The 72,089-nt window shown below is 47.3% G+C and overlaps 1 protein-coding gene and 1 pseudogene across 1 annotated transcript; both read right to left on the bottom strand.

Annotated features, from left to right (window-relative positions):
- Positions 1-15,024: 15,024 nt before the first annotated feature.
- Positions 15,025-65,969, bottom strand: PECAM1 (platelet and endothelial cell adhesion molecule 1). Its single transcript, XM_089656429.1, has 15 exons — positions 65,732-65,969; positions 65,622-65,648; positions 56,639-56,932; positions 54,155-54,442; positions 53,182-53,454; positions 48,668-48,964; positions 44,387-44,677; positions 42,503-42,790; positions 40,920-41,027; positions 38,808-38,835; positions 38,633-38,700; positions 36,536-36,592; positions 34,987-35,055; positions 23,777-23,799; positions 15,025-15,713 (listed from the first exon to the last, which is right to left on the bottom strand). Exons 1-15 carry the CDS (start codon positions 65,760-65,762, stop codon positions 15,684-15,686), a joined length of 2,172 nt encoding a protein of 723 aa, XP_089512555.1. The 5' UTR covers positions 65,763-65,969; the 3' UTR covers positions 15,025-15,683.
- LOC149442171 (U2 spliceosomal RNA) lies at positions 35,921-36,009 on the bottom strand (annotated as a pseudogene).
- Positions 65,970-72,089: the final 6,120 nt, after the last annotated feature.

The raw sequence follows: 72,089 nt of genomic DNA, 5'->3' as shown, positions 1-72,089 counted from the left end.
TGTGATGTGGGTGATGTTACATCAACTTCCCCAAACCTCGTGTATGTCCCTGGGCTCTGGTCACACGCAGGACCTCCTGAGAAGAGCGATGTTGCGACTATTTCTTCTCCTTCTGCTCTGTGGGACATGTAAGACAGAACATTGACTGGTTTAACATTTGTCTTCCCTTAATACACGAACGCAGACCAGCTTTAGCAACAAAATTCATTGAAAAAGATTTTTTGTTGCCCTTTTCTGGATCATCATTTGTGGTTTATGGAAGGTTCACTTTCAACTCAATGGACATTTGTCTTCTTTTTCAGCCCGATGTAACTAACGAGACGATGATGGTGGTAATAATAATAATATTTATGGTAATTCTAGTAACATTAATATTCTTTGTTTTTTGTTCCATTTTAGGTCACACAAGTGAAGAACAGACTGTAGGTAAGCCACTAATTGTTTTTCTCTGTCACAGAAAACCTCTTTGGAATCCTGTAAAGATCTGAAATTTCAGCCCCGAGGAGAATCCGTAGCTGTTTTAGGGCAATGATATTCTGAAATGAATAATGTGTTTGAATAATGGGTTTTGTAATGTTTTATACAAAGTATTTCATTCTATTATATAAAGTGTTAACTTTTCAAATCCGTATTCAGCAGCCATCCTCAGCCAGTGGTTGGTAGGGGTTCCCTGTGGCTGACTGACCTCCCATTTGATGGTGAATGCATAGTTCCAGGGTCAATGCCAACGGGCAAAGCCAACTACATGACACTAATTGTGGTTTCAGCTGTTTGTAAGGGTGGCAGTCTGACCTCCAGTGTAAAGGGGGCTATTTCCCCCATTGATCACCAATTAATTCATTTTGGTAAGGGTTCCCCAAGGCCTGAGATGTTATCATTGTACTGTACACCCATGGCACAGCCATTTTTTGGCGATTATGGTGATTTGCTGTTTATTTACCATTGGCTTTAAATCCAGTTGTGTTGGGGCAGGAGGAAAGGGGGGAGGGGGCTTGAAAGAAGGCAAATCTTCCTCGGGGCATGGAAGGGTTACTTTAAACTTGACAGACATGTCTTTTTTCAACTTGATGTAACTAATGGGAACAATGGCAGTGGTTATTATTATTATAATATTATATATTTTTTGCCTTCCTCTGGATCCATGGTGGGTGGAGGATTATAACTTTTTAACAACTTTTTTAATGGTTGCACTGGATGGACTTTTGTCTTTTTTCAGCCGGACTGACTATGTAACATGGGAACAATGGCAGTTGGTATAATTAATATTATTATTATAGTAATTAGAATTCTGGTAACATTAATATTCTTTTTGATTCATTTTTAGGCAATGTAATTGAAGTACAGACTGTAAGTAAGTCAAAGTAATTTTTTTTTCTCCATCACTGGAAGTCCCATTTGGGGAAGAATCTGAATATTCAATCCTAAAGATGAATCTGTAGCTGTTTTAGGTTAATTAAACTATAAAATCCTACATTCATATGTTTTATAAATTGATGTTTTATATCTTTGTTTTTACTATTTGGAGAAATAGTTTCTTTTTAAGAAATCAGCAGCCATCCTCAAGCAGAGTTCCTCCAGAAGTTGGTAGGAGTTGCTTGAGCGATGGCCTGCATTGTTCCAGGGTCAATGCCAATGGGCAAAGCCAACTGCTGACACCAAGAATGGTTTTAGCTGTCTGTAAGGGTGGCATTCTGACCTCTGTAAAGGGGGCATTTTCCTCACTAACAATTAGTTGGTATTGGCATGGGGTTCCCCAAGACCTAAAAATGATATCAAAGGTTGTTCCAAGGTAAAATGTTTGAGAAAGGCTTGTATCCAGTGTCATCCCTCTATTGTACAGCCATGGCACTGCCGTATGAGTATTCCAATGTGACACCATTGCAGAAGCTGTTTCCTTTCAGTCACCGTCTCCAATTATACATTTCCTATGGAGTGAAAAGAAAGGAGGGTAGGTTCAACCTCTTCCTATGGGGTGAAAGGAAAGGAGGGTAGGTTCAACCTCTTCCTATGGGGTGAAAGGAAAGGAGGGTAGGTTCAACCTCTTCCTATGGAGTGAAAGGAAAGGAGGATAGGTTCAACCTCTTCCTATGGGGTGAAAGGAAAGGAAGGTAGGTTCAACCTTTTCCTATGGGGTGAAAGGAAAGGAGGGTAGGTTCAACCTCTTCCTATGGGGTGAAAGGAAAGGAGGGTAGGTTCAACCTCTTCCTATGGGGTGAAAGGAAAGGAGGGTAGGTTCAACCTCTTCCTATGGGGTGAAAGGAAAGGAGGGTAGGTTCAACCTCTTCCTATGGGGTGAAAGGAAAGGAGGGTAGGTTCAACCTCTTCCTATGGAGTGAAAGGAAAGGAGGGTAGGTTCAACCTCTTCCTATGGGGTGAAAGAAAAGGAGGGTAGGTTCAACCTCTTCCTATGGGGTGAAAGGAAAGGAGGGTAGGTTCAACCTCTTCCTAAGGGGTGAAAGGAAAGGAGGGTAGGTTCAACCTCTTCCTATGGAGTGAAAGGAAAGGAGGGTAGGTTCAACCTCTTCCTATGGGGTGAAAGGAAAGGAGGGTAGGTTCAACCTCTTCCTATGGGGTGAAAGGAAAGGAGGGTAGGTTCAACCTCTTCCTATGGGGTGAAAGGAAAGGAGGGTAGGTTCAACCTCTTCCTATGGGGTGAAAGGAAAGGAGGGTAGGTTCAACCTCTTCCTATGGGGTGAAAGGAAAGGAGGGTAGGTTCAACCTCTTCCTATGGGGTGAAAGGAAAGGAGGGTAGGTTCAACCTCTTCCTATGGGGTGAAAGGAAAGGAGGGTAGGTTCAACCTCTTCCTATGGGGTGAAAGGAAAGGAGGGTAGGTTCAACCTCTTCCTATGGGGTGAAAGGAAAGGAGGGTAGGTTCAACCTCTTCCTATGGGGTGAAAGGAAAAGAGGGTAGGTTCAACCTCTGAGTCGTTTAGTTTAACATTTGTTCTATTAACACACAAAGAATTGAGTACTGTCTGTGCTACTTTTTTATTTGCACTAACATTTGCACCGAGTGTAAGTAAGTGGCTCTAATTTTTTTCTGTTTTATTTGGAAACCCTTGTTGGTCTCCAATGTTGTTATACTCTCACCGGCCACTTTATTAGGTCCACCTTGCTAGTCCTGGGATGGACCCCCTTATACAAGGTGTTGGAAACATTCCTCAGAGATTTTGGTCCATATTGACGTGAGTTTCTGTCAGGGGCGGACTGACAACTCATGGGGCCTCCGGGCAATAGGGGATCATGGGGCCCCTGTGTCCTCACCCACACCCAAAAAAGCCTATGAAAAAGCCAATGAAAGGTACCAGGGGCATCTCATGGGGCCCCCTACTGACCCTGGGCCCTCAGACAGTGCCCGAGTGCTCGAATGATCAGTCCGCCCCTGGCTACTGTTGCCTTTCTATCATCTGGAACCAGTCTGCCCATTCTCCTCTCACCTCTGACATCAAAAAGGCGTTTTCCTCCATACAACTGCCGCTCTCTGGGTATTTTCTCTTTTTTGGCCCATTCTTCAGAAAGTCGTCTTCACCACATCTATATGCCTACATGCATTGAGCTGCTGCCGTGTGATTGGCTGATTAGCAATTTGTGTTACCAAGCGATTGAACAGGTGGACCTAATAAAGTGGCCAGTGAGCGTATACTGGATATCACAGCAAAGGTGTGGCATTAGTGCAATATATTAGCTCTATTTTCTTTGTCGAACTCAAAACTGGGGCGTGTCGCAATAGCTGAAGGCGTGGCTTTTAAGGTTTATGACACTGTAAGGGGGAGGGGTCTAACAAGAGGTTCATTTCACTAAGAATTGTCACTTGAAGATATCACAAAGTAAGGTGTATTTCCAGCAAGTGATCAAACCACCAACCAAAAACACGCAACGCAATAAAATGCTCATTATTTACTGTGAAATCTTTTCGAGTACAAATGTTCTTATTATGCATTGAGATGAAATGTATACAGTATATGTAAACATGAAATCGTTGGCTGTGTTTTTTTTTTGAGCTACGGGAGTTTTACTAAACTCAGAACTGATCCCCGGGTCCCTGGAGGCCGTGTTTGGAAAAGTGCAAACCATCCGCTGCTGGTCCAGAGGTGGATCACCTCCCATCACTTACACATTGTTACACAACAAGTCAACCAAAGGAAAGGTGACCGTGTCGGAGGAGGGAGGAGCCACGTTCAGAGTTACCATCTATGATCACAACAGTCTCGGGCCCTATAGATGTAAAGCCAACAACAGTTTCACTGGAGGCATCTACAGCAAGGAGTTCTCCTTTACACAGCGAGGTGAGGAACTGAGGGAAACCAACTCTGTCTCTGAAAATCCCAGTTGGGTTTATTGAAGAATCTATAGTTGTTTTTATTTGAAACTTTATATATTTTATTTAGATAAAGTGTTTATTTTTCAAATCCGTACTCAACAGCCATTCTCAATCAGAGTTCCTCCAGAGGTTGCTAGGAGTTGCTTGAGCTGTGGCTGATTGACCTCCCATTTAATGGTGTCTACATAGTTCCAGGGTCAATGTCAATGAGCAAATGCATGGCACCAATTAAGGATAGCATTCTCCCACTGATATCACAGTGAATCCATAAATTTACCTTCGTAAGGGTTCCCCAAGGCTTGCAAAATATCTCAAGGGTTCCACAGAAGCTATTTCCTTTTTGTGTCTCTGATTAAACCTGCCCAATGAGGGGGAAAGGAGGATGGGTTAGTACTCAGAGTCGTTTAGTTTAAAATTGGACTCATTAACACAGTATACATTTTAGCTTCAGCTATTGGGTTCTGTAAACAACAGCTGTAACGGAACCAGACCCCGACTGCACTTGGGTACTTCCGTTAGACTACCGCTTCCCCGTCCGAACACCGACACCACAGCAGACAATACAAGACTACACGACACCAGTCTTGAAGTAAACCAGGAAATAGACTAGTTTATTTTAACACTGATACAAGATATATACATTCAAGGGAACAACCCCCCCTCCCTGCATAATGACACTGGGAGGGGCAATCTACCTTTAGTAAAAAGAGACACACCAGCAGACAGTCCCATCAGGAGGGAGGGCTGCGGGAGACACCGTCCACCAAGCCAATACACATAAACACATACATCCCATAATAGTTTGCTCCCAAGCAAGACACACAATAAAACAATGGGATGCAACCACATAACACCAAACAATCCACAACCCCCACCCCACCTATCTCCTAGACATGTCTATATAATATTAGGACAGATCACCCTGTACCCCTAACAGGCACAGGGTGACTTACACATAATAGGGATATGGGGAGCTAAGACAGGGGTCTCCCCACCTCTCCAAAGTGAGCTGGGTTCCATGGGCCCCCCACCCAAAGTGACTCCTGTCACAACAGCCATTTTTAGCCTAGTTGGCTGCACAGTAGGGATTATTCTGTTCCATCCTCCAGAGGTTTCTAGAGGTTCCTTGAGCTGTGGCTGAGTGACCTCCCATTTGATGGTGTCTTCCAGGGTTAACGCCACTTGGCCAAGACAACTGCATGACAACAATAATGGTTTTAGCTGTCTGAAAGGGTGGCATTCTGACCACCACTGTAAAAGGGGACATCTTTATACTGCAAAAAATGCAAACATTTATTCAAGGGTTCCTTCAAGGTAGAAAGGTTTATAAAGGCTGGTATACATTGTCGTCCCTGTACTGTACACCCATGACCCTGCCTCATGAGTATTCTTGGAAGACACCAACACCGAAGCTGTTTTCTTTCAGACACTGTCTCTGCGTTGAAGACAACAAGGACCTCTTCCCCTCCACCCTGGTCAGGTAAATATACATTTTTATCTGTTAATTATTTGAATAATAAAGAAATGATTGATGAATGATTGATTGAATGAATAATAAAGAAATGATTGATGAATGATTGAATGAATAATAAAGAAATGATTGATGAATGATTGAATGAATAATAAAGAAATGATTGATGAATGATTGAATGAATAATAAAGAAATGATTGATGAATGATTGAATGAATAATAAAGAAATGATTGATGAATGATTGAATGAATAATAAAGAAATGATTGATGAATGATTGAATGAATAATAAAGAAATGATTGATTGAATGAATAATAAAGAAATGATTGATTGAATGAATAATAAAGAAATCTCAAGTCACTTCTAGTTTGACGATTATTGCCAGTCCATTCTCAGGTTATTTTCAATGTGATTCAGAATTAGTCTTTTGGAGGAGTATCATGAAAACCAGCCTGTGCTTAGACTCCATGCCTGGGGTGAGCCCACGTCACCCACCAAGGGGGTTGTCGCCCAGCACAGCTTGGGGCTCAGGATCCTGTGAGAATGCATTCCAGCCCATTGCAACAGTGCATTCTCCTGGGATATTGAGCTCCCAGCTCTGCTCTTCCACCATGGTGATATCACGGCCAGACGTATTGTAGACCAGGTTCCCGGTAAGTAACTTTTTTTTTCTTAGGTGATCAGTTTATTTTAAACCTGTTCATGGGGCTTGCAAAAATAGTGGCCCTTCCCGTGGGTTTGATTGTACATTTGATGGACTTTTTTTTCAACCTTATCTAACTAATGAGAACAATGGTGGTGGTAAAAATTATTATTCTAGTAATCTGAATTCTACGAAGTAATGTTAATATTCTCTTTTGTTCCTTTTGTAGGTCAAATAAATAAAGGACTTAAGCTACTTTCACACTGATCTGCCGCAAAAACACAGCAAGAACGCATAGGCATTCTTACCGTGCTTTTGCTGCGCTTTGAGTGGTTTTTAAAGGAAACGTGACTTAAAAACTGCACCAAATCAGCTTCTCAGGCGCTTTTCAGGTGTTTTCTATTGATTTCAATGGGAAGATGCGTTTTTGGAGGGTTTTTTCTTCAACTCACTAAACAAAGATGCTGCAATCAGGAGTTTTTTCACCGCACCGCAAGCACAACGCCTCCGTGTGAAAACATACATAGATGTACATTCACATACATAGGAAAGCATTTTTTTTGAGCTTTTCAGGCACTTTTATTTAATGCAAAAACGCTTCAAAATAGTCTTAGTAAGTGATTTTTTTTCTGTCACTAAAAATCCTAGTTGGCTTTATGAAAGAATCTGAATATTCAGTCCTAAAGAAAATCTGTAACAGTTTTAGGTTAAATGTATTCTAAATTCCAACATTTATAGGTTTTTAAATTGATGTTTTATGTTTTTATTTTACTATTTAGATAAAGTGTTTATTAATCGAATCTGAATTCTGCAGACATCCTCACCCAGGGTTCCTCCAGAGGTTGGTAGAGGGTTCCTTGAGCTGTGACAGATTGACCTCCCATGCCTACATAGTTCTGGGGTCAACACCAATGGGCAAAGACAAATGCATGTCTGCAATTAAAGGTGGAATTCTGATGACCACTTTAAAGGGGGCATCTTCCGACCGACCAACATGGATCAATTAACTAATTTTAGTAAGGATTCCCCAAGACTTGAAAATGATCTCCAGGGTTCCTCTAAGGTGGATAAAGGCTGGTTTACACTGTCCATCTACTGTACACCCATGACCATGGCTTATGAGTATTCTTAGGAAACACCAACAAAGAAACTGTTTCCTTTCAGACACTTTCTCCTTTTAAATTGTTCTATGACCCCAAATGAGGGGGGGGGGGGCGTGGATGGGTTAGTCCTCAGAGTAATTTAGTTTAAAAATGTACTTAGTATAAATCTGAGCTTCAGCTATTGGGTTCTGTAAACAACAGCCATTTTTGAGCAGAACAGTTAGGATTATTCTGCAGCCATCCCCAGGGCCGGTGCTTCCACTAGGCAAACTAGGCGGACTGCCACCTAGGGGAGCCTGGGCAGGGCATAGGCCGGCACTCTTTCTGTGTGGGACCTCGCCAAGCAGGGCTGGTGCTTCCACTAGGCAAACTAGGCGGCTGCCTAGGGTGCACTACCACCTAGGGGAGCCTGGGTGCAGCACAGACTGGCACTCTCTCTGTGTGGGATGCCGCCACGTCATGAATGATCATTCAGTTGAGAGGAGGGACGGCAGAGGGGAGGAAGAAAGGACAGAGGAAGATGCCAGGTGTGTGGGGCCAGTGTAGCAGCTGAGTTGCCACTCCTTCCAGTGCTCCTCTCAGACTCAGTCCCTTACTGAAAGCCAAGGAAAGGTGACCGTGTCAAAGGAGGGAGGAGCCATGTTCAGCATTACCATCTATGATCACACCAGTCTCGGGCCCTATAGATGTAAAGCCAACAACAGCTTCACTGAAGGCATCTACAGCAAGGAGTTCTCCTTTACACAGCGAGGTGAGGGACCCCAACTCCGTCACTGAAAATCCCAGTTGGGTTTATGGAAGAATCTGAATATTGAGTCCAAAAGAGAATCTGTAGCTGTTTTAGGTTAATTGTATTCTAAACTCCAACATTTATAGTTTTTTAAATTGAAGTTTTAAATATTTTATTTAGATAAAGTGTTTATTTTTCAAATCAGTATTCAACAGTCATCCTCAACCAGGGTTCCTCTAAATGTTGGTAGGGGTTCCTTGAGCTGGGACTGACTGACCAACCATTCGATGGTGAATGCATAGTTCCAGGGCCAATGCCAATGGGCAAAGCCAAATGCAAGACACCAATAATGGTTTTAGCTGTCTCTCAGGGTGGGATTCTGATCACCACTTTAAGGGGGGCATTTTCCCATGGATCACCAATGAATCGGTGAACTAATTTTTGCACAGAGTTTCCCAAAAACTCAAGGGTCAACTCCAATGGGAAAAACCAATTGCATGACACCAATAATGGTTTTGGCTTTCTGTAAAGGTGGCATACTGACTACCATTGCAAATGGAGCTTTTTCCCCAGCAGCCAGTCAGTCACCAAAGTTAAGGGCATTTTCCAACTGATCACCAATAAATTAGTTTTAGCGCAGGGTTCCCCAGGACCTGAAAATTATCTCAAAGGTTTCTCTAAGGTAAAAGGGTTGAGGAAGTCTGGTATACAGTGTCGTCCCTGTACTGTACACCAATGACACTTCCTTATAAGTATTTGTAAGAGTCACCAACACAGAAGCTTCCTTTCGTACACCACCTTTGATTTAAAGCTTCCTATGGATCCCAATGAGGGAAGGAGAAGGATGAGTTAGTCCTCTGGGTCATAGAGTAAAAACTGACTCATTAAAACAATACAAATTTGAGATTCAGGTATTGGGTTTTGTAAACAATAGGGATTTCTTTTAGCAAAACAGTTAGGATTAGTCGGGTAAACATAAAAACATAAAACAATAAACCTGGACATAGGCAAAGATGAATTATTATCTATTCATAATTTGAACAATAAAGAAATGACCTGACTGGGGCAGTATTCGATGAGTGGTCACAGCTACATCAAGGGACCTTCAGTTGTTCCAGTTTGAAGTCTATTTGCTGTCATTATCAGGTTATTATGAATGTAATTTAGGATTATTCTCTTAGAATGTTATCATTTTCTCTTTTTATCAGCAGAACCAACATCACACTGGTTAATCCTATGGATGCGCCTTCTGATTTTCCTAAATCTCTTGGTTTTGACCCTTGTGATCATGGTGGCCTTGATAAGGACAGGTGAGTCATCGCGGGTGCTTGTATTGGGGAGATGTAGACTTACCTACACCCCAACCAGCTTTAACAGTCTCAGTTCTCCTCCTAAAATATGATGGATCATTCTATATAGCAATATGCCTACCAACCCCAGTAAGGGAAACGTCTTGTAGGACTTTATTGGTTTGATGGCTAAACTTTGTCTGTTGCCCTTCAGATAACCGAAATCCTCCAACTCCACATATAACAAATACAATAACTAGAATATGCTATTTAAATTTACAGTATAAAAAAGATAAAATCCTACCAATAAACTCTTTTTTTCCATTTTCAGGTGTTTGGAAGCCATGATGACTTGAGATCTGGACATTTAAAGTGTTTATTCCTATTGCTTAATGGTACCAAATCAGTGAATGTACTTTCTTGGATGATGTAAAATATGTGGGTGTCATTGTATTATGTTAAATATCTAGGCTAGCCTTTCTCAACCAGGATTCCCCCAAAGGATGTTAGGGGTTCCTTGATCCAGTTGGTAGTGAGTTAATTTCCTTCCTGCTGGTGCCTGCATAGTCCTGACACCAAGCCCACTTGGCAGAGCCAGTGGCGTGGGACCATTTGAGCTTTTCTTATCCTTTGTCACGTAAATTTCCACTAACCATCAACGTAAGGAGCATTCTTCCCACTGACCACCAATGTAAGGGACATTCTTCCCACTGACCCCCAATGTAAGGGACATTCTTCCCACTGACCACCAATGTAAGGGACATTCTTCCCACTGACCCCCAATGTAAGGGACATTCTTCCCACTGACCCCCAATGTAAGGGACATTCTTCCCACTGATCACCAATGTAAGGGACATTCTTCCCACTGATCACCAATGTAAGGGACATTCTTCCCACTGACCCCCAATGTAAGGGACATTCTTCCCACTGACCCCCAATGTAAGGGGCATTCTTCCCACTGACCCCCAATGTAAGGGACTATTCTTCCCACTGACCCCCAATGTAAGGGACATTCTTCCCACTGACCACCAATGTAAGGGACATTCTTCCCACTGACCACCAATGTAAGGGACATTCTTCCCACTGACTCCCAATGTAAGGGACATTCTTCCCACTGACCCCCAATGTAAGGGACATTCTTCCCACTGACCCCCAATGTAAGGGACATTCTTCCCACTGATCACCAATGTAAGGGACATTCTTCCCACTGACCACCAATGTAAGGGACATTCTTCTCACTGACCTCCAATGTAAGGGACATTCTTCCCACTGATCCCCAATGTAAGGGACATTCTTCCCACTGACCTCCAATGTAAGGGACATTCTTCCCACTGATCCCCAATGTAAGGGACATTCTTCCCACTGACCACCAATGTAAGGGACATTCTTCTCACTGACCTCCAATGTAAGGGACATTCTTCTCACTGACCTCCAATGTAAGGGACATTCTTCTCACTGACCTCCAATGTAAGGGACATTCTTCCCACTGACCTCCAATGTAAGGGACGTTCTTCCCACTGACCCCCAATGTAAGGGACATTCTTCCCACTGACCACCAATGTAAGGGACATTCTTCCCACTGACCACCAATGTAAGGGACATTCTTCCCACTGATCACCAATGTAAGGGACATTCTTCCCACTGACCACCAATGTAAGGGACATTCTTCCCACTGACCACCAATGTAAGGGACATTCTTCCCACTGACCTCCAATGTAAGGGACATTCTTCCCACTGACCCCCAATGTAAGGGACATTCTTCCCACTGATCACCAATGTAAGGGACATTATTCCCACTGATCACCAATGTAAGGGACATTCTTCCCACTGACCACCAATGTAAGGGACATTCTTCCTACTGATCACCAATGTAAGGGACATTCTTCCTACTGATCACCAATGTAAGGGACATTCTTCCCACTGACCTCCAATGTAAGGACCATTCTTCCCACTGACCCCCAATGTAAGGGACATTCTTCCCACCGATCACCAATGTAAGGGACATTCTTCCCACTGATCCCCAATGTAAGGGACATTCTTCCCACTGACCCCCCAATGTAAGGGACATTCTTCCCACTGACCCCCAATGTAAGGGACATTCTTCCCACTGATCCCCAATGTAAGGGACATTCTTCCCACTGACCTCCAATGTAAGGGACATTCTTCCCACTGACCACCAATGTAAGGGACATTCTTCCCACTGACCCCCAATATAAGGGACGTTCTTCCCACTGACCCCCAATGTAAGGGGCATTCTTCCCACTGACCCCCAATGTAAGGGGCATTCTTCCCACTGACCCCCAATATAAGGGACGTTCTTCCCACTGACCCCCAATGTAAGGGGCATTCTTCCCACTGACCCCCAATGTAAGGGGCATTCTTCCCACTGACCCCCAATATAAGGGACATTCTTCCCACTGACCCCCAATGTAAGGGACACTCTTCCCACTGTCCACCAATGTAGCCTGCTTGACACTTCAACAACTACCATACCAGCTGGCAAAAACACCCCCTTCCTTTGGGTCATGCCTTGGCAGTCCCACATTAACATTTTCCCAAACATCATCACTTTTTTTTATTTGTATTTTTTGTTAAACGTTACCAAAGCTGGCCATGGATGAATCAAAATTCTGCCATTTTATCAGGGACGGGCTGAATTTTGATCCATGTGTAGCCACCTCCACTCAACAGAAGTTAATCTAGCAATACTGGCAGCACAGTGGTGCAGTGGTTAGCATTTTTGCCTGGCAGCACTAGGTTTGAACCCCTAGCATGAGTTTGTATGTTCTCCTTGTGTGTGTTTCCTTCCACACACCAAAGACATGCTGGTAGTTTAATTGGCTCCTGTCTAAATTGGACCTACTATGTGTATATGAGTTAGGGACCCTAGATTGTACGCTCCTTGAGGGTGGAGACTGATGTGAATGTACAATATATGTCAAGTGTTACAGAAATAGTCAGCACTATATAAAAACCAGTAATAAATACACTTCTGTCAAACAGGCTTGTTGGATAAAGTTTCTCTCTCAGTGAACACAATGTCCAGTGGCAGCGTCCACCTCAGTTGTGTGGATGGAGGAATTAGTTTGTATTTTTTCGTTCAGCCCGCTGACTAAACCCAAAAAAAGAGACAATCCATTTATGGCCAGATTTACAGATCTTTTCTTTTTTCTTATTTCTAATTATTTTTGTGAGGCTGTCCCTGCCCTGGTCAAGCAAACATGGTCATCCTTGCCGTCCCTGCCCACGTTTGCTTGACCAAGGCAGGGACATCCTTACATAAAATAATTAGAAACCAGAAAAAAGAAACAGAAAATTGTTAGCAATACTTACCGTAATTTCCTGGCTGGTCCTCACGTCAGCACAGCTTGGGTTCACTCCTCCTCCGAGGTGTGCTGACGTGAGGCTGGCCAGGAAAAAGAATTTCCTCAGAGCTTTACATATACAGTATTGCTTTTTCAGCCTTTGTTTTCTTATCCTGAGTCACGATCCTGCGCAACGTCCTTTTGTCTCTTTCGGTCAGATGACCATGCGGACCACGCTTATGCTGATCAGACGACATTTTCCCAGAAACTGTATACGCCGCCATAACCTTTGATCCTGTACCTCACCAAATAAATTGGCGACTTCAGTTACAGAGGTACCAGCTGAGCAGCACCAACAATTTGCCCTCTTTGAAGCTCAGTAAGCAGTACATGCAGTGAATGAGGAAAGTCAGGCTTCCCGTCTGTTAGCCAGGTGTCTCATCACACAGCAGATATAAAAGAATCACTTCTGCTTTCACTGCCAAACATGTCGTCACTTTCACACCTGCAAGTCATGTTGTGTTTCCATTTTTTTGTCTAACCCCTGTATTTAATGGACTATGGGGTGTCAAGAATGAACCACTAGCTGAAGGTGGCCTAGTATTTGCTGGAGGTACTGCATGTATCTGTGATCTGTGGTAGGGGGTGCGGGGGTAGGGGTATTTGTGATTGGGAAGCTGAGTTTTAGCACTGTTTCACAAGAACATTACAATCAGGTCCGTCTGCCCGTTTTTCAGGCGGACCTAATAGGAATCTCCATTCTCCTCTATGGAGCAGCAGGTTTAAATGGACATGTGTCCGTTTACACCCGCCGACGTCCGATCCGATCCACCGAAAAGGGACCGTTGGGTATCCAATTCCCCTTCTGTCCGTCGGATGAAAACAGGCAGGCGGTCCATTTTCATCTGACCGCCCATCGAGGAGAACAAGCAGCTCTGTGCAGTGCCATGGCTAAGGGGGTACCACCAGTCCTCCTGTACAGGGCCCAATCCAGCAGGGGGGCCCATGCAGATGAGTACATTGGAAGTGGGCAGGGATGGTGATCAGCTAGTGCAGGGGAGGGGGGGGGGCATTTACTGTAACCAATCCTCTGTGTGGCTCTCTCTGCAGCAGCTGAGAGAGAGAACCATACAGGGCATTGGTTCCAGTAATTGCCCCTCCCCTTGCACCCATCACTGGCTAGGCCCCCCTGTGTTCCCCCACCCCCGCAGTGCTGCCGGCTTCTTACTCCTCCTTCCCACTGGCAGCTGCAAGCACACAATCGGATCCTGCAGGATGTAGAGTGTGGGAAAGGTCTGGTAAACATGTCACATTTACCAGCCCCTTTCTTTCCTGAATGAACACAATGAGTGATTGGTACTGATCACTCACTGTGTTCATTCATAACTGAAGCATTGTAAACTTTTTTTTTTGGGTGGGGGCTGTAAGGTTGGCTGTATGGGGCCCAGTGGTTTCTAACAGCTGCCCTGGCTCTGTGTCCGCTCTGCTGCAGCGGAGCAGACACAGAGCTGTCAATCCCTTGCTCAGTGGGGATCATCGGAGAGATCCCTTTGCTCAAGGGGGGCCATCGGAGAGATCCCCTGCTGATCAAGCGAATCCACTAAACGGGTGAAAGGACCCAAAATGAAATGAATGAAACCTGGATCACAGAGGGCTGCCAACCCCCCTCTGCACATGTTACTGATAAAATCAAGACATTTATATTATATACTTTTATCTAAGAAAACACAAATCACTTTTCCATGTTGCGTCTTCTGCCAACATTTCCTTCTCTTGGTTCTTCTCCTCTTCCTTCTCCATTGCCAACAAATCATACGATCCATCACCAAAAACTGAAGCTCTCATTTTGTTTTTGATGGAACTCCGTGTGCCTTCCGCCTCAACATGTGTATTTCGCCTCTACATTTAGGCTCGTGCTTGTCATCTAGACAACGTGGTGTCAGTGGGCAGTTTGGCCAAGGCTCGAGGTTCAGAGTCGAAAGACCCCAAAGAACAGAAAAGAAGTGAAATTATTTTGGTCTGGTGATTTTCAGCGTTCATTTGTCAGCACCGCATGCTGGATCCGCCGCAAACCCGCGATAGAGGCAAACCAGGAACCGCATCCCTAATTGTCGTATTATATACAGTATGGTTCGTACCACCTAATCAGCACACAGAGGGGTCTCTTGGTATAAAATCTTTATTTACAACAAGCCAATATAAAATAATGCAGATTCCAGTGCTCTTGGTTTCTTTCTATATATAAAGGGGCACAATGGTAAAGCTGAAGTCGGACATATTGAAACGACACAATGGGGGAGGGGAGAGGAGACAAATTTCCCATATGGGCTAACAATTGAAAAAAAAAATATATATATATATCATGGAGTTGTGTCCCTGTGCAGCAGTTCCAGGATATATTCCTTGTAGACGCCTCTGTAATGCCCTTAGCAGAGTGCCGGCACACAGTGATTCTCAGCCATCGGGGATTGCCTGTAAATGATTTCCGGGTCCCCCTTGAAGCAGCTGTGGCCCCCAAACCTCAAAAACTGGAGGACTGAGATGTGCTATAAGGCCTCCCCACCCATAGCAGTCTTTAATATTTACATGGGTCTCTTGTAAACATAGAAACATGGATTCCTTCTCCGTGGTTGGGATGGAAAGTCCACCACATTGCCTTGTGATGCAGATCAATCGACTGGCTGTAAAACGGGGGGCCAGATGCCGGACTCTTCAGTGGTTTCAAAGCTGGTATTTGGATATTGGGGTGCCATGTCCATGTGTTTACCTTGATAAGGAGGATTTCCTTCGATCCGTGTCGTCCCCGATTATCCTTCATCCCTATGTGACGTTGTTGATGTTGGGGTTTTCCTACAATGACAGAAAGTCCATTACTGGTCTGCTTATATTGACATACTTCATTCCATATTAATGTACTCCGCCCCCTGCGCACCCGCCTGCGCGCCTGCTCCCCCTGCGCACCCGCCTGCACGCCCGCCTGCACGCCCGCTCGCTCCCGCACCCCCTGCGCACCCGCCTGCACGCCCGCCTGCACGCCCGCTCGCTCCCGCGCCCCCTGCGCACCCGCCTGCACGCCCGCTTGCTCCCGCACCCCCTGCGCACCCGCCTGCACGCCCGCCTGCATGCCCGCTCGCTCCCGCGCCCCCTGCGCACCCGCCTGCACGCCCGCCTGCGCGCCCGCTCACTCCCGCGCCCCCTGCGCACCCGCCTGCACGCCCGCCTGCACGCCCGCTCACTCCCGCGCCCCCTGCGCACCCGCCTGCGTGCCCGCCTGCGCGCCCGCCTGCGCCACTCATTCACAGAGTTTTGTAGTTTGCTTGTAGTTCTCATTGAACTACCAGAGCGCTGATGAGTCTGCGAGAGTCCTGTATAATCTGCTGATCCTGGGTGCAATGCTTTGGCGGATCCCAATAACAAAAATAATAAATGCACATTTGTGTACTTGCAAAAAAGACGTGCATTTTTTTTTTTTTTTTTTTTAGAAAAGGTGAACCTTTCCTTTAAATGTTTTTGTACAAGCCGTGTGCAGGATGTGAGTTCTCTCAATTAATCTGGTAATTTGTTCCTCCTGGTGTTGGTGGGGTGATGGGATTACATCTCTACCTGCACTTTAGGCTTGGTTCACACTGGATGCCATTTAAAATCGCGCATTTTGTTTGCGATTTCACTGCATTTTCTGAAGATTTGTTAGCAACTTGTGAAAATTTTCCAACAATTTCTTGCGTTTTCCATTGCGTTTTGCAGTGCGATTTGTATTGTAGTCTATGTATGTGAAACAAACTGCAGAAAAAGTCATACAAGAACTACTTTTGAAATGGCGCTGCAGCAAATCGCGTATGATAAGACACTGACACTCACATTCATTAGATCCGATTTCAGGTACGATTTCAATTCCCAAATCGCACCTGAAATCGCGCCGGTGTGAACCAGGGCTAAGGCTGCATTCACAGTTGAGCGATTTGTTGCTTAAAGCTCCAAAAAACACTCAAGCGCAAAAAAAAAATCAGTTGTTCTCTATGGTGCCCATTCACACCTGATCGCACACACAGGCTCCATGGGGAACAATTGGTTTTTTTTTTACATTTGAGCGTTTTTGGAGCTGCAAGCTACAAATCGCTCAGTTGTGAAGGCAACCTCAGGCTGCACCCAGGGGCGGGCTGACCATTTGGAAACTCAGGCACTGCCGGAGGGCCCGGGGTCAGTAGGGGGCCCCAGGAGATGCCCTTGGTACCTTTTTCATAGGCTTGAGTTTGGGCAAGGACACAGGGGCCCCATGATCCCCTATTGCCAGGGGGCCCCTGTGAGAGTACCAGAGTACCCCTTTACATCAGGGTCCCCAACAGAGTGCCCCCTTACATCAAGGTCCCCATCAGAGTGCCCCCTTACATCAGGTGTTATATCAGAGTGCCCCCTTACATCAGGTGTTATATCAGAGTGCCCCCTTACATCAGGTGTCCCCAACAGAATGCCCCATTACATCAGAGTCCACACCAGAGTGCCCCCCCTTACATCAGGTGTCCAATCAGAGTGCATCCATCAGAGTTCCCCTTACATCAATTGTCCCCCGCAGAGTGCCCCATTACATCAGGGACCCCATCCGCGGTCCCCATCAGAGTGCCCCCTTACATCAGGTGTCCCCAACAGAGTGCCCCCTTACATCAGGGTCCCCACCAGAGTGCCCCCTTACATCAGGTGTCCTATCAGAGTGCCCCCTTACATCAGGTGTCCTATCAGAGTGCCCCCTTACATCAGGTGTCTCCAACAGAGCGCCCCCTTACATCAGGTGTCCCCATCAGAGTACCCCCTTACATCTGGGTCCCCATTAGAGTGCCCCCTTACATCAGAGCCCCCATTAGAGTGCCCCCTTACATCAGAGTCCCTATCAGAGTGCTCCCTTATATCAGGTGTCCCCACCAGAGTGCCCTTTTACATCAGAGTCCCCATCAGAGTGCCCCCTTACATCAGGTGTGCCCAACAGAGTGGCCCTTTACATATGATCATCTCAATCAGAGTCCCCCATCAGAGTGCCCCCTTATATCAGTGTGCCCCCCTTACATGGATTGTTACCATCAGAGTGTTTCCTTACATCAAATGTCTGCATCAGGCTGCCTCATGCATTAGGGGACGCACTTTCAGAGACCTGGGTGGGCACAGCTAAAACCATGGTGGGGCACAGCATACCCCAGCACCCCCCTAGATCCAGCCCTGCTTTGCTGTGCGTTTGATTGGCAGCTGTGAGGGACCGCCGAGCGGCACCACTAGCACTCCACTGGTCAGGCGTGCCCAGAGTGCGGAGTCTAAGCCCCAGGGTACTTGTTCACCCAGGGCCCCTGATGGTGGGGATGGACTTGTAGTACCCCGAGACCAGGTCGCCTCTACTGAGCACACCTGTCAGTGGTAGTGGTGTTCGCCAGGGGTTCCAACCAGGGAGAGCCAGATGTGAGGAGGTCGGGTGACCCCGATGGGATGGATGGATGGATGGCTGATCAAGTGCGTAGTCAGACAGGCCGACTCGGTAATGTAGAGGACGGTAAGGTACAAGGGAGCAGGCAGAGAATCGTCGGGTCACATGCCAGGTCAGCAACAGGGGATCAGATCTAATAAGGGGCATCCAGGGAGAGAGGTCAGGCAAGCAAGGGTCTGGGCAGGAGAAATCAGCAAGGTCAAGAGTAATCCGGGTCAATAACTTACTAGGCACAGGTACAGAAACACAGGAAGCAGGTAAGACCAGAAGGCAACGAAATGACAGCTCAGGGACCTTTAAATATCCCGCCCTGCGCTGCCATTGGTGCCCAGCGGGCGGCCGCGGCTTCTACTGCGCATGCGCGAACTCGAACGCCGCGGCCGGCCCGGACCTAGTGCCCGTGTACTGGGTGGAGCAGTGCGCCTGCGCTGGGCCCAACGCGGCGGGGATCGAGGAGATCCCTGACAGCAGCCTAATGCACTAAGGCAATGTGACCCCAATGCACATGCGATGCAGCGCACCCCAAACTGAATGCAGAAAAGACAAAGCATCTCTCTAATGCATTAAAAACCCTTCCTGTCCCCCATTTGTGTCATAAAGTCCCACTTCCAATGTGTGATAAACGTTCATGGTACTGCGTGTGTGTGAAGGCAATGGACGCCGAATGTGAAGGCAATGGACGCCGAATGTGAAGGCAATGGACGGCGAATGTGAAGGCAATGGACGCCGGATGTGAAGGCAATGGACGCCGAATGTGAAGGCAATGGTCGCCGAATGTGAAGGCAATGGACACGGAATGTGAAGGCAATGGACGCCGGATGTGAAGGCAATGGACACGGAATGTGAAGGCAATGGACGCCGGATGTGAAGGCAATGGACGCCGAATGTGAAGGCAATGGACGGCGAATGTGAAGGCAATGGACGCCGAATGTGAAGGCAATGGACGCCGAATGTGAAGGCAATGGACGCCGGATGTGAAGGCAATGGACGCCGAATGTGAAGGCAATGGACGCCGGATGTGAAGGCAATGGACGCCGAATGTGAAGGCAATGGACGCCGAGGTCTGACAGGGCGGAACGTTTTTTATGTTTTCTGGAATACATTTTTATTGGTTTGTATTCCCGTCCTGTTCAGGTTCATGTTTAGCCTGGAATAGTTCCATTGAAAGCTGCACCTAGTGCTCTGTCTGGGTGTAATTCCAAATGTCACCAGCAGGTGTCCCCAGCATCTCTAATGACAGATCTCCTGCACCTGACTGCTGGGAGGTTATATATTCCCATCAGGTGGGGCTGGGTGTCACTGGACCGCCTCTAGCTGACTATGTTAGGCTGCGTTCACATGAGCTGTCAGCTGGCGGCAGGCAGGCGTTTGGAAAGTGTTTGTAACGCTTCTCAAACGCCTCTGAAAATTCATTCTGCACATTGCAGCACACAGTGCTGTTCACTACGGAAGCATTAGCGTCGCAACGGACGCCTCTGGTCCAGTCAGGAGGAGTTGAAGCCTCCCATTCCAGTCTATGGTGTTGCTCTGCAAACGCCTGGCCAGTGTTTGCGTTTGCGACGCAGTTTGCGAGGCATTTGCGGAGCGTTATCACTATTTAAACTTCATTATAGGCTTTTGTGGTGCGTTTTTAACGCTTGGCAAATACCTACCAACTGCCGCAAAACTGCGCATAGACGTTTTTGGAGCTTAAAAACACCTTCCAAACGCCTGTCCAACACTTGTCAAACGCTATCTGGGCATTTGGCAAGAGTTAGAAATAAAGTCAAGTGTGAATGAGCCCTGACTCTTGCCAGCCAGGCGTTTGTGGAGCGGCACCATAGACTTGACCAGAGGCGTCCGTTTTGCCGCGATTCTAATGCTCTGTGTGAACAGCACCATGTGCTGCAATGTGCAGAATTTTCAGAGGCGTTTGGGAAGCATTAAAAAACCCTTCCCAAACGCCTGTCTGCCTCCAGCTGACAACACTGGTGTGAACGTCGCCTTCCTGTGTCTTGTGCTGAGATCATCGGCTGCCTCTTCACTTGTTGCAAAATATCTCAAATTTTATTTGTAACAGATTTTTTAGTAATCGTGTAACCGTTCCGGGAGATGATTGGTTCAGAGGATTCCTATACAATAAATCCAAAATGTTCCGAGATCTATTAGATCCATGCTCTCCAAGCTGCGGCCCGGGGCTGGATGTGGCTGTTTGATTTTATCAGGCCCTTGGAACATTACTTCCTCCATTGTTAGCAACAGGAGGGCATAGTCCTCCCACTGACACCAACAACAGGACACCATGCCTCCTATAGATACCAATGATGGGGCACTATTCCTCCCACTGACACCAATGATGGGGCACTATTCCTCCCACTGACACCAATGATGGGGCACTATTCCTCCCACTGATACCAATGATGGGGCACTATTCCTCCCACTGACACCAATGATGGGGCACTATTCCTCCCACTGATACCAATGATGGGGCACTATTCCTCCCACTGACACCAATGATGGGGCACTATTCCTCCCACTGACACCAATGATGGGGCACTACTCCTCCCACTGACACCAATGATGAGGCACTATTCCTCCCACTGATACTAATGATGGGGCACTATTCCTCCCACTGACACCAATGATGGGGCACTATTCCTCCCACTGACACCAATGATGGGGCACTATTCCTCCCACTGACACCAATGATGGGGTACTATTCCTCCCACTGACACCAATGATGGGGCACTATTCCTCCCACTGACACCAACAACAGGACACCATGCCTCCTATAGATACCAATGATGGGGCACTATTCCTCCCACTGACACCAATGATGGGACACTATTCCTCCCACTGACACCAATGATGGGGCACTATTCCTCCCACTGACACCAATGATGGGGCACTATTCCTCCCACTGACACCAATGATGGGGCACTATTCCTCCCACTGACACCAATGATGGGGCACTATTCCTCCCACTGACACCAATGATGGGGCACTACTCCTCCCACTGACACCAATGATGAGGCACTATTCCTCCCACTGACACCAATGATGGGGCACTATTCCTCCCACTGACACCAATGATGGGGCACTATTCCTCCCACTGACACCAATGATGGGGCACTATTCCTCCCACTGACACCAATGATGGGGTACTATTCCTCCCACTGACACCAATGATGGGGCACTATTCCTCCCACTGATACTAATGATGGAGCATTATTCTTCCCACTGACACCAATGATGGGGCACTATTCCTCCCACTGATACCAATGATGGGGCACTATTCCTCCCACTGACGCCAATGATGGGGCACTATTCCTCCCACTGACGCCAATGATGGGGCACTATTCCTCCCACTGACACCAATGATGGAGCACTATTCCTCCCACTGACACCAATGATGGGGCACTATTCCTCCCACTGACACCAATGATGGGGCACTATTCCTCCCACTGACACCAATGATGGGGCACTATTCCTCCCACTGACACCAATGATGGCACACTATTCCTCCCACTGAAACCAATGATGGGGCACTATTCCTCCCACTGACACCAATGATGGGGCACTATTCCTCCCACTGACACCAATGATGGGGCACTACTCCTACCAATGGTGGGGCACTGTTCCTCCCACTGACACCAATGATGGGGCACTATTCCTCCCACTGACACCAATGATGGGGCACTATTCCTCCCACTGACACCAATGATGGGGCACTATTCCTCCCACTGATACCAATGATGGGGCACTATTCCTCCCACTGATACCAATGATGGGGCACTATTCCTCCCACTGATACCAATGATGGGGCACTACTCCTTCCAATGGTGGGGCACTGTTCCTCCCACTGACACCAGTAAAGGGGTACACTTCCTCTCACTGACACCAATGATAGTGGTGGATTGTTGGTGTGTGGCATATGTACATATAATACTGCCCGGCAAGGCAGATTTTTGTCTGTTACCCTCCCTGTATGCAGCACAGGTTGGTGAGTACATTATAGGCCCATTAAAGATCTTTAGATTGGTAAAAAAATGTCTGAGTGCCTAAAACATGGCGTCTCCAGGGTCCAAGTGCCAGACCTGTAAACCAGCAGAATTTCCCATTGTACTGGAAGGTACTGAACAGATTTGTTCCCTTTCTGTGTAATCTGTGAGCGATCACAATAGCTCTCCGTCCAGCCGCTTCCGCCCCGCGCATTCCCTTCCTTTAATAGTCCAGCCGGGACCCCCCCAAGACAATGCGGCGATATATCAACGCAGCGACACACAAATAGGCGCATTCCTCGCCGCGATTAAGTAAACATGGCCGACGAGGAAAGGAAAATAATGCGGCTCGCTCATAGACCCATCGAATTTAATGGAGCTGTGAAGGAAATAGGAGTGAGCTTCCTTCCTCCGCCTCCATGACCGCGCTCGCCTAAGACGCGGCCTCTGAAAAAACAGATTGAAGGAAATATGTGAACAATGAGAAGTCGCCTCGGCCAAGATGACTAATCAGCATTGTTTATGTAGTATGAAACGCCGGGCCCCGCACCAATATTCATGTGGCCCTGCCCTCCAAACTGGCCCTTTAACCCTCTCCTCTCCCTAACGTTCAATTCACTCTTTTCTCCCCCCTTTCCCGGTTTGCTCTCCCCCCCCCTTGCCGGTTTGCTCTCCCCCCACCTTGCCGGTTTGCTCTCCCCCCCCCTTGCCGGTTTGCTCTCCCCCCACCTTGCCGGTTTGCTCTCCCCCCACCTTGCCGGTTTGCTCTCCCCCCACCTTGCCAGTTTGCTCTCCCCCCACATTGCCAGTATGCTCCCCCCCCTTGCCGGTCAGCTGTACCCCCCCTTCCTTGCCGGTCATCTGCCCCCCCCTTGCCGATCTGCTGCCCCCCCTTGCCGGTCTGCTGCCCCCCCCCCTTGCCGATCTGCTCTCCCCCCCCCTTGCCGGTCTGCTCTCCCCCCCCCCCTTGCCGGTCTGCTCTCCCCCCCCTTGCCGGTCTGCTCTCCCCCCCCCCATACAGGTCTGCTCTCCCCCCCCCCCCATACAGGTCTGCTCTCTCCCCACCTTACCGATCTGCTCTCTCCCCCCCCTTACCGGTCTGCTCTCTCCCCCCCCCTTTACCGGTCTGCTCTCTCCCCCCCCCTTTACCGGTCTACTCTCTCCCCCCCCTTACCGGTCTGCTCTCTCCCCCCTTACCGGTCTGCTTTCTCCCCCCCTTACCGGTCTGCTCTGCCCCCCCCCCTTACCGGTCTGCTCTCCCCCCCTTACTGGTCTGCTCTCTCCCCCCCCTTACTGGTCTGCTCTCTCCCCACCTTACCGGTCTGCTCTCTCCCCCCCCTTTGTCGGTCTGCTCTCCCCCTTTCTGGTTTTCTCCCCCCTTCCCAGTCTACTCTGCTCCCCCCTTCCCAATCTGCTCTCCCCCCACTTCCCTATCTGCTCCCCCCATATAGGAGCGGTGTCATACTTACATTGATGTTGTTTTCTACAGAATCTGAAAGACAAAATCACAAAAAGGTTTTACTTTTTTTTTTTTAAACTCCGTTATGTTTTAATAACAACAAAGTATCAACAATAGAAAAATACATAATAAGCGTATTAATCCTATAGAATCAATATGACAGCCATACACACTTCAATGAGCGATCAATTTCCTTTCCACTCGATCTCACCTGATAGCAATAATCGATCTGTAGTCAACAACCCATTTGATTGATATGACACACCCGAGATCAACCAATACTTGGAGGTTACGATTGGGAGTTATTGATTAGGTCTCAAAATCTGACTGATCAAAATACAATCTAATGCTGGCTTTTTTCATTTGAAAAAACGTTTGAAACACTCGATCGTTCAACTTTTGAAACGTTAGTGGGCTAACTTCGATAACCGACGTTTAATGACAAAAAAAACGAACTGTCACGTCGGATTTTTGGAGCCCAAACAATTGACTTTCAAATCATTACTACAGGAATCGATCAAAAAGAGTTTCTACTGAGCATGCGCGTCTTAAAATGTAAGTCGATTCAAACAACGAACAGATCGTGTAATTGATCGAACAATGCACTGCTTATGTTTTCAGTCGATAATATTTCGATTGTTGAGCGACATCTATCGATGCAAGGATGACGTTATCGCATGAACGTTCAACAACACTTTAGAAATCCAACCGGTTTTTTTTTTTGAACAATTTTCTAACCATGAATGACCAACATAATTCATGAATGGAACATCCTAGTCGTGCCAATTGATGCAATGTGATCAACAAATGTCCACCCTGAGAAATCGACCGCCATCTAAAGCCAGTGTAAATCGATGAAGTAAGGCTATGTTTTGCCACACCTCTGAAAAGTGATCTGCAGCGGTTCACTTTATAGAGGTGTTATACATGCACTGAGGAGGAGGATATGACGCCTCCTTACCTTCTGTTGTAAATGCTGCCCTACTTTGGCGCAATGATGCGAATCGCACACGGTGGTATTGCTGCGCCGTGCACTGGAATGGGTCACGTCTGGTGGTAGGGCTGCCCACAGAACACGACAGGGGGAGGATCATTTTTGCTGTGACATGTTTACATTCCAGTCCGACCACTTTTGGGGCGACAATAAAAACGTGGCACAAGGTCACGGTGCTGCCACGCCCCAACCGCAAAGAACGAACACTTATGCCTATTGGACTGTTTTTGGACTGGATCGTTTTGACTGAACGTGGATTGGATGAAGAATCGAGGCGTGTCTGGCCGTCGTATGAGAACACAAACGCGAGGCGCGTCTGGCCGCCGTATGAGAACACAAACGCGAGGCGCGTCTGGCCGCCTTATGAGAACACAAACGCGAGGCGCGTCTGGCCGCCATATGAGAAGACAAACGCGAGGCGCGTCTGCCTGCCATATGAAAACACAAACGCGAGGCACGCGAGGGGCGTCTGGCCGCCATATGAGAACACAAACGCGAGGCACGCGAGGGGCGTCTGGCCGCCATATGAGAACACAAACGCGAGGCGCGTCTGCCTGCCATATGAAAACACAAACGCGAGGCACGCGAGGCGCGTCTGGCCGCCATATGAGAACACAAACATGAGGCGTGTCTGGCCGCCATATGAAAACACAAACGCGAGGCGCGTCTGCCTGCCATATGAAAACACAAACGCGAGGCACGCGAGACGCGTCTGGCCGCCATATGAAAACACAAACGCGAGGCACGCGAGACGCGTCTGGCCGCCATATGAGAACACAAACATGAGGCGTGTCTGGCCGCTGTATGAAAACACAAACGCGAGGCGCGTCTGGCCACCATATGAGAACACAAACGTGAGGCGTGTCTGGCCGCCGTATGAAAACACAAACGCGAGGCGCCTCTGGCCGCCGTATGAGAACACAAATGTGAGGCGTGTCTGGCCGCTGTATGAAAACACAAACGTGAGGCGTGTCTGGCCGCCGTATGAAAACACAAACGCGAGGCGCGTCTGGCCGCCGTATGAGAACACAAATGTGAGGCGTGTCTGGCCGTCATATGAGAACACAAACGTGAGGCGTGTCTGGCCGCCGTATGAAAACACAAACGCGAGGCGTGTCTGGCCGCCGTATGAAAACACAAAAGCGAGGCGTGTCTGGCCGCCATATGAGAACATAAGTGCGAGGCGCGTCTGGCCGCCATATGAAAACACAAACATGAGGTGCGTCTGGCCGCCGTATGAGAACACAAACGCGAGGCGTGTCTGGCCGCCGTATGAGAACACAAATGCGAGGCGTGTCTGGCCGCCGTATGAGAACACAAACGCGAGGCGTGTCTGGCCGCCGTATGAGAACACAAACGCGAGGCGTGTCTGGCCGCCGTATGAGAACACAAACGCGAGGCGTGTCTGGCCGCCGTATGAGAACACAACTGTGAGGCGTGTCTGGCCGCCGTATGAGAACATAACTGTGAGGCGCGTCTGGCCGCCGTATGAGAAATGTCAGTGCGTGGACTGATCCTTCATACATTGTAACAATAATCCGACGTATCTTTTATTGTTAGTAGACTGATACATTTTATTTTTTCCCTTTAAATAAATTCTGAATTCTGCTGATGAGGGCCCCCAGCAGGGAGGTATTTACCACAAGGCCAACAAGGCATTAGCCTAGGGCAGCATCTGTTAGGGGGGCAGCGCTGCCCCCTGAAAGAAGGGATGGAAGGTGGGACACACGCAGATTGGGGACCAGGCGGGTTCTGATCAGAGGCTGCGGGCTGCTTGATGGTGTATGCAGAGCCCGACTCTTGTTCCCAGGGATTTCCGGAGCTGTGAAGGTGAGTGTTTTATCCAGGGGTGGACTGACAACTCATGGGGCCCCTGGGCAATAGGGGATCATGGGGCCCCGTGTCCTTGCCTACACTCAAAGCACACCCAAAAAAGCTTATAAAAGATACCAGGGGCATTATCATGGGGCCCCTTAATGACCCTGGGTCCTCGGGCAGTGCCAGAGTGCTCAAATGGGCCCCTGGTTTTATCTCTCGCAGGGTCAGGGTGGGAGGGTGTTGCTGGGGTGTTGTTGGTCAATGTCAGGCTCTCTTTGTGGGGGAAGGGGGAGCCAATTGTTGTTGCCTAGGGCAGCACAATACCTAAATACACCACTGGCCCCCAGTGTTGTATGAAGTCGGGGGCCCCACTGTCCGCCTGTACCCCTCCCCCTCACCATGTGGACAGTTGATAGCAGGTTTCATAAACAGAGCTTATCTGCCCCGTATAATGACAATGATGGCGGTGTCACAGTTTCCAGAGAGCTCTTCGCTGGAACACGGAGTGTTTGTTTATGTGGTCAGCTATGTGATCTATCAGACGTAGAATCTCAGAACATGAAATGTGTGAGCCAGGCTCCTATGATGCGGCCTTATCTGAGCCAAACACCCTTCCTGTCCATCCGTCAGGAAGAGACGGAGTTTTCCAAACAATGAGCGGTTTTAACTCTTCCCAAAATATCCCGCCAGCGCCTGGCCTGCTTGGACGGGAGCAGGTGAGCGTGTACGGCGGTCTCCCTCCACAGTTGTTTGGGTATCACATGTAACTCCAAGCTATGTGTAATGTCGCTTGAGATTTGGAACTCATAAAGTCCCATTGTTGGACGTTGTCCAATTCTTGGGTTTCCTAAACATGGAAGCCACCAAATACCAATACAACAGGAACCACCATTCCCAGTTTCTAAATTCACAGCAGAGCCATCCTGGTGACCAGACTTCACTCTACTGTAGGGGAACAGTACAGCCTGGTCACCTCCCCGCCCCCCGGCCGGTGATTGGACAATGAAGGTGGAGAGGCACACTGATACGTTAAATCTTCTGGTCTCTCTGCTCTCATCTGGTGTCAGCATGTTCCTTCTCAGCTCATGTGCTAAAGATATTGGACACGTACACAAGATGGCCATCCCAACAGTTTGATGGCATCCAAACCAGATCATACATGGTTTCCAGTGGAGCCTGTAGAGAGGCTGTTCCCAAAATAGCTAGAAGGCCAAAGCAAAATGGGTTGCCTATGTTCTGTTCAACTGGAGGTCAGTGACACTTTCATCTAAGACAGCGAGTGATCACCTGCACACCACACAACAGTTAACTCTCTGAGCTAGGCGTTGACAAAAAAAAAATAAAGAATGTAAAAAACAAAAGGAAAAAATAATAAAACCCATGTTTTAAGATGAATACGAGCTTTATGATGGTCTGACATCTGTGTGCAACCAACATTGTCCCTCTACCTGAAATCTACAACAATAATGGCCAAAAAAGGGTTGCTTGAAGACGACCAAACTGGCAGATACAATTTCAGTGAAGGGCACGACTTCTAGAGGAGCTGAAAGATGCCCCATTGTTGGACCTTGTCATCCAAGTCTTGTGTAACGCCCTCCAGGTTAGTTAGATACAGGGGTGGACTGACAACTCATGGGGCCCCCGGGCAATAGGGGATCATGGGGCCCTGTGTCCTCACCCATACTAAAACCACACCCAAAAAAGCCTATGAAAGGTACAAGGGGCATCTCATGGGGCCCCTACTTACCCCAGGCCCTTGGGCAGTGCCTGAGTTCCCAAATGGTCAGTCTGCCCCGGTTAGATAGCAGTTTTTTATTTTTCTAGGCAGAGGATGAGTAGCATCCTGGGATGAGTCAGCAGGAGTTCACCTCAGGACAGGCTAGGGAGGTTCTGAAGGTCAGAGCTTCTGAATCCCTCCCACCTCTACAGAAGCCTGAGAGCTTTCTGGAGTATTTATGCAGGAGGGGAGGAAGCTCATATCTGCATACTTTAGGGACTTTGGCCAATTCCCTGGCAGGGGGCTGGGCATGGTGACCAAGGCAACCCTTAAATATCGCAGAGCCTGGGTGAAAGGGAGCAGTGTCGGGTGAAAGATGGAGTGAGGAGCTGGAGTGTGGAACCAGGGAGGAGGCCTACCTTCAGGCAGTGTGCTGGAAAAGAGGATCTCCACTGCTCCTCTTCTAGGAGGGACATCCTGAGCAGCAGGGAATGAACCATCCCAGTGAAAGCCCTGAAGTCAGTCACCAACCCACCAAGCTGATAGGGAAGGACAGTGTGAGTACTTACACCCCGTGGGTCGGATAAGGGGAGAGGGCAATCATGTGGAAAACCCAACTAGCTTCTCATGCTGTGCTAAATTGACAGTTTCTGGGGCCCCTTGCCCAGGGAATACCCTCAGCGCGGCTGGGTGAAGAGATTCAACTGGGGTCTGAGGAGGAACACCAGAGAGCTGGACTGCTCTTAAAGGAGAGACTATTTTGTCCACATCTGTACATAGTTGCAAAGGAGTTTGTCCTCAGGTTTGCAGTTTCCTTGGGCATCTCATACACCCCTCAAGCCCATCCAAGTTCTAAACCCCTTAATAAAATTTCAAAACCAAGCTCAAGGACTATTTACTGACTCTGAAGGCAACATGTGGAAGAAAATACGTGTTGCTTGCCTTTTCAGAGCTGAAGGGGGACCCAAAACTCAGTGACTCCTGAGGTGGTAGTGCTACACTTGTGTCCCAGTAGTAACATTCCCAGCTGTAGGATGGATCTCTCCCATGGGAAACCAACATTGTTCTAGAGCTTAATGTACATGTTTAATCCCCTAATCCCCTGAAGACTACAGATGGCAGTCATGCTTTCTCGGACACAATCTGCCATTGTCACAGAGGATGCAGAATAAAGTTTTCTCAACTGATGACTAGAACGGTTATCGTGGCCTGAGATCTACAGAGGAACTCTCAATCCTTTTCAACAGGAAGGTCCAAATGCTGCGAAGGATCCCAATAGAGGAAGTGATTCCATTCCTGGAGTGTGAGCTTTCTAGTACAGAACTCTGTTAGGACTTTGTACTAGAGCTTGACGTTAATGTACAATACAGGAGATGGTCACCCAAAAGGAAGCACCTTTCGAAGGAGTTAAAGTTTTATGAACATATCACCGAGAAAATGAGAAAAAGCTCAGCTCAGAGGGGCTGCAAACTGAACTTGCATACATTGGCCTCCTGCTGCCTCCTGAGATTTTTCCAGGCATTTGAAATGCTACATCTTCAGTCTACATATCAATACCTCCATGTCCTTGTTGCTGCGGTCTTATCTCAACTCAATCTACACTATATTGCCAAAAGTATTGGGATGCCGGCCTTTACACGCACATGAACGTTAATGGCAGCTCAATCTTCGTTTTAAGGGTTCAATATTGAGTTGGCCCCGCCTTTTGCAGCTATAACAGCTTCAACTCTTCTGGGAAGGCCCCCCACAAGGTTTAGGAGGGTGTCTATGGGAAGGTTGGACCATTCTTCCAGAAGCACATTTGTCAGGTCAGGCACTGATGTCGGGGGAGGAGGCCTGGCTCATAGTCTCCGCTCTAATTCATCCCAAAGGTGTTCTATGGGGTTGAGGTCAGGACTCTGTGCAGGACAGTCAAGGTCCTCCACCCCAAACTGGCTCCCCCATGTCTTTATGGACCTTGCTTTGAGCCCTGGTGTGCAGTCATGTTGGAACAGGAAGGGGCCATCCCCAAACTCTTCCCACAAAGTTGGGAGCATGAAATTGTCCAGAATATCACCTTAAGAGTTCCCTTCACTGGAACAAGGGGGCCAAGCCCAGCCCCTGAAAACAACCCCACACCATAATCCCCCCTCCACCAAACTTTACACTTGGTACTAGTGGTGTAATTAGGTTTTTTGCTGCCCTAATCTACACAAAATGGCCCCACCGCCGGAGAGAGCCTGACACTGACCAACAACACTCCTGCCCCCCACCCGAGAGAGGCTTCCACTACCATCTCCCCCATAGACCGGACACTCCCTCTCAGCAAGAGAGAGACACTCACCTTCAGAGCTCTGGACATCCTCGGGAACGAGAGTCAAGCAGCCCGCAGCCTCTCTCAGATCCCACCTGGTCCCCAAGCCGCATGTGTCCCCTCTTCCATCCCTTCTTCCAGGAGGGTGGTGCTGCCCCCCAGAAAATGCCGCCCTAGGCAAAAGCCTTGTTTGCCTCTTGGTAAATACGCCCCTGCTTGGCACAATGCAGTCAGGCAAGTACCGTTCTCCTGGCAACCACCAAACTCACACACCTCCATCAGATTGCCAGACAGAGAAGCATGATTGGTCACTCCGGAGAACACGTCTCCACTGCTCTAGAGTCCAGTGGTGGCGTGCTTTACACCACGGCATCTGATGCTTTGCATTGCACTTGGTGATGCAAGGCTTGGATGCAGCTGCTCGGCCATGGAAACCCATTCCATGAAGCTCTCTACGCACTGTTGTTGGGCTCATCTGAAGGCCACACCAAGTTTGGAGGTCTTTAGCTATTGACTCTGCAGACAGTTGGTGACTTCTGCACACTGTGCGCTTCAGCATGCTCTGACTCCGCCCTGTCATGTGACGTGGCCTACCACTTGGTGGCTGAGTGGCTGTTGTTCCCAGTGGCTTCCACTTTATTATTATCCCACTAACAGTTGAGCGTGGAATATTTAGTAGCCAGGAAATGTCACGGATGGACTTATTGCACAGGTGGCCACCTATCACGGGACCACGCTTGGAGTCACTGAGCTCCTGAGAGCGACCCATTCTTTCACCAATGTTTGTAGAAGCAGTCTGCATGCCTAGGGGCTTGATTGTATATACCTGTGTCCATGGAGGGGACTGGAACACCTGAATCACATGATTGGAGGGGATTGGAACACCTGAATCACATGATATGGAGGGGATTGGAACACCTGAATCACATGATATGGAGGGGATTGGAACACCTGAATCACATAATAGTGAGGGGATTGGAACATCCGAATCACATAATAGGGAGGTGATTGGAACACCTGAATCACATGATATGGAGGGGATTGGAACACCAGAATCACATGATTGGAGGGGATTGGAACACCTGAATCACATGATATGGAGGGGACTGGAACACCTGAATCACATGATATGGAGGGGATTGGAACACCTGAATCACATGATATGGAGGGGACTGGAACACCTGAATCACATGATATGGAGGGGATTGGAACACCTGAATCACATAATAGGGAAGGGATTGGAACACCTGAATCACATGATATGGAGGGGATTGTAACACCAGAATCACATGATTTGGAGGGCTGGCCTAATACTTTTGGCAATATAGTGTAATTTCAGACAAGTATGGTAGTTTTGTCACAAATGGAGAAGGGCTGGGCCCTCAGTCTACTTGGGTGACGGCCAGAAGTGGAAGTGGGAAGCATACATCTAGAAGAGTGGCGAATAAATCTTTTCACCTGTGTGGCAAAATTGTCTGTACTTGTATTGGAGCATTTCTGGGGTACACAACGATTCCCAAACATGATATCTATGTCCAGCTTATATTTACAACCCCAATAACCTGTATGAAGTGTAACCATCCCATGTGTTCTCTGTATAATGAAACAACTCTGTTGCTGTACAAGGAAAGCAGCCGACATCAAAGGCTCAACACATCGCACATCATATTCCTCACACAGTAGTTACAATAGTTCCCCGTCCATCTGCCTCTGGGATCAAGACCAACATTTCCAATACACTATGGAGAAGCCTTATCTCGGTGTACTATCCAGCATGGCCATGACCTGTGTAACGGAACTCCCTGTGTCTGGTGTAGAAGACACGGTGCTCATATTCCATAAACCCCAATAAATAGAGTAGACTCAACCAACTCTCTGTATATCAGTAAGCCCCGTGTCCACTACATATGTGAGAGCTCCTTGTCCAACATATAATAAAACCATTCCATTCTACACCAGAACATCTGGCCAGAGTCTACCGGTGTACAATCCAAAGAGCAAGGACAAAGTCCATATCCAGGAGAAATGCAGCATGGTAATAATATCCAGGGCATGTGTCACCCACCATTTATATGATACATACTATGTACAGTATACAGTGTGCAAGGCCTATATTCAAGGCTATATCCAGGCCATGTAGTCCCCCCATAGTCAGCATATAAAGAAATAGACCAGGAGCAAAATCCAGTGGGGGAGCCATATATCCAAGCCATGAAGTCCCCTCATATTTAGTATATAATGGAAAAACCCCGTACAGTGTGCAGTCAGAGAGTTATACTGTATATCCAGGCCATACAATCCCCCTACATTCAGCAAACTATGGAACAGACCACGTGCAGTATACAATGGGGGTGCCATATATCAAGGCCATACAATCCCCCTACATTCAGCAAACTATGGAACAGACCAAGTGCAGTATACAATGGGGGTGCCATATATCAAGGCCATGCAGCTCCCCTATATTTAGTATGTAATGGATCAGACCACGTGCAGTATACAATGGGGGTGCCATATATCTAGACCATGCAGCTCCCCTACATTTAGTATGTAATGGATCAGACCACGTGCAGTATACAATGGGGGTGCCATATATCAAGGCCATGCAGCTCCCCTATATTTAGTATTAATGGATCAGACCACGTGCAGTATACAATGGGGGTGCCATATATCTAGGCCATGCAGCTCCCCTACATTTAGTATGTAATGGATCAGACCACGTGCAGTATACAATGGGGGTGCCATATATCTAGGCCATGCAGTCCTCTTATATTCAGTATAAAATGGCACAAACACTATACTGTGGTGGAGCTATATACCAAAGCCATTCAACCCCCCCTCCCATGTTCACCATATCATGGAACACACCCTATACAGTAGGGGATCTACAGTATATATCCAGGTCATGAAGTCCCACCATATCCAGCAAGCTATTGAACAAAACATGTGCTGTATACAGTGGGGAGCGATATACCTAGGCCAAATGTCCCCCCACATTCAGAAAACTACTGAACAGACTATGTGCAATATAGAAAGGGGGGGCTACCTATCTAGGCCATGCAGTCCCCTCTAAATTCTGTAATAAATGGAACAAACCATGTGTAACATGCAATGGGGGAGCTCATGCAGTCCCCTGTATTCCACATACAAGGGAACAGACCATGCACAGTATACATTGAGACAATCTTATTTCCAGTATACAAAGCATTCACTTCCAGCATACAGATGTATGAGATGAACTGCATGCAAATAGACATCTGTGATCGCAAACATGAAATTTTTGTATCATTGCAGCGTTGTTTCACTGTAGCATTGCATCATTGCAGCATTGTATCATCATTGTATCATTGTATCACTGTAGCATTGTATCATTGTATCACTGCAGTAGTGTATCATTGTATCACTGCAGTAGTGTATCATTGTATCACAGTATCATTGTATCATCATTGTATCACTGCAGCAGTGTATCATTGTATCACAGTATCATTGTATCATTGTAGCATTGTATAATTGTATCATTGTATCATCATTGTATCACTGCAGCAGTGTATCATTGTATCATTGTATCACTGTAGCATTGTATCATTGCAGCATTGCATCATTGTATCACAGTATCATTGTATCACAGTATCATTGTATCACTGTAGCATTGTATCATTGCAGCATTGCATCATTGTATCACAGTATCATTGTATCACTGCAGCAGTGTATCATTGTATCATTGTATCACTGTAGCATTGTATCATTGCAGCATTGCATCATTGTATCACAGTATCATTGTATCACAGTATCATTGTATCACAGTATCATTGTATCACTGTAGCATTGTATCATTGCAGCATTGCATCATTGTATCACAGTATCATTGTATCACAGTATCATTGTATCACTGCAGCATTGTATAATTGTATCATTGTATCACTGTAGCATTGTATCATTGCAGCATTGCATCATTGTATCACAGTATCATTGTATCACTGCAGCATTGTATAATTGTATCATTGTATCATCATTGTATCACTGCAGCAGTGTATCATTGTATCACTGTAGCATTGTGTCATTGTATCATCATTGTATCACTGCAGCAGTGTATCATTGTATCACTGTAGCATTGTATCATTGCAGCACTGCATCATTGTATCACAGTATCATTGTATCACAGTATCATTGTATCACAGTATCATTGTATCACTGTATCATTGTATCACAGTATCATTGTATCACTGTATCATTGTATCACAGTATCATTGTAACACTGTATTATTGCAGCATTGTAGTATTGTAGCATTGTATCATTGTATCATTGTATTATTGCAGCATTGTAGCGTTGTATCATTGTATCATTGCGTAATTGTATCATTGTATCATTGTAGCATTGTTAGTAGGAAATTTGATTCTCACCATGGTGGGGATCCAGTGCTGAACCATCGGCCTCTGTGTACTCGACTTCATGGTTCTGCTGGTTGTTTCCTGGAGGAAGATTTCAAAGTCAATGATGGAGACATAAGAAGGAGCCCTGATTTAGGTGGAGACCCCCTTATACTGAGCTCAGAGGTCACACAACACTGTCTATCTGATTACCTCAATAACAACATCAGGGTTAGGAAACCCCCGTCCTCTAATAGGATATTCAGATATGTTTATTAAACTGAAAATACTGTATATAACTTTCAATATTCATTGCTTCTCCACAATGCAGTGGTGCACAAAAACCCGTAAAGTAAGCCAAAAAAAATGCATGTGAACACACACAAAAATGCACTTAAGGGTGTGCTTTTGTCCACCCCCTCCTCTGGGCTCTCCCAAAAAAAGTCCCCCAGCTTCAGAGGAAGAAGGAACCTGAGGGCCACACATCCTCCCCCTAGCCTTCAGGATAGGCCCAAGCATCCACACCCTCCATCCAGTAACACAAAAGTGAAAAAGTGAAAAATGTGGAGAGAAAAATAAATGAAAATAGTTGCCGTGCAATGTGCACTGCCTGTCCCTGAGACCTGGGAACAAAAATAGCCAAAAACCCATGAAGGTGCAATGCAGAAAAGGTATTTAGAGCTGTATCCATGTGCCTTTTTACACTGTGGCATCCCACACCCAAGTGTTACAAAGAGCACCCCTGGGGGCGACCACTCCCAGGGGGCACAGACACCGCAGACTCTCAGCCCTCCCAACCCATGGTCAGACAAGGTAGACCCATTCAGATCAGGAGGAACTGGACCCCTCCAGTTTTCCTGAGGGATTTATTGCCTGTTAGCACCCCGGTTTCTCTTCCAGCCTGTACTAGCCTTCAGGGCCCCCATCATACCAGCAGGGATACTATACTGCCAGCCATCCCTTACCAAAAGGCTGCAATGATGGCGGAGCGCCCCTACTGGACACTGGTAAGAACAGATACTACACTTGATCTTGGCCAAAAGGCAGAGAAGCGACCCACAATTAATATGTCAGAAATCAGAAATAATATTACAAAACAAGTGAAATCGGTCAGTGAGCTACATCTGAGCTCTGTGTCACCCACTGCAAGCAGAATATAGAGAGCACCTCACAGGGTGACTGGGAAGGTACTTCCCCTCTCTGCTTCCTAACTCATATAACTTTCAGGACAGATGTCCATCTGTCTGGTGACCTGGAGAAATTTGTAGTGCCCTAATATAACATTAGGATTTAGCAAGGAGTCTGGGGTGGGTGTGTCTGGGAAATGCTCTTCACCATCTCACAATGGGGTTCCCACATCCCCAGTTTGTGGGGGCAGTACAGCCATTGTGGAATGAAAAGCCCTAAGCAGGCCAGGTAACTCCATACATGCGTCCCAAGGCTTTAGTTTCAGTTCTGGCCAGGATCCATCTTTTATAGCTGATAGGAGATGAAAGATTTGGAGGTTGTTGTACTAATAACCAGACTGACTTCCAAGTAGGAACTGGGCAAGTCCCTAAAATCAGATAAATTACATTCATACCGATGGTTTCTTCTGTGGTTTTCAGGATATGTAGCTCTTCTTCATTCTGTACACTGCCTGCAATCAAATAAAATGATGGTCATACAGAAGAGAAGTCCACATTCAACGTACAGCACAGAGAGCCAGGATTCCCACAATCTGTAGGGCTGTATGTTGACAAATGGTGGTTTCTGAAGAGGGAATTCTAAGCAGTAGGGCATCTATGAAGGCAAGGGCCCCAGTGCGGATTTTGGGTTCCCTTCTCCTTTGACACTAAGCAGTGTGTTCATAAAAGAAAATTGCAGAGCAATGTGTCCATTCAAACTGCATGTAAATTAATTCTGTGCAAATGGGGCCAAATCGAATGTTCTCAGCCTATATTCTAGGCAGATCGAATGTATGAAGAGGGACATAATGTCATTATGGCCACTCAATGCCGCTGAGGAGAATACTTATTTCCTATGATAGTCTGCGCCATGTAGTGGCCATAATCCAGAATATTCTGCATCGCATGCTGGAATTGCAGGGAGTAAATAGCCTGGATACTTTTGATTTTGTTTGATTTACACAGATCAAATGTTTATGCAGTTTCAATGGATGACCCACTATGCAAAATGCACCCCTTTATTTTACTGCTAGCCTTTCCTGGAGCTGGGGCCAATTTCCATTTGTATCTGCTGTGACCCCTGTTCCAACCCCCCTGACCCCAGCTATTTCTATGGTATCTTCAAGCGATGCTAAAACTTGAAGTTTGTCATTTATCATTTCTAACTGAAAGACATTCTATGGAGATATGTGGTATAATATACAGCACACTGATCCTCAGCCAAGGGTATGGGCACACATTTGGGGTATATGTCCTTATAGTAGGTTCATCATTAGGCCCATTTCCCAAGCAGTTTACTATGAGCACAGAGAAAATGCAATAAACCCCACAAAGAGGACCTGTTCTCTATGCAGTCATATACGCGGAGGCCATAAGATGCATTGGGGCCCCTCTGTGTCATGGGCCCCAGTCTAATAAGGAATGCTGAACCCATGTCCTTAAACAGGAATTCTTCACTTCCTCTACCATGACACCCTGTGTGTTGGGGTCCCAATAGGAGAGGTAGTGAGGGAACCATCAGGAGGCCTTCACCACTCTTGGATGAGATCTGGTTACTGTGGGTTGTTGCCTGGAACAACCACGAGATTCTCAGTGACAGGGCCCCCACAGGACAGGAACTGAAGGGACCATCAGAAGGCCTTCACCACTTTCATGAGGTTTGGTTACTGTGGGATATTGCCTGGATTGACAGTGAGATTCTCATTGACGGGCACCCATAGGACAGGAAGGGAGGGGACCACCATGTCCCCCTTCCCCACACTTGGATGAAGTTTGGTTGCTGTGGGTTATTGCCTGGAACTTCAGTGAGATTCTTAGTGATGGGGCCCCCATGTCCCCTTCCCCACTCTTGAGTGAAGTCTGGTTGCTGTGGGATATTGCCTGGATTGACAGTGAGATTCTCATTGAAGGGACCCCCCATAGGACAGGAAGTGAGGGGACCACAATGTATCCCTTCCCCGAACTTGGATGAAGTTTGGTTGCTGTGGGTTATTGCCTTGGATAAAAGTGAGATTCTTAGTGATGGGGGCCCATAGAACAGGAAGTGAGAGGGCCACCATGTCCCCCATCCCCACTCTTGGATGGGATCTGGTTACTGTGGGTTATTGCCTTGAATAGCAGTGAGATTCTTAGTGATGGGGGCCCATAGAACAGGAAGTGAGAGGGCCACCATGTCCCCCATCCCAACTCTTGGATGGGATCTGGTTGCTGTGGGTTATTGCCTTGAATAGCAGTGAGATTCTTAGTGATGGGGGCCCATAGAACAGGAAGTGAGAGGGCCACCATGTCCCCCATCCCCACTCTTGGATGGGATCTGGTTGCTGTGGGTTATTGCCTTGGATAACAGTGAGATTCCCGGTGATGGGGGCCCATAGAACAGGAAGTGAGAGGGCCACCATGTCCCCCATCCCCACTCTTGGATGGGATCTGGTTGCTGTGGGTTATTGCCTTGGATAACAGTGAGATTCCCGGTGACGGGTATCAGGAAGTGACTGAAGGTTTAGGCAGCTCACCAAAATACGAGTCATCAGTTTTCACGTCCGCCGCTGACTTCTCGCTGCTGGAATTGGTTGCCTTTGATCTGGAAAACAAACGCACCTTTCATGGAAAATCTGCTAAAACTGGAATCAGAGACAACAATGAACACAACAGATCTATAAAGAAAATGTCAGGAATGGCGGGACACACCTCGATGAGTCAGTCAAAAAGTTTTCCCCTGAAAAGATAAAAAAAGAAAGTAAAATTCCCGATCCCAGAATATTATGAAGGTTGTTTTGAATTCTGTAACCATTGATCCATGATGTCATCCCTCTCCTCACATGGATACTTTGTGTGATGTCACCCCTCTCCTCACGTGTATACTTTGTGTGATGTCACCCCTCTCCTCACATGGATACTTTGTGTGATGTCATCCCTCTCCTCACATGGATACTTTGTGTGATGTCACCCCTCTCCTCACATGGATACTTTGTGTGATGTCACCCCTCTCCTCACATGGATACTTTGTGTGATGTCATCCCTCTCCTCACATGGATACTTTGTGTGATGTCACCCCTCTCCTCACGTGTATACTTTGTGTGATGTCATCCCTCTCCTCACGTGGATACTTTGTGTGATGTCACCCCTCTCCTCACGTGGATACTTTGTGTGATGTCATCCCTCTCCTCACGTGGATACTTTGTGTGATGTCACCCCTCTCCTCACGTGGATACTTTGTGTGATGTCATCCCTCTCCTCACATGGATACTTTGTGTGATGTCACCCCTCTCCTCACGTGGATACTTTGTGTGATGTCATCCCTCTCCTCACATGGATACTTTGTGTGATGTCACCCCTCTCCTCACATGGATACTTTGTGTGATGTCATCCCTCTCCTCACATGGATACTTTGTGTGATGTCATCCCTCTCCTCACATGGATACTTTGTGTGATGTCACCCCTCTCCTCACATGGATACTTTGTGTGATGTCACCCCTCTCCTCACATGGATACTTTGTGTGATGTCACCCCTCTCCTCACATGGATACTTTGTGTGATGTCACCCCTCTCCTCACATGGATACTTTGTGTGATGTCATCCCTCTCCTCACATGGATACTTTGTGTGATGTCACCCCTCTCCTCACATGGATACTTTGTGTGATGTCATCCCTCTCCTCACATGGATACTTTGTGTGATGTCACCCCTCTCCTCACATGGATACTTTGTGTGATGTCATCCCTCTCCTCACATGGATACTTTGTGTGATGTCATCCCTCTCCTCACATGGATACTATGTTTGATGTCATCCCTCTCCTCACATGGATACTTTGTGTGATGTCATCCCTCTCCTCACATGGATACTTTGTGTGATGTCATCCCTCTCCTCACATGGATACTTTGTGTGATGTCACCCCTCTCCTCACATGGATACTTTGTGTGATGTCATCCCTCTCCTCACATGGATACTTTGTGTGATGTCACCCCTCTCCTCACATGGATACTTTGTGTGATGTCACCCCTCTCCTCACATGGATACTTTGTGTGATGTCACCCCTCTCCTCACATGGATACTTTGTGTGATGTCACCCCTCTCCTCACATGGATACTTTGTGTGATGTCATCCCTCTCCTCACATGGATACTTTGTGTGATGTCATCCCTCTCCTCACATGGATACTTTGTGTGATGTCACCCCTCTCCTCACATGGATACTTTGTGTGATGTCATCCCTCTCCTCACATGGATACTTTGTGTGATGTCATCCCTCTCCTCACATGGATACTATGTTTGATGTCATCCCTCTCCTCACATGGATACTTTGTGTGATGTCATCCCTCTCCTCACATGGATACTTTGTATGATGTCATCCCTCTCCTCACATGGATACTTTGTGTGATGTCATCCCTCTCCTCACATGGATACTTTGTATGATGTCATCCCTCTCCTCACATGGATACTTTGTATGACGTCATCCCTCTCCTCACATGGATACTTTGTATGATGTCATCCCTCTCCTCACATGGATACTTTGTGTGATGTCATCCTTCTCCTCACATGGATACTTTGTGTGATGTCATCCTTCTCCTCACATGGATACTTTGTAACATTCCCTAGCAGCCTCCAGTAACAGAATCCGTCTCTAGCAATCTCCAACAGCATGATAACATTACCTAGCAATCTTGTAAATCTGGTAGCTATGATCTTGCCAGTCTCCATCATCCTCAACTCTCAACCATCATCCAACCATACACACAGAGTTTTTAGCAGTTCTCTCAGGAGCCCTCAATTGCCTCTCCAACAATGTGCTTTGGAGACATTACCTTTTCTCTTTTTGTCCAGATATAAGTAGAGGGTGATGGCTATGGCGGCCACAATAAGGAACACGACAAATATGCCGATTATGACCTTCTTCCATCTGGCGAGGACGGCTACAAACAGAAGCACGAAGATAAGACTTCACTACATCGACTCCAACAACGATCATTACAACAATGGCTCCAGACACAATATATATACACTATGGTCCTGGTACTTCATTTACTATGATACTCCAGTAATATATACATAAATATATAACACTTCTTGCTTCTATTGCTTTCCCCCTGATAGTTGTCTTCTTTGTTCAAAAGACTAAGACTTCTATTTTCTGGAACTTCAATTATTATCTCAGGAGTCACAACATACAATGTATGAGCCCTGCCATGGTTGTATTCTTCTATAAGCCAACCCCTCACAAGTACCAGTACATGGCTCTCCTTCAGGAGTTCCAGTTGTCTTGCACCATCCAGAAACATAATGGTAATGTCCAAGGGCGGACTGACAACTCATGGGGCCCCTGGGCAATAGGGGATCATGGGGCCCCAGTGTCCTTGCCCAAACTCAAAAAAGCCTATGAAAAAGGTGCTAGGGGCATCTCATGGGGCCCCCTAATGACCCCGGGCCCTCGGGCAGCGCCCGGGTTTCCAAATGGTCTCTTGATAACTCCACTAACCCGTGTCTCTGCCCCTCCTACAAGGTGGTGCTGGCTCACAGCTGAAACCCTTCTACATGTGGACAGGTGCAGTTTACTTTCTCCACCGTAGGTGGCACTCTCCTTCAGTGGCACTGCAGTTGGAGAGGAAGTCAAGTGGAACATAGTTCCTCTATGGGTTTCTGGGTCACTGGGGAAGCATCCAATTGGATGCTGTTGTCCCATATGATTCTGGAAACCATCTTGAGTTAGGTAGGGCCTATTTAAGGGCCTGGCTCTCAGGTTTGGCACACATTTGCGAGTCTGTAGAGTAGGGTCAGGTACCCCACCTGTTAGGGTTAGCACTAGCAGTAGGGAAAGGCTCTTGATGAAGAGGGAAAATGTTGGGTTCACAACCTCCCTGGACTCCTGCCTGTTGAGCACAACATGGCCAGGCCACAATCTTCCCTTCTCTACAGACACTGACATTTGGCTATAGTCTACTCCCTACATGCCATTGGAGCTGTGAGTGTTCCCAGCTGGGCTGTCTTCTCAAATGGTTATTTGTAAACTCTCTGCATTATTTCTATACAAGTTCTTTCACTGCACTGGGACTGAGTGTGTTATTCTGCAACACCACGCTTTACCCCCACCTACATACCCAATGAAAAAACCCATTGGGGAAGGGTGTACTATCATTTGGCAGAACTGGGAATTCTGGTGGTCATATTTTACAACTGGAGACAAAAATAAACCACCATGTTACTGAGTTTGCCATCAACCATTCAAAACCGAAATATTTTTAGGTGCAGATGGCATCTGACTTCTACCCAAAACAGGATAGTGTGTGTCTCTAGGAGTGTGGAGGGGACATTAAATGGAAGTGTCTAGAGATAGCTTGTAAAGAGCTGTAGGAAATATTGGTAAGTAAAATCTAAAAATTATATATTGGACCTTTTACTTCCATGGCCTTGCTCTCGGCATACTTGTTGGCTTTGTTGGAAGCGTTGCAGAAGTAGGAGCCTTCCTTTTCTTTGGTGAATGATGATACCATGAATTCCGCGTGCATGTCGTCAGTTTTGGTCACGTTGATCAGTACATTATCTTTGCCTTTCTTGACATAAAAGTTGAAGGTAAGGGGCAAGGTTCCATATTCCACATTGCACACCAAGGAAAGCTCTGCTCCTTCCTCTACTTCTCCATTTTCAGGGATAATTACAAGGCTTACATTTACAACAGGAGCTGCAGGGACAAACAGATCAAAACAAGACCAGACTTTCATGTGGGATATATTGCATGAGGATGGAATACATTGAAATTGTGTTTCCAGAAGAAGACCCAACTTTCCTTCTCTCCATCCTTTGAAACCTTTTCTAAGGTCCTACCCCCTCTGACTTTTTGCTCCATCAGTTGGTTGACTTCTACTGTCTGTCTTCTACTTTGATGTCCCTCCTGGCAGTTAGTCCTCCAGTTACTGGACAGCAGTAAATATCCATTAGGGCATGGCACTGTGGGGCACCCGTGGTATGTGGTGAAGAACTGTGTCTGTGACCTTTCTTATGGTTACTGGGCCTTGTATACCTAATATTACTCTCCATAGTGTATAGGATCTTGTGTTCATGTTTGTGTCAGAACCCCATTGCTTTCCATACAAATCAATAGCAATGCAAAAGCTTGAAGCAGGTTAGTAGGAGGTCAACTGCAGCTCAAATACACCTGTGAAGGATCTCAGAAGACTGCAATACCCAAAAAGCATATTGCATCTTTCCACCTGCCCAAGCCCTAAGACTCATCTTATACCTTGCTGGCGCTCAGTTCAAACTTATAGATAAGGGATCTCCACATTTTCTGAACAAACTGCCAGTTTACTGTTCTTGAGGCTTTAAAGGGGCTGGACTGTGGCCAGTGGGATTAGAAAACGCCTTGGTGTCAGTGAGAGTAAACAGTGCCCCATCATTGATTTTAGTGAAAGGAATAGTGCCCTATTGTTGGTATCAGTTGGAGGAATAGAGCCCCATTGTTGGTATTCAAGGTAGGAATGGTGCCCCATCATTGGTGTCTGTAGGAGGAATGGTGCCCCATCATTGGTGTCTGTAGGAGGAATGGTGCCCCACCATTGGTGTCTGTAGGAGGAATGGTGCCCCATCATTGGTGTCTGTAGGAGGAATGGTGCCCCATCATTAATGTCCATGGGGGTAATAATATCCCGCCCTTGGTTTTAGTGGAAGGAATAGTGCCCTATTGTTGGTATCAGTTGGAGGAATAGAGCCCCATTGTTGGTATTCAAGGTAGGAATGGTGCCCCATCATTGGTGTCTGTAGGAGGAATGGTGCCCCATCATTGGTGTCTGTAGGAGGAATGGTGCCCCATCATTGGTGTCTGTAGGAGGAATGGTGCCCCATCATTGGTGTCAGTGGGAGGAATAGTGCCCCATCATTGGTGTCTGTAGGAGGAATGGTGCCCCATCATTGGTGTCTGTGGGAGGAATGGTGCCCCACCATTGGTGTCTGTAGGAGGAATGGTGCTCCATCATTAATGTCCATGGGGGTAATAATATCCCGCCCTTGGTTTTAGTGGAAGGAATAGTGCCCTATTGTTGGTATCAGTTGGAGGAATAGAGCCCTATTGTTGGTGTCCGTAGGAGGAATGATGCCCCATCATTGATGACTGTGGATGGTATGGAGGACATGCAAAGGGCCACATCAGGCCCACAGTCCTCAGTTTGGAGACCGCTGTTCTACAGGTCAGCTAAAAAGGTTCCCACAATGCTGCCATATGTATATTTCTGTAAAAGGCTAAAAAGTCAAACAGATGTTAAATGAATGTAAAAAGACATACCGATAACGGTGACATTGAGGACCTCGCTGAGTGCATTGGACTTATGGTTCCTGTTGGAGGCGTGACATTGGTAGCGTCCCAAATCATGCAGCTTGGTGGTGTTCACCATGAATATGGCCTCGCTATTATTCAACATCTCCTTCCTCTCAAGTAGCTCTTCCTCTCGGTACAAGGTATATGTGATGGGAGGGGTACCAGTCGGTGATCTGCAGGTCAGTATTAGGGTGTCCCCGAGGACAACCATTTTGTTACCCTTAAAAATCTGTTTGAGCTCAGGTTTGGTGACTGCAGCTGGTGGAGAAAGGTCAAATGTTAGAGGCTAAAAAGGACCAAATATTCTGTCAAGGAACAAACTGGCAACTTATATACAGCTTGCTGATCCATCAGTGCTTCCTTCTCCACAATCTGACAACACTCACATTGTCACCTTGTACAGCTGACCGATCCATCACTGCTTCCTCCTCCACCGACAAGATGCATACTATCACTTTATATACAACATACTGATCCATCACTGCTTCCTCCTCCAATATCTGACAAGATGCATACTATCACTTTATATACAACATACTGATCCATCACTGCTTCCTCCTCCACTATCTGACAAGATACATACTATCACTTTATATACAACATACTGATCCATCGCTGCTTCCTCCTCCACTATCTGACAAGATACATACTATCACTTTATATACAACATACTGATCCATCGCTGCTTCCTCCTCCACTATCTGACAAGATACATACTATCACTTTATATATAACTTACTGATCCATCGCTGCTTCCTCCTCCACTATCTGACAAGATACATACTATCACTTTATATACAACATACTGATCCATCGCTGCTTCCTCCTCCACTATCTGACAAGATACATACTATCACTTTATATATAACTTACTGATGCATCGCTGCTTCCTCCTCCACTATCTGACAAGATACATACTATCACTTTATATACAACATACTGATCCATCGCTGCTTCCTCCTCCACTATCTGACAAGATGCATACTATCACTTTATATACAACTTACTGATCCATCGCTGCTTCCTCCTCCACTATCTGACAAGATGCATACTATCACTTTATATACAACATACTGATCCATTGCTGCTTCCTCCTCCACTATCTGACAAGATACATACTATCACTTTATATACAACATACTGATCCATCACTGCTTCCTCCTCCACTATCTGACAAGATACATACTATCACTTTATATACAACATACTGATCCATCACTGCTTCCTCCTCCAATATCTGACAAGATACATACTATCACTTTATATACAACATACTGATCCATCGCTGCTTCCTCCTCCAATATCTGACAAGATGCATACTATCACTTTATATACAACATACTGATCCATCGCTGCTTCCTCCTCCAATATCTGACAAGATACATACTATCACTTTATATATAACTTACTGATGCATCGCTGCTTCCTCCTCCAATATCTGACAAGATACATACTATCACTTTATATACAACATACTGATCCATCACTGCTTCCTCCTCCACTACCCCAGAAGCCACATATTGTCCACTCATATACAATGTTTTCCTTATGGTACATTGTGTATCTACTCCCCTAGATTGGAATATGGACAAGTTTCTTTCACTTCTATTAAACCATCTGCTCTTCTATGCCAGGGGTGCAAAACTCAATTTCATGGTGGGCCGCATCAGCTTTATGGTTGCCTTCAAAGGGTTGCTTGTATCTGTAAGACTATATAAATACTTCTAGGGCTTTCTGTCCCCTGACAATAGGAGCAAGAACTTAACCATGACCCCCCCTCCCGCTGAACTGCATCGAACGGTGGGTGTGGCCAAATTGTTGTAACAGTCAAAGGATCTTAATTGAGCAATAAATATGAGGAGTGCATTAGGCAGGGGCGAACTGACAACTAATGGGGCCCCCGGGCAATAGGGGATCATGGGGCCCCTGTGTCCTTGCCCAAACTCAAAAAAGCCTATGAAAAAGGTACCAGTGGCATCTCATGGGGCCCCCTACTGACCCTGGGCCCTCGGGCAGTGTCCGAGTTTCCAAATGGTTAGTCCGCCCCTGGCATTAGGTGAGGGGTTCAAGGATGCACTATGTAGAGAGTGCAGGGTTCAGAGGGGCGCTATGTACAGTGTGCAGGGTTCAGAGGGGCGCTATGTACAGTGTGCAGAGTTCAGGGGTGCGCTATGTACAGTGTGCAGGGTTCAGAGGGGCGCTATGTACAGTGTGCAGGGTTCAGAGGGGCGCTATGTACAGTGTGCAGGGTTCAGAGGGGCGCTATGTACAGTGTGTAGGGTTCAGGGGTGCGCTATGTACAGTGTGCAGAGTTCAGGGGTGCGCTATGTACAGTGTGCAGGGTTCAGGGGTGCGCTATGTACAGTGTGTAGGGTTCAGGGGGGCGCTATGTACAGTGTGCAGAGTTCAGGGGTGTGCTATGTACAGTGTGCAGGGTTCAGGGGTGTGCTATGTACAGTGTGCAGGGTTCAGGGGTGCGCTGTGTACAGTGTGTAGGGTTCAGGGGGGCGCTATGTACAGTGTGCAGAGTTCAGGGGTGCGCTATGTACAGTGTGTAGGGTTCAGGGGTGCGCTATGTACAGTGTGCAGAGTTCAGGGGTGCGCTATGTACAGTGTGCAGGGTTCAGGGGTGCGCTATGTACAGTGTGTAGGGTTCAGGGGGGCGCTATGTACAGTGTGCAGAGTTCAGGGGTGTGCTATGTACAGTGTGCAGGGTTCAGGGGTGTGCTATGTACAGTGTGCAGGGTTCAGGGGTGTGCTATGTACAGTGTGCGGAGTTCAGGGGTGCGCTATTGTGCGGAGTTCAGGGGTGCGCTATTGTGCGGAGTTCCGGGGTGCGCTATGTACAGTGTGCAGAGTTCCGGGGTGCGCTATGTACAGTGTGCAGAGTTCCGGGGTGCGCTATGTACAGTGTGCAGAGTTCCGGGGTGCGCTATGTACAGTGTGCAGGGTTCAGGGGTGCGCTATGTACAGTGTGCAGAGTTCAGGGGTGTGCTATGTACAGTGTGCAGGGTTCAGGGGTGCGCTATGTACAGTGTGCAGAGTTCCGGGGTGCGCTATGTACAGTGTGCAGAGTTCCGGGGTGCGCTATGTACAGTGTGCAGAGTTCAGGGGTGCGCTATGTACAGTGTGCAGAGTTCAGGGGTGTGCTATGTACAGTGTGCAGGGTTCAGGGGTGTGCTATGTACAGTGTGCAGAGTTCAGGGGTGCGCTATGTACAGTGTGCAGGGTTCAGGGGTGCGCTATGTACAGTGTGCAGGGTTCAGGGGTGCGCTATGTACAGTGTGCAGGGTTCAGGGGTGTGCTATGTACAGTGTGCAGAGTTCAGGGGTGCGCTATGTACAGTGTGCAGGGTTCAGGGGTGCGCTATGTACAGTGTGCAGAGTTCAGGGGTGCGCTATTGTGCGGAGTTCCGGGGTGCGCTATGTACAGTGTGCAGAGTTCCGGGGTGCGCTATGTACAGTGTGCAGAGTTCCGGGGTGCGCTATGTACAGTGTGCAGAGTTCCGGGGTGCGCTATGTACAGTGTGTAGGGTTCAGAGGGGCGCTATGTACAGTGTGCAGAGTTCAGGGGTGCGCTATGTACAGTGTGCAGAGTTCAGGGGTGCGCTATGTACAGTGTGCAGGGTTCAGGGGTGCGCTATGTACAGAGTGCAGAGTTCAGGGGTGCGCTATGTACAGTGTGCAGGGTTCAGGGGTGTGCTATGTACAGTGTGCAGGGTTCAGGGGTGCGCTATGTACAGGGTTCAGGGGTGCGCTATGTACAGTGTGCAGGGTTCAGGGGTGTGCTATGTACAGTGTGCAGGGTTCAGGGGTGCGCTATGTACAGTGTGCAGGGTTCAGGGGTGCGCTATGTACAGTGTGCAGGGTTCAGGGGTGTGCTATGTACAGGGTTCAGGGGTGTGCTATGTACAGTGTGCAGGGTTCAGGGGTGCGCTATGTACAGTGTGCAGGGTTCAGGGGTGTGCTATGTACAGGGTTCAGGGGTGTGCTATGTACAGTGTGCAGAGTTCAGGGGTGCGCTATGTACAGTGTGCAGGGTTCAGGGGTGCGCTATGTACAGTGTGCAGGGTTCAGGGGTGCGCTATGTACAGGGTTCAGGGGTGTGCTATGTACAGTGTGCAGAGTTCAGGGGTGCGCTATGTACAGTGTGCAGGGTTCAGGGGTGCGCTATGTACAGTGTGCAGGGTTCAGGGGTGCGCTATGTACATGCAGAGTTGTGGATAGATTAGGTTCTCACCCTACTCACCATAGACCTTTACCTTAACCTGCTCACTAGTCTTGGTGATGTTGGCGATGGTGACTTCACATTTGTAGTCTCCGCTATCTGTTGCCATCAAGTTCATCAGGAACATTCCTCCACTTTTCCTATATTTTTTCTCTCCATTGTTGACTATTAAATAAAATACCTCCTTGGATGACTCCTGGGGAGATAAGCCGGAAACGGAGCATTCCAGAGCCACCCGATCTCCGTCATTGATGTACTCCGTCTTGTTACTTGTTGAACTTGTTGAACTTAGAGTTAATCGAGGTTTTGGGAACAGCTCTGGAAAGGAATTAAGATCATGTTGATCACATTGTTGAGCTGCAGTTACACTCATAAAACATACTAAAGGTTTTCGTCTTCCCCTTTCCTTACCTCCAAATACCCAAAAGTGAAATGTAAATGATAAAATGGCATCTATATCTTCCTGTAGGAAGGAGGCATGAAGGAGAACGTAGAGATCCATGGTCTTCCAATACAGCATGGTGACCGATGAACTCAGACATGAATCCACAAAGCTTTCTTTAAAGTTATTTAAAGTGTTTCTAAAGTCAAAAGGTATTTTTTTTCCACTTAATGCATTTTCTGAATTAAAATTAAAAAACCTTCCAGTTGCTGTTCCTACCCCCTAGCCCAGGACCCCTCTAGCACTGAATGTATGTAATGGCAAGGGGTACTGGGGTGTGGAGGAGAGTCTATTGATGCTGGCTGCTGGGGGATCTATTCTTACTGATGGGAATCTATTTTTGCATGGGGGTCTATTTTTGCATGGGGGTCTATTGTTGCTCGAGGGGGTCTTATGTTGCTGGCGGTCAGATGTTGCTGGGAGGGATCTCCTGTTGAGGGAGAAGTCTATTGTTGCTGGCTGCTGGAGGGCCTGTTTATGCTGGCTGCTGGGAGATCTGTTGTTGCTGCTGGAGGTCTATAATTACTGGGGTGGTATTTTGTTGGGGGGGTCCATTATTGCTGGGGGTGGTCTATTTTGTAGGGGATCAGTTGCTGGCTGAAGGGGATCTACTGTATTTTACTGCTTTTCTTGTTATCATTAACACATTACATACAAATTACTTAGAACCATAAAAGGATACTTGGTTCTCTATTCTCTAAAAGGGGCAGTACTAAGAGGTGGGTAGGAGGTGAAACCAAGGGGCGGTGCTTGGAGGTGGGTAGGGGGCGGAGACAAGGGGTGACTCAAAAGGGGAGGGGTTCCTGCACCTATTCTCTGAGAAAAAAATCCCTGCCCTAGCCTAAATACACTGTGCCCATCTGCAGGTCTTCCCTCCTCTCCCCACTCACACAAGCTTGGCTGAGGACAGCAAAGCCATTGGCTCCTGCTGCTGTCAGTCAGTTCCAGTGAGGAGAGGGGGCTGGGGCAGAGCAGCACTGTGTGTGTCTATGGACACACACAGCCCAGCTTGGGAGTGTGCCTGCACATATGCTCCCATGGAAAGTGGCTTTCTATGGTGTTGCATGGAGAGGAGGCAGAGGGGAGAGAGCAGATGGAGAACCCTAAAAGATGATGCTCTGTGATCCCCTACAAAATAGACCACCCCCAGCAATGATGGACCCCCCAACCCTTGCACACAGCAGGTAACTATAACACCTTTTTTATTTTAGTTAAAAGAAAAAATTTGACTTTACAATCTCTTTACATGTTGGCAACTAAGAACATGCAAGAAGACTTTGGGAAAATCATTACATTTATGCAAAATGAACTCATAACCTCATAGAACAACAATGTCCTTTTCTATAAGAACATTTACTGGCAAGTACATATGAATGTTTTTTTCACTTTAGCTCCTTTGCTTTACTACTCTTCCTCCCCAACATGCCATAGCGGAGCACATCTGTGCCAGGAAAACAAAAGCACACGTAAGCAGGGGTTAGTACGCTTTTTAGGGAAACCCTACCCTAGGTGGTCACTGGGTGGGGTTAGACTAGTCCCTTATCATCTAGAGCTGGAGGGGTTTGGGGCAGAAGTTGATGGTAAGAGGCTACCCCAGTATACTATTATGTCAGCTTGTAGCCTCAGGAAGTGAACCCTTTGCGGTAGGCCTGGTTTAAGCACCATTGGAGTACCTACCTAAGATGACCTACAGTGAAGAACTGGAAATAATGCTTGGCAATCCTATGGTGAAGTGCAACTGATGTTGGAGGTAAAGAGGCAGAGGCTCTTTTTCTTCTCCCCCTCCCTTCATTACCCCTCCTGTTGGTGATCTAGAATTTGTATATACTCCGATGAGTATTTACGGTCTGTACAGTTTTTAGACCTCGCACCTGTCTTATTTTATACCTTCCGTCTTTGCTTATCCAAGGTGTTAAGGTACCGTTTGTTGTTCTACCTACTCAAGTAGTCTACTCAATGTGAATTTTTCAATCAATGTATACCCTTATCCTTTTCAAACCCTCAAAAAGTCAATACTTTCTCCCTAGAAAGTGCAATAATACATATACAACCTTTTTGTGAATTATAAAAATAAAATAAATAAATTGATTTTAAACATATAATGTGCAACAAAGTCCCACTAATCCAAAAAAAAAAAATGTGTCCAAAAGGAAGTCCAAAATAGCGTCCACAAATATCCCAAATTTATTCACTCTTTTCATCCACTGAAAGGATTGGCTCCTACTTCATCCAAAACGCACCTCGAAGTAAAAATATAATAATATCTAGTGCATTACCTTAATGATAATAATAATAACAATAATCACCCCGTGCAACCAAAATACGCTTCAAAACACCTTTTGTGCAAAAAAAAAATAAAAAATAAATAAAAATATATTATTTTCTTATAGTGCCTATAATCACACTAATCAAACGGTGAGCACTCTGTGGTCGCTGCAATTCAGTGTCTGCCAACAACCAACACACAGTACTACTAAATACTATTACCCTCTATGAGTATTTGAAATGCTCAAACAATACTATGGAAAAATATTCCTCCACATTATCTTCCAAAAAGTTTTTCCAAGGTCCTCAGAGAGATAAGAAGGGTCTCAGGAATAGTATTCAAAGTATAGGGATAACTTTTTATTCATCACTTACATTAAAATTTGAAAATATCAGCTCCAGACATGGTTTCAAAGCTTTTTCAACTAAACACCATAAAAAAACCATGTGTTGAAAACCAACAAAATGGCCACGGCGACACTTCCGGTCTACATACGTGCGTCTTGACGTCACTCCCCTAACGCGTTGGAAACACTGACACTGAATTGCAGTGCTCACAGTTTGATTAGTGTGATTATATGCACTATAGGAAAATAATATATTTTTATTTATTTATTTATTTTTGCACTAAAGGTTTTTTGAAGCGTATTTTGGTTGCACGGGGTGATTATTGTTATTATTATTATCATTAAGGTAACGCACTAGATATTATTATATTTTTACTTCGAGGTGCGTTTTGGATCAAGTAGGAGCCAATCCTTTCAGTGGATGAAAAGAGTGAATAAATTTGGGATATTTGTGGACGCTATTTTGGACTTCCTTTTGGACAAATTTTTTTTTTTGGATTAGTGGGACTTTGTTGCACATTATATGTTTAAAATCAATTTATTTATTTTGTTTTTATAATTCACAAAAAGGTTGTATATGTAATATGAATTTTTACTGGTACAAAAAAAAAAGAGGCAGAGGGATAGTTGCATTTGGCAAAGAACTGTGCATTTTGTTCCAGCGGCAGTAAATCGTTACAAAAGGCTGAATGTGCAGATAGTCCTTATTTTCTAGAGGCGGGCCTCAGGCCAGGAGAATATGAGCAATCAAGATGGCGGAGTTCCTCTACGTACCCGATCTCTTTTTTGTTGCTGGAGGACGGTGGGAGGAGCCCTTGGCCCGCATGGCCATTGCTGGTGACGAATCTTGGCCCCCAACACACTTTTGATGCAATGGAAGCCTTGCCTGGATTGCTCATGGATAAAGGTTAAATAGGAACTAGGTTTGCCTAGTTTTTAAAAAATGTCTGCCAGTTTGATTAAAATGGCAGCTTGGTTCCAAGAGTGTGTCCTTATTCAGACACAGATTGGAGACTCGAGCGGACTATAAGTAGACAGTGCATTGATGGCCAAGACCCAACTGTATGGCAAATATCAAAAGGTTCAGAAAATTGCCATTGCTGAAGAATCCATGAAACAACACGATGGGGTGGATTTACTAAAGGCAAAGAGACTGTGCACTTTGCAATGTGCAGTTGCTCCAGAGCTTAGTAAATGAAGGGAAGCTATACTGATGTCTATTATCCAATCATGTGCAAGAAATGTTTTTTTTTTTTGCACGTGATTAGGTATTCTTTGCAAAGTGAAGCTTTACCTCATTTACTAAGTTCTGGAGCAACCGCACCTGAAGAGTGCACAGTCTATTTGCCTTTAGTAAACCAACCCCAATGACTCATGAATACTAACTTAGCATACTCTTGCAGCACCAACTATCCAGGCCTTGGCCACTCACCATCTGAGAGTCAACAGAAAATGGATATAACTGTTGGAACATGATGTACCTTTCACCTTGACCATGGCACTGGTGGTTTTTGAGGCTGTTGTTCCCTCTGCTTTACATGTGTAGTTGCCCATGTCGTTCACAGTTGCCATCTGAGAGTAGGTTAAACTTTCCAATTTGGAAGACTTTAGAATTTGGTTGTCCTTTTGTAAGGTGATGGTCACTTCCTCGGAGCGTCTGTGTGACTTCTGAACTGTGCACGTCACCTCCATGACTGCCCCTTCGGTGAAATTGTTTGATGGACGAACTCTGATAGCTGGTATGCTAAACGACTCTGTAGGAAAACCAAAAACGAGCCGTATGAAGGTGTGATTACAGCTATTGTACTGTAGATGTTGTAGAGCCTTTTCTAACTATGGTGGTCTTGGTTTCTATCACCAAGAGGCTGTGGGAAATTTCCCTTCCTGTTGTGTCTGACACCCAACTCCTTTACAGGAAGTGAGGACAAATCTACCTTATGGCTGGAATGGACACAATGACATTTTTAGTTTATTTTTAAGTTCTAACTCACTTTGCTCCCATCCAACATTTATTTTTACTGCTGTATGTGGATGTCCTATCACTTCCTGTTCTGTCAGACAGGAAAGGAGGAAACATCTCCTAAATAGAGGCACAGGCACCAATAAAGTCAACACTCCATCTGAAATAAAAAAAAGTATTTGCTATTCAGTGATTTTGAGTGTTGAACCTGAGAAGGGTTAGTTCACCTGAAATTGATATTTTGATCTTGCTTGGGTTCCGGCAGGCAGACCCCCACCACCTTCTATGGAGTACAAGTCTGAGATCTGTACAGATGAATGCCTAATTTCTTCTAACTATATAATGGTGCAGCATTCTTTCCACTGAAGATTTCAAGGAACATTAACTGTGGTTCAATGCTCTAGAAGTCATGTATAGATACACAATGAGATCTAGGCAGATCTAACTTTAAAAGGTTCTTCTTGGAGATGCAGTAGAAGAAAAGTAGCACCTACCCACCACAGTCACTGTCTGTCTCCTACTTAAAGGTGACTCTGGCTCAGCGATCATCAGCATTAGGGTGCACTCAAAGTGCAGTATGCTCTCCCCTTCTTTTATCTCATATTTAACTTCTGCATAATTCTTGGTGGACATCTTCTGTTTTGCAGGTCCTTTCTCCTTGTCGGTCTTGTAGAAGTTGAATATCATTGGGGGTTCCTCATTTGGTGCTTCACACCTGACTATAATTTCATCTCCCTCTGAAACCTCCATCTTTGTTACGCTGATCAAAGGGGCCCACAACCCTTGGAGATAAAAAAAAAAAAGAGAATTAATTTTCATAACAGTCTCAGTCAAGAACCCAGAAAGTGGGGAAAAAGCAAAAATACAAAGAACACTTAATAGAAAAACTAAACCAAACCAAATGCACCCCCCAAAAAAGAACTAAAAATAAATTGATGAATTGTTTTTTACCTGAGCAAACTTCACCACAGAAGCTTATGTGGTTCACATTGAGCTTTAGAAGTCTCCTGGGCCATGTCCCCAGTCTCCAACCACTACCGTACCGTGTCCCCAGTCTCCAACCACTACTGTACCGTGTCCCCAGTCTCCAACCACTATTGTACCGTGTCCCCAGTCTCCAACCACTACCGTACCGTGTCCCCAGTCTCCAACCACTACTGTACCGTGTCCCCAGTCTCCAACCACTACCGTACCGTGTCCCCAGTCTCCAACCACTACTGTACCGTGTCCCCAGTCTCCAACCACTATTGTACCGTGTCCCCAGTCTCCAACCACTACTGTACCATGTTCTCAGTGTCAAACCACTAATGTGTTCTCAGTGTCCAACCACTACTTTACCATGTTCTCAGTGTCCAACTACTACTTTACCATGTTCTCCGTGTCCAACCACTACTGTGCCATATTCTTGGTGTCCAACCACTACTGTACCACTTTCTCATTGTCCAACCACTACTGTACCATGTTCTCCATGTCCAACCACTACTGTACCATATTCTCAGTGTCCAACCACTACTGTACCATGTTTTCCGTGTCCAACCACTACTGTACCATGTTCTCCATGTCCAACCACTACTGTACCACTTTCTCAGTGTCCAACCACTACTGTACCATGTTTTCCGTGTCCAACCACTACTGTACCATGTTCTCAGTGTCCAACCACTACTGTACCATGTTTTCCGTGTCCAACCACTACTGTACCATGGCCTTAGTCTCCAATCACTGCTGTAGCATGTTCTCCGTGTCCAACCACTACTGCACCATGTTCTCAGTGTCCAACCACTACTGTACCATGTTCTCTGTGTCCAGCCACTACTGTAACATGGTTTTAGTCTCCAACCACTACTGTACCATGTTTTCCATGTCCAGACACTATTGTACCATGTTCTCAGTGTCCAACCACTACTGCACCATGTTCTCACTGTCCAACCACTACTGCACCACGTTCTCAGTATGCAACCACTACTATAATACTTTCTCAGTGTCCAACCACTACTGTACCATGTTCTTGATGTCCAACCACTAATGTACCATGTTCCCAGTCTCCAACCACTACTGTACCATGTTCAGTGTCTCCATCCACTGTTGTAGTAAGTCCTTAGTCTCCAACCACTACTGTAGCATGTCCCCAATTTTCACCATGTCTCCAGTCACCAACCTAACCTGTGACATGTTCCCAGTCTCCATTCACTACTGAGTTTGCCCTCTACCTCCAACCACTACTGTAGCATGTTCTCAATCCCCAGGCACTACTGTAGCATGTTCCCAATCCCCAGGCACTACTGTAGCATGTTCCCAATCCCCAGGCACTACTGTAGCATGTTCCCAATCCCCAGGCACTACTGTAGCATGTTCCCAATCCCCAGGCACTACTGTAGCATGTTCCCAGTCTGCAACCAGAAATCTGGCATATCGGGAGTTTACAACCACTACTGCCACATGTGCATAGCCTCTGAAGATGATGCTTTCTAGCATTACAGATACCTAATATTATGTATGGCCCCTGGGTGATGTCAGGGGTCACAGATGAGTCCCCTCACACCTCATCAGTTGACAACTGCTAAATTAGACAATCCCTGAATCAACACTGCACACTGTATTGTTATAATTCTATGTTACCTTTTCTAATTTCTTCTGCTGGAAAAGTATTAAACCTTTCTTTAGATAAAAATATTACATTTTCCATAATTTTGATATATGATCACATTTTTTCAAACACATCAAAAAGCTCAATTACATTCAGGGCCAACCAACCTCTGGTGGGTTCAGTGAGTGGTCTGAGACCAGCTAATGTGAAGGTTTGAAGCTCATCCCTAGTGGCAGCAACATCATTGCCATGATGAGTTCTGTGCTATGAACCTGTGCATATCAGATAAATCTCAAAAGTGACCATTGGGAACTTGGCATGTGTCACTGAGCAAAAATGGCGCTCTGTATTAGCTGGTGGCCCCAAACAAACACAGGGACCAAGCTAGACTTACCAGTGACCTTCACTGTGATTTCTTCGCTCTTCTTCTGTCTCTTGTCTGCAACAACTTGACACTTGTAGAGGCCGGAGCGGGACACGCTGGCATTTTGGATGGTGTAGATGGCTTGAGAGTTGGTGGTGGTGACATTGTGGATCAGAATGTCATCCTTGTAAAAGGTGAATGTATTGGCTAGCTCAAAGTCGGTGATCTTGGCGATGTCTACAAGGCACTTCAAGTGCAGATTGTCACCATTTTTTATGGTGGGCAACGGGAGAGCCTTCAGTTCAATTCTGTTTATAGTGAAGTCTAAAGATGAAGATTATATAATTAAAAACAAAAAAGTGTGTGTATATATACAATAATTATGTATTTATGTTCCATTGTATTGGTCTTTGCAACATCAAGTAACATTTAGTTAAAAAACGAAAGAAGATTTTGTACACTTCATCAGAGAGCTGCCAAATCTGATATGTGATTGGGTGTGCCATGGCGGTGCCATCTGCAGGGGATCAGCGACAATGGGTAGAGAAGGTGATAGAGGAGTATGGTGGGCCTCAAAGGTCCTGGAAAACTAAACGTTCTAACTTTCAATAGAAATAAAGAATCTGAGGACATCTGCTGTGTAACACATAAGGGTGTTCATTGTAGCCTAACAACAATAGCTGAGGTCATTCATTCCTAGCGCACCCTCTTCGACCTTTATTGTCCCGGAGCCATACAAAATCCACATGTATAAATAGTACAGATGTTTCTGAGGCTGTATTACACTACTTGACCTGCACCACCAAACTCAGCTTGTATCGGCACCATTGATGACTGCAAACTTCACCTCTGACTTCCACTGTGGGAGACTGAAGACAAAAGAAGAAGGATCACAGTGACCTGTCCTCATCACAACAGTCATTCGGGGAGGCCCACCTCTACGATGGCTGTACCCCCTCTTCAGTCTGTCCTGAATGCAGCTACCAGATTCATCCATCTAAGCAACCACTCTGCCAATCCCTCCTCTGGCTTCTTCTTAGTGTCTTCCACCCCTCTCTGCCAATCCCTCCACTGGCCTCCATTCAGTGTCCTCCACCCCTCTCTGCCAACCCCTCCACTGTCTTCCACCACTGTCTGTCATTATCATTGCTGGTTTATGCTCAGTGTCCTCCACCCCTCTCTGCCAGTACCTCCACTGGCCTCCATTCAGTGTCCTCCACCCCTCTCTGCCAGTACCTCCACTGGCCTCCATTCAGTGTCCTCCACCCCTCTCTGCCAATCCCTCCACTAGCCTTCATTCAGTGTCCTCCACCCCTCTCTGCCAGTCCCTCCACTGGCCTCCATTCAGTGTCCTCCATCCCTCTCTGCCAATCCCTCCACTGGCCTCCACTCAGTGTCCTCCATCCCTCTCTGCCAATCCCTCCACTGGCCTCCATTCAGTGTCCTCCATCCCTCTTTGCCAGTCCCTCCACTGGCCTCCATTCAGTGTTCTCCATCCCTCTCTGCCAATCCCTCTACTGGCCTCTATTCAGTGTCCTCCACCCCTCTCTGCCAGTCCCTCCACTGGCCTCCATTCAGTGTCCTCCATCCCTCTCTGCCAATCCCTCCACTGGCCTCCATTCAGTGTCCTCCATACCTCTTTGCCAGTCCCTCCACTGGTCTCCATTCAGTGTCCTCCATCCCTCTCTGCCAATCCCTCCACTGGCCTCCATTCAGTGTCCTCCACCCCTCTCTGCCAGTTCCTCCACTGGCCTCCATTCAGTGTCCTCCATCCTTCTCTGCCAATCCCTCCACTGGCCTCCATTCAGTGTCCATCCCTCTCTGCTGATTCCTCCACTGGCTTCTACGTAGTGTCCTCCACTGCTTAGTGTTCTCCAGCCATCTCTTACAATCCCTCCTCTGGCTTCTGATCAGTGTCCTCCACCCCTCTCTGCCAATCCCTCCACTGGCCTTCATTCAATACCCTCCACCCTCTCTGCCAGTCCCTTCACTCCTCTCTGCCAGTCCCTGTACTGGCATTTACTCAGTGTCCTCCACTGACCTCTACTCTATGTCCTGCACTGGCTTTCACTCAATGTGGTCCAACTCTTTCTCACAATATCTTCATTGGCTTTGCTCAACAAATAAAATTCAAAATACTAACAAATCCATCAACAACTGTGCCCTGAGCTACATCACCAACCTCATCATCTCAAAATGTCACTCAAACCATTGTCTCTGCTCCTCCCAAGACCTCCTGCTCTCTAGCTCCCTCGTCACCTCCTGTCATAGTCACCTCCAAGACTTCTCTAGAGCCTCTCCCATCCTCTGGAAGTCCCTACCCCAATCTGTCCAGCTATCTTCTACTCTGTCCACCTTTGGGAGATCCCTGAAAACTCATATCTTCAGGGAAGCCTATCCCACCTCCACCTGCCAAATGAACGTCTACTTTCTCCACCAACTTATCCTGCCCAGGGCCACTGTTAAGGCAGTACAGCTGGCCCTCTTGTCTTGGGCCTTGGCCCCATTAGTTTAAAAGGGGGGCCCAGGCACCTGCTGAGCAGGAGGACTGGCTGTACCACCTTGTGACTCTTGTGGATCTCCCTGCAGCGCTGCTGACTTTCCTCCTCTCCTCTCCTCTCCAACCAGCATTTGCTGAGGGCACACAGGGGGACCTGTTTCTGGACGGAGAGTGGGGAGGCTAGTATATATGACATATTTATTGGCTCCGTTCATTCCTGAATGAACACAGTGAGTGATATATAAAGATCACTCATCTGTCCATGGATCCCTGAAGAATAGTAAACTGTGTTTACTTTGCTTCAGTTTGTGAATGAACAGGGAGCCTCAGAGCACCTCCGTCTGTTTAGACCCATGATATTTCACCAAAGCCCCCCAACAGAGCAGTTAAAAAAGCCCCCCCCTGCTGGGGGGCTTTGGTGAGACATCAGGGGCCTAAAAAGATTCCTGGAGCGTTTCCGTCTGTTTTAGGCCCCTGATATTTCACCAAAGCCCCCCCAACAGGGCAGTTAAAACAGGGGCCCAAAAAGATTCCTAAAGCGTTTCCGTCTGTTTAGACCCTTCATATTTCACCAAAGCCCCCCAACAGGGCAGTTAAAAAAAACCCCAACAGGGCAGTTAAAAAGCCCTCCAACAGCTGAGGCTACAGAGAAAGGGACTGATAAATCTCTATCTTCAGTCCCTTTCTCTATCTTAAATGTGAGATATTAGGAATCTCTTTAGGCCCCTGATATTTCACCAAAGCCCCCCAGCAGGGCAGATAAATAGCCCCCTAACAGCTGAGGATACAGAGAATGGGAATGATGAATCTGTATCCTCAGTCCCTTTCTCTATATTAAATGTGAGACATTTTAGACCCCTGATATTTCACCAAAGCCCCCCAAAAGGGCAGTTAAAATGCCCCCCAAAAGGGCAAATAAAAAGCCCTCCAACAGCTGAGGCTACAGAGAAAGGGACTGATAAATCTCTATCTTCAGTCCCTTTCTCTATCTTAAATGTGAGACATTAGGGGTCTTTTTAGACCCCTGATATTTCACCAAAGCCCCCCAGCAGGGCAGTTAAATAGCCCCCCAACAGCTGAGGCTACAGACAATGGGAATGATGAATCTGTATCCTCAGTCCCTTTCTCTATATTAAATGTGAGACATTAGGGGTCCTTTTAGACCCCTGATATTTCACCAAAGCCCCCCAACAGGGCAGTTAAAAAAATGTATAAAATAAATACAATCCTAAAAAAATTGTAAAACAATTCTAAAAAATAATTTAAAAAAATTAAGGGCTTGTTCACATGTGCTTTGCAGTCAGCATTTGGATCGCTCTTCATAGAGCATTCAACAGGCGTGAGGAGGCAGCTCTCACTAATGCACCTTAACGGCGGGGAAGGGGCCCTGTCAGGTAGGCTGTACGGGGCCCTGTCAGGTAGGCTGTACGGGGCCCTGTCAGGTAGGCTGTACGGGGCCCTGTCAGGTAGGCTGTACGGGGCCCTGTCAGGTAGGCTGTACGGGGCCCTGTCAGGTAGGCTGTACGGGGCCCTGTCAGGTAGGCTGTACGGGGCCCTGTCAGGTAGGCTGTACGGGGCTCTGTCAGGTAGGCTGTACGGGGCCCTGTCAGGTAGGCTGTACGGGGCCCTGTCAGGTAGGCTGTACGGGGCTCTGTCAGGTAGGCTGTACGGGGCCCTGTCAGGTAGGCTGTACGGGGCTCTGTCAGGTAGGCTGTACGGGGCCCTGTCAGGTAGGCTGTACGGGGCTCTGTCAGGTAGGCTGTACGGGGCCCTGTCAGGTAGGCTGTACGGGGCTCTGTCAGGTAGGCTGTACGGGGCCCTGTCAGGTAGGCTGTACGGGGCCCTGTCAGGTAGGCTGTACGGGGCTCTGTCAGGTAGGCTGTACGGGGCCCTGTCAGGTAGGCTGTACGGGGCTCTGTCAGGTAGGCTGTACGGGGCTCTGTCAGGTAGGCTGTACGGGGCCCTGTCAGGTAGGCTGTACGGGGCTCTGTCAGGTAGGCTGTACGGGGCTCTGTCAGGTGGGCTGTACGGGGCTCTGTGATGTCCAATAGCAGACCAGTCCTGATCTCGCCACATTGTGGTATCACTTGCCCCTCCTCTTTAGATTGGAAGCTCTGACATGCAGGACCTTGTAACTGTTTATTGTAAAGCGCTGCGCACACTGGTGGGGCTATAAAAATCATACATAATAATAAGTGATTGAAGGACAATAAGGGGTAGAGAAGTGAGACCACCCAAGGTTTCCCTGAACTACGGTGAGAAGCAGAATGGGTCTTCCGGAACACAAACACAGGAACTGCAAGGGATGACTTGTTCAGAGAGGTGCAGGCTGGGACAACTCCCTGATTTGTAAAGCGGCAGGTTCCCATCAGGATTCCCCTAAATACCATCATCCCCGTATTGAAACATTGTTGGCTGTGTGTAGACAGACGATGCAGACCCCGACAGGTTCAATAATGAAAAGCAACCCCAACTCAGGCTCCATTCACACTTGCACAACTCCAGGGTGCAACGTTGATGCAACTTTGGATGGGTGCAACTTGGATAGGACTTTGGCTTTCATTAAGGATAACACTGGTCTGCGTTTTAAGACTTTTTTTTTCAAAGATCAAACGTTTCACAACAGATTTAGGATCATTTTTGCATGCTGAATTCAGAAATATCATTTTCTTTGTTCAGGTCTGCTTTTGAAGATATACTGAATTTTTGTTACAACATATTTTCCCATAATCGTGCCATCATTCAGCCTTCTATGAGCTCCGTTGTTGTTACAAATGGTCAGGAGAACCGTAAATAACCTTTTTGTTCTTTTCTGGTGTTTTGCAATGAATCGTAAGTGGAAGAACCATCCTAATAGGTTCTGCTATACCTGCGGACACGTGGTTCTTCCAAACCGTAAAGCAAACATCGCGGGTTTTGTGAAGAAGAAATATCACGCTTACTTTGGTGTCCAACTAGGAGACCAGGATAAGCCATTCGCTCCCCATATCTGCTCTAAAACATGTGTGGAAAACCTATGAGATTGGAGGAGTAACAAAAGGAAGAGCGTGCCATTTGCTGTCCCAATGGTGTGGAGGGAAGGGAAAGATCACATCACCAACTGCTACTTCTGCATGACAAACCTAAAAGGCATCAATGGCAAGAACAAGCACCATGTTCAGTACCCTGATGTTTCTTCTGCCATAAAACCTGTCCTCCATGGTGACCCTCTTCCTGTTCCTGAGCCGGATGTCACCGTGGAATCTAGTTCTGATCCCAACTGTCACCATGGAATCTGGTTCTAATCCCGAATGTCACCATGGAATCTAGTTCTGATCCCGAATGTCACCGTGGAATTTAGTTCTGATCCCAAATGTCACCGTGGAATCTAGTTCTGATCCCGAATGTCACCGTGGAATCTAGTTCTGATCCCGAATGTCACCGTGGAATCTAGTTCTGATCCCGAATGTCACCGTGGAATCTAGTTCTGATCCCGAATGTCACCGTGGAATCTAGTTCTGATCCCAAATGTCACCGTGGAATCTAGTTCTAATCCCGAATGTCACCGTGTAATCTAGTTCTGATCCCGAATGTCACCGTGGAATCTAATTCTGATCCCGAATGTCACCGTGGAATCTAATTCTGATCCCAAATGTCACCGTGGAATCTAGTTCTGATCCCAAATGTCACCGTGGAATCTAGTTCTGATCCAGAATGTCACCGTGAAATCTAGTTCTGATCCCAAATGTCACCGTGAAATCTAGTTCTGATCCCAAATGTCACCGTGTAATCTAGTTCTGATCCCAACTGTCACCATGGAATCTAGTTCTGATCCCAAATGTCACCATGGAATCTAGTTCTAATCCCGAATGTCACCGTGGAATCTAGTTCTGATCCCGAATGTCACCGTGGAATCTAGTTCTGATCCCAAATGTCACCGTGGAATCTAGTTCTGATCCCGAATGTCACTGTGGAATCTAGTTCTGATCCCAAATGTCACCGTGGAATCTAGTTCTGATCCCGAATGTCACTGTGGAATCTAGTTCTGATCCCGAATGTCACAGTGGAATCTAGTTCTGATCCCAAATGTCACCATGGAATCTAGTTCTGATCCCAAATGTCACCGTGTAATCTAGTTCTAATCCCGAATGTCACCATGTAATCTAGTTCTGATCCCGAATGTCACAGTGGAATCTAGTTCTGATCCCAAATGTCACCATTGAATCTAGTTCTGATCCCAAATGTCACCGTGTAATCTAGTTCTAATCCCGAATGTCACCGTGTAATCTAGTTCTGATCCCGAATGTCACCGTTTAATCTAGTTCTAATCCCGAATGTCACCATGTAATCTAGTTCTGATCCCGAATGTCACAGTGGAATCTAGTTCTGATCCCAAATGTCACCATGGAATCTAGTTCTGATCCCAAATGTCACCGTGTAATCTAGTTCTAATCCCGAATGTCACCGTGGAATCTAATTCTGATCCCAAATGTCACCGTGGAATCTAGTTCTGATCCCAAATGTCACCGTGGAATCTAGTTCTGATCCCAAATGTCACCATGGAATCTAGTTCTGATCCAGAATGTCACCGTGAAATATAGCTCTGATCCCGAATGTCACCATTGAATCTAGTTCTGATCCCGAATGTCACCGTGAAATCTAGTTCTGATCCCGAATGTCACCGTGGAATCTAATTCTGATCCCGAATGTCACAGTGGAATCTAGTTCTGATCCCAAATGTCACCATGGAATCTAGTTCTGATCCCAAATGTCACCGTGTAATCTAGTTCTAATCCCGAATGTCACCGTGGAATCTAATTCTGATCCCAAATGTCACCGTGGAATCTAGTTCTGATCCCAAATGTCACCGTGGAATCTAGTTCTGATCCCAAATGTCACCATGGAATCTAGTTCTGATCCAGAATGTCACCGTGAAATATAGCTCTGATCCCGAATGTCACCATTGAATCTAGTTCTGATCCCGAATGTCACCGTGGAATCTAATTCTGATCCCAAATGTCACCGTGGAATCTAGTTCTGATCCTGAATGTAGCGTCTTCATTGGTCTACTGCCACAACATTGCTGACCTGATCACATTAATGGCTCTGAAGTATGATGCCATACAATGGAGACTTTTCATGGACTCGTCCAAGAGAAGTCTCAGGGCAATTCTTCTGAATAGCGGAAATAAGTCGTCATGGATCCCCACTGGACACCTTTTTTTTGGGTTTTTACTCTTTTTGGTATATTTTTATAACATTTTAAGAACATTTTGTAAATCTTCTGGGAATAAACAAAAAAAAGGCATCACAATCTAGCAATATCTGGTATGTGCTTCTATCTCACAAACTTGATTGGGTAAAATGAGCAGGATTTTCAGAATCAGCTTAAAATCAGGTAATTATATCTTAGACCCGGGGCGGACTGACCATTTGGGAACTCGGGCACTGCCTGAGGGCCCGGGGTCAGTAGGAGGCCCCATGAGATGCCCCTGCTGCCTTTTATAGGCTTTTGTGGGCGTGGTTTGAGTTTGGGCAAGGACACAGGGGCCCCATGATCCCCTATTGCCCGGGTGCCCCATGAGTTGTCAGTCCACCCCTGCTTAGACCTTCAAAATATGGCAGACCATGGACAACTGTTGCATGTATAACGTTCAGGTGCAACTCTCATGCGACTTTTGAGGGTTTCCATTGCAGTCTATGGCACTCAAGTTGTATGAACGTCATACCAAATGCAGTGCATGAACTACTGTCAAGTCGCTGCAACTTCAAGTCGTACCTATATGAACGGTTGTCACTGGAAAACACGGGGAACGACTTGTCACGCAACTTTAGCGTCCAAAATCACATGACAAGTTGCAGAAGTGTGAATGGAGCCTAGTGCAGGCCATACACGGCTCCAAAATCGGCCGATTTTTGCACCATTAGTGGGTTAATTGGTCAGCCATTTTTCAGGGTTTTGGCACATTTTGTTTTTATCAGTGGAGTTGGAAAAAAGTCGTCCGATTTTGCCGATCGCCCGATTTTTCCGGCAATGATGGGCAAATCGGCCGATCTTTTTACCGATAAAAAGATCTGTGCATGAGCCGTGACCTGCAAGAAGAAGAAGAAAAAAGAAGAAGAAGAAGAAAAAGAAGAAAAAGAAGAAGAAAGAGGAAAAAAAGAAGAAGAAAAAAAAAAGAATTCCAGTCCGCTGTTATATTTGACATGAAAAAGTCTTGCAGTTGCAACAATGTATCTATTTGTATCCGAATAAAAACATTTGTATCTGAAATGGATACAAATAGATACATTGTTGCAACCACAAGACTTTTTCATGTCAAATATAATAGCGGAGCTCTCTGCAGGGACAGAAGTAATTAAATGCCGGTGGTAGACGGGACGAAAATCGGGCGTTTTTTTTTTTATCGTTGGTGGTAACGTTGGCCTATTGAACGACCGATTTTTCGTTTTTTTCTTTAAAAACGGCCGTTTTGCGACCCGTCTATGGCCTGCATAAGACACAAAGCCATAAATAAAGAGCATTGTACTCACTGACAGATTGTCCGCAGACCATCCAGGCTGGAAAAACAGAAAAAACAAAAACAAAATTATTTCCTGGAAACGACCGCCGCCACCTTCTCCTTATGCTGGTCGATACTTACGCGTCAGGAGTAAGACTACCGTCAAATACATGTCCACATTGGAACGGACGCCCGCTGCGCGATTCTGAAGAAATAATAATAAAAAAAAATCCACGGAAAAAAACAAAAAAAAAATTGCAGTCGGGGACGCAGGTGTCCTGGGATGGCGGCAGCGGCTCGCCCCTGGATTGCTGGCCCAGCACAGACGGAGGGCTAGCTCATCGGCCGAGTGTCAGCGCGGATTTGGAGAGGCGAAGAGGTGTGGGAATATTTCGGCTCACAGGCAGACCAGGGAGGAAGTTGGGGAAACGACACTTTTCCTGCAGCAACTTTTCCTGCCTGGGTCCTTAAGATGTGCTCCTGAACAATGCCGTAATGACCCGACGGGCGATGCGGGGGATGTGCGCCCTGATTAGCTCTGATGAGGGTGGCCGGGATGGCCAGTAACCCCTTGGAGGCCGGAGAGGCTCGGCCAAAGGGTTAAAGAGCAGCAGCCAGCATTGACGCCGGGGAGGCGGCGATAGGGGCTGAACTAGCTGGCTATGAAATAGTGATTCTGCTGAGGTGTCCAGTGCCTCGTGCCTCGGGATGAATTTTTGGGGCCTCATACGGGTATAGTAGCCCATCTCTACGGGGCCCAGCTGCAGAAATGACTCAATGAGAAAACTTAAAGTGGTTGTAAACCCTTCCATATACTTAGTGAAGTGACTGACTTCAGGGGATCCTCCTGCATAAGTTGTACCTGTTTATCTGCAGCCTTCTCTTCTCTAAAGCCATTTAAATTGCTGAATTTATAAAGCTTGTCTGAGAGTTCAAAAAAAAAGCTGCGGAGAGCTGAAAACACACACTGTAGAGTTCAGTGAAGAGAGCTTTGAGAGCTGATTGGAGGAAAGAGACACACAGTCCTTCACACAGCACACAGGAACAGAGCCGAGGCTGTCAATTTTGGGCTGTGGGCTGAAGCTCTCTCCCGTCACCATTTTTCTCTTGGTGTCAGGAAAACTTATCAGAAATGACTCCTGCTGGTCGCAGAGGAAGGAGGCAGCAGACAGAAATGACACTCAGTGCTCTGGACTGAGACAAGTCCACAGTGTATAGGGATGTGCTTTGTTCATGTGTCATGTCTGAGGTTTACAACCACCTTAAAGCGGAGCTCCGGACAGACACAAAATTAACACAGTTATGTAATCATTAATACATCCTCAATGCTTTAAATGCAAGCAGTGTAAGTACCTGAATGGCACCTCGGAGTCTGACTTGGACCTGTACAGCAGGGCTTAAAGGTGAGAGGAAGAAGCAACACAAGGGGCCAATCGGGTCATGTGCTGACAAGTCGCATGCTGATAGGAGGAGAGGGCAGTATGATAGAGAGATGAGCTAATCACTGTGCTGCTTCTCCTTTCACTGTCCACGCACAGGCACTGTAATTAGCTGAAGGTGACCTGGCATCAGCCTCTTGCAGTCCCTGTACAGCAGAGCTCAGACTGGGGATGGGAGAAGCAGCACAAGGAGCCAATCAGTTCACATGCTGACAAGAAGAATGCTGATAGAAGGAGAGAGCAGAGTGAGAGAGAGATGAGCTCATCACTGCGCTACTTCTCCTTTCACTGTCCAGGCACAGGCACTGAAAGTAGCTGAAGGTGACCTGGTATCAGCCTCTTGCAGTCCCTTTACAGCAGAGCTCAGACTGGGGTAAGGAGAAGCAGCACACGGAGCCAATCAGTTCACATGCTGACAAGAAGAATGCTGATAGGAGCAGAGATCAGAGTGACAGAGAGATGAGCTCATCACTGCGCTGCTTCTCCTTTCATTGCCCAGTCATTGGTTACAGTTTGACTTGGGCCATCAGACTGAGGACATCTAGTGGCAGGAAAAAAGTACTGCAGGGGAAATCTCTGGATTGAAGGTGAATTGCTGGCAAAGCTGGTTTTGTTATGTTATCTGGGAGGGGGCAGTACTTTTTTTCAGTGGGTACATGGGGGGGGGGGGGGATGATGCAGTTCCGGCACCTCCAGCACAGAATGTATGTACTGGAAAAGTTGGCTGGGGTGTACTAAGGGGTATATTGGTGCTGGGGATCTATTGTAGCCAGTGGGGTGTAGGGGGTCTATTGTCACTTTAGGGTTTTTATGATGTTGGGGGATCTACTGATGCTGGCTGCTGGGGAATCTATTTCAATTTTGGGGGTCTATGGTTGCTGGGGTGCAATTTGTTCCTGGGGGGAGTTACTATTGTTGCTGGGGCATATCTATTGTTGCCGGGGGTGTAACTTGTTCCTGGGGGGAGGGTCTATTGTTGCTGGGGGTATAATTTGTTCCTATGGGGGAGGGACTAATGTTTCTGGGGCAGATCAATTGTTGCTGTGGGTGTAATTTGTTCCTGGCGAGAGAAACTATTGTTGCTGGGGCAGATCTATTGTTGCTGGGGGTGTAATTTGTTCCTGGGGGAGGGACTATTGTTGCTGGGGCAGACTATTGTTGCTGGGGGTGTAATTTGTTCCTGGGGGAGGGACTATTGTTGCTGAGGCAGATCTATTGTTGCTTGGGGTATAGTTTGTTCATAGGGGGGAGGGACTATTGTTGCTGGGGCAGATCTTTTGTTCCTAGGGCAGATCTATTGTTGCTAGGGCAGATCTATTGTTGCTGGAAAAGATCTATTGTTGCTAGGGGCATAATTTGTTCCTGGGGGAGGGACTGTTGTTTCTGAGAAGGATCTATTGTTTCTGGAGTGTATTTTGTTCCCCAGGGGGAGGGACTATTGTTTTTGGAAAGGATCTATTGCTGCTGGGGTTATAATTTGTTCCTGGGGAGAGAGACTATTGTTGCTGGGCAGATCTATTGTTGCTTGGGGTGTAATTTGTTCCTGGAGGGGGGCTATTGTTGCTGGGGCAGATCTATTGTTGCTGGGGATGTAATTTGTTCCTGGGGGGAGGGACTGAGGGGGTGCATTTTGTTCCTGGGGCAAGGGACTATTGTTGATGAAAAGGATTTATTGTTTCTGCAGTGTATTTTGTTCCCCGAGGGGGGGGACAATTGTTTCTGGAAAGGATCTATTGTCGCTGGGGGTCTATTATCATGAACCAATTCTATACAATAACACCACAAAATGATACTTGGCTCTGTAGTACTGGAAGGTGGATAGGAGGCAGAGACAAGGGACGGTGCTCAGAGGTTGGTCGGGGAGGAGGCAAGGGACGGTACTCAGAGGTTGGTCGGGGAGGAGGCAAGGGACGGTGCTCAGAGGTTGGTCGGGGAGGAGACACGGGACGGTGCTCGGAGGTTGGTCGGGGAGGAGACCAGGGACGGTGCTCAGAGGTTGGTCGGGGAGGAGACACGGGACGGTGCTCGGAAGTTGGTCGGGGAGGAGACACGGGACGGTGCTCGGAGGTTGGTCGGGGAGGAGACAAGGGACGGTGCTCAGAGGTTGGTCGGGGAGGAGACACGGGACGGTGCTCGGAAGTTGGTCGGGGAGGAGAGAAGGGACGGTGCTCGGAGGTTGGTCGGGGAGGAGAGAAGGGACGGTGCTCGGAGGTTGGTCGGGGAGGAGAGAAGGGACGGTGCTCGGAGGTTGGTCGGGGAGGAGGCAAGGGACGGCGCTCGGAGGTTGGTCGGGGAGGAGGCAAGGGACGGCGCTCGGAGGTTGGTTGGGGAGGAGACAAGGGACGGCGCTCGGAGGTTGGTCGGGGAGGAGACAAGGGACGGTGCTCGGAGGTTGGTCGGGGAGGAGAGAAGGGACGGTGCTCGGAGGTTGGTCGGGGAGGAGAGAAGGGACGGTGCTCGGAGGTTGGTCGGGGAGGAGGCAAGGGACGGCGCTCGGAGGTTGGTCGGGGAGGAGACAAGGGACGGCGCTCGGAGGTTGGTCGGGGAGGAGACAAGGGACGGCGCTCGGAGGTTGGTCGGGGAGGAGACAAGGGACGGTGCTCGGAGGTTGGTCGGGGAGGAGAGAAGGGACGGTGCTCGGAGGTTGGTCGGGGAGGAGAGAAGGGACGGTGCTCGGAGGTTGGTCGGGGAGGAGGCAAGGGACGGCGCTCGGAGGTTGGTCGGGGAGGAGACAAGGGACGGCGCTCGGAGGTTGGTCGGGGAGGAGACAAGGGACGGCGCTCGGAGGTTGGTCGGGGAGGAGAGAAGGGACGGTGCTCAGAGGTTGGTCTGGGAGGAGGCAAGGGACGGTGCTCGGAGGTTGGTCTGGGAGGAGGCAAGGGACGGTGCTCGGAGGTTGGTCTGGGAGGAGGCAAGGGACGGTGCTCGGAGGTTGGTCGGGGAGGAGAGAAGGGACGGTGCTCGGAGGTTGGTTGGGGAGGAGAGAAGGGACGGTGCTCAGAGGTTGGTCGGGGAGGAGTCAAGGGACGGTGCTCGGAGGTTGGTCGGGGAGGAGAGAAGGGACGATGCTCGGAGGTTGGTCGGGGAGGAGACAAGGGACGGTGCTCGGAGGTTGGTCGGGGAGGGGGCAAGGGACGGCGCTCGGAGGTTGGTCTGGGAGGAGAGAAGGGACGGCGCTCGGAGGTTGGTCTGGGAGGAGGCAAGGGACGGTGCTCGGAGGTTGGTCGGGGAGGAGGCAAGGGACGGTGCTCGGAGGTTGGTCTGGGAGGAGGCAAGGGACGGTGCTCGGAGGTTGGTCGGGGAGGAGAGAAGGGACGGCGCTCGGAGGTTGGTCGGGGAGGAGAGAAGGGACGGTGCTCGGAGGTTGGTCGGGGAGGAGTCAAGGGACGGTGCTCGGAGGTTGGTCGGGGAGGAGGCAAGGGACGCTGCTCGGAGGTTGGTCGGGGAGGAGACAAGGGACGGTGCTCGGAGGTTGGTCGGGGAGGGGGCAAGGGACGGCGCTCGGAGGTTGGTCGGGGAGGAGGCAAGGGACGCTGCTCGGAGGTCGGTCGGGGAGGAGGCAAGGGACGGCGCTCGGAGGTTGGTCGGGGAGGAGACAAGGGCGGCTCAGGTGAGGGGGGAGTACCTGCACCTATTTTCTGAGGAACAAAGCCCTGTGTAGGGTATTTACTTTTATCTCTTAATTTTTTGGGTGGAGTTCTGCTTTAAGTCTCAGTGATTGGGTACATAGCCTGGTCACCATTGGCTGGCTGACCATTTATCCTGGCAATAATGGCATTAGACCAGGTATGGGGCTATGTCCTTCCGGGAGCCCTTCCCAGCACGATGCCACACTTTACTGCATCACACACATGGGACAGCCAATGCTCTGTATGATCAGAGGCACCCACACGATAGGTTGTAGTAGTCATGAAGCACAAGGAAAAGCCTGCTGAATCTGTATGCAGTGGATCATATAAACCCAAATGAATGCTGTACGTGGCCTGTCCTGTAATGGATTGTGTTCAGCAGTTTGCTGACTACGAGGAGGGCACACCTCACAGCAGACGGCCTGTGGGGGGCGCCAATTTATCTGTATATATTGGGAAACGGCAAGCGTGTAAGAATATTAGAGACGTCAAATATCACTTTCGGGGAAATGGTGACAGTAGTTACAGACTTCAGTTACAGATTTCAGTTATGGAGCTGTAAACCCGAGAACAAAAATATAACATATTGACCAGTCCTTGTGGCGGCTGCATTCATCATTTTTTCTTTTATTTAATTTTCACCCGGTGATCCTGCCAGCAGCACACTTCCTGTTCTAGGGTGACAACACTCACTGTACTGTGTGTATGGAGGAGTAGCGTTGTCACCCTAGTCTGCTCTCCTGACGTGGACTACAAACACCTCCTCCTCTCCACATCCATTACATGGAGGGGGTTGTAGCTTACATATGAGATCTGGGCTGGAAGAAAACATTGGGATCTCAGTTAAGCTCTCAGGTCATGACAAGGATGGGGCATTTCTGGCAGGATCAACAGGTATTTTATGTACTTACAAAAAAAAAATATTCTTAGCCTGAAAGAACGAAAGGAATGCAGCCGCCGCGTACAGAGATGGGTGGGATTATACGAGATTGAGATTGGATATGGTTTATCTAGCAGTTTTTGGGCGCCATCTGCTGCTGTGATTGGGTAATGAAGTATAACTAGAAGATGCCAAACTGCGCCCCCCCCCCTGGCACCGCCACTATCACTACTCCTGTCAGCCTTGCTACTAAAGGAGGGTGCCTCCATCCCTACAACAAACCATTGCGCCCGGGGTATCCACCCCTTTCACGAACCCCTTGTCCCAGCCCTGAGAGGACTCTTTTTGAGCTTTGTTCATGGGCTTAAAATCCATGGGAAAGAATCCAGTGTAAGTCCCTGAATGTGTCCTGGTATCATCCTCTTGTAGTCCTTGTACAGCAGAGCTCAGACTGGGGGAGAGAGAAGCAGCACAAGAAGCCAATCAGTTTCTGTGGTGACAAGAAGCACACTGATAGGAGGAGAGAGCAGAGAGATGAGCTTGTTGCTGTG

Source organism: Staurois parvus, unplaced genomic scaffold, assembly GCF_062004578.1.
Source record: "Staurois parvus isolate SC_StPar_1 unplaced genomic scaffold, SC_StPar_1.0 ptg000904l, whole genome shotgun sequence".
NCBI lineage: Eukaryota > Metazoa > Chordata > Amphibia > Anura > Ranidae > Staurois > Staurois parvus.
This window is presented reverse-complemented; position numbering and strand designations above follow the sequence as displayed.

Bases quoted from the DNA above. Each gene is read 5' to 3' on its own strand.
- PECAM1 (XM_089656429.1), bottom strand. From the start codon at position 65,762: ATGTATTTGACGGTAGTCTTACTCCTGACGC. The intron at 53,455-54,154 runs GTAGGTGCTACT...GTTTTCCTACAG, and splicing joins ACAGACAGTGACTGTGGTGG to AGTCGTTTAGCATACCAGCT. The intron at 48,965-53,181 runs GTACATCATGTT...ATTCCTTTCCAG, and splicing joins TGCCATGGTCAAGGTGAAAG to AGCTGTTCCCAAAACCTCGA.